The sequence below is a fragment of the Euphorbia lathyris genome, chromosome 3 (assembly GCF_963576675.1).
Source record: "Euphorbia lathyris chromosome 3, ddEupLath1.1, whole genome shotgun sequence".
Classification (NCBI taxonomy): Eukaryota; Viridiplantae; Streptophyta; class Magnoliopsida; order Malpighiales; family Euphorbiaceae; genus Euphorbia; species Euphorbia lathyris.
Window position 1 is genome coordinate 107,306,230 of NC_088912.1, and position 72,089 is coordinate 107,378,318.

The following is a 72,089-nucleotide window of genomic DNA, read 5'->3' on the forward strand; positions in this document are numbered from 1 at the left end:
ATAAGAGAATTTTTAATTATTATAAATACTCTTATCAAAAAATATTTCCTTTATTAAAAATATTTAGTAAGGAAGCATTTATTAAGGGGTCGATAAGGGGGAATTTCCTTTATTAAAAGCTTCTAATAAGGAAAATTTGACTTTTAATAAAGCTTTTCACTCTTATTAAAAACCATTTTTTTAGTAGTGCACTTTCATCTTCTTGCTCTTTCATCACCATTAACGTCTACTTTTAACAGATTAACCATCAAAGATTTATTAGTTTTAATAGAAGAGAAGAAAAAAATAGAAGAACACAAAGAGGTATTGTCATGTCCGTACCCAAATTTTTTGATATTAGATTATATCATATTTTGAAGTCATTATTTGATTTTTTTAGACCCGAAATAACATCTTTGGGTTTAATAAGTTTATATTTTTACTTACAATTTTAACAAGAATCAAAATTGGTTATATGCGATGAATTTTTATGATCGAAATAAATAAAGGTTCATATTGAAACCGATTATTTATTCGGCTTACTGATGAATTTTCAGTTCTTTATCTGATACGGAATAATTGAATCTCTTAATTTTCTATTCACTCATGAAATGAAGTGATAAATGAGGCCTAATTTTACTCGAGCTAGAGATTTGGGGCTAAATTAAAATTTTAAAACAAATTAAAAGGGGAATTGTAGGATTGAGGGACCTAATTGCACAGTTTAGTAATTTAGAGGGATAAATTACAAATTGTTTTTAAAACAAATCCTATATAGAATAGACGTTATATTTTCAGGAAGTGGAACAGAGGGCAAGGATTCATCATTCTTCTGGAAAACCCATTCTTCTGCGTGTCGCAAAACCCATTCTGAACTGGAAATTGGCAAAATTTCTCAGAGAGGTAACGCACAAGAGAGGGAAGGAAGGGGAGAAATCCAGTTCATCTCCTCTTTTTCGATTGAAAATCAGGGAAACAGTAAAAGGCTCTCTATGAATTGGTCTCTCTCACTGGTTGAACTGCTTCCTCTTTTCTTTCTCGAATGGAAATCAGTAAAAAAGTTCTCTATGAATTGGTCTTTCTTGCTGATTGAACAGAACCTCTCTTTTCTTTCCTGATTGGAAATCAGGACATGGAGCTTATTTGCTATGGTGAATCCACATGCAGGTATTGAAACCTTCTATGCTAAAGTTTTTAGATTGATTTATGTGATTAAGCAAATTTTTGGAAGATCTAGGGGGGTTTGAATAATCTAAGCTTATGATAGGAAATTAAATTTGTTTGCTACATGATTCAGTATGTTTTTAGAAGTTTAGGGATTTGAACAGTCTTTCATCATAATTAATTCGAGAATAAGGATTCATTGATCTGTCTGATTCATGTGATTTGATTTAGCGAGTGTTTGGAAGTTCTTGGAGACTTGAGTAATCTTAGCTCGTAGTTGGGAATTCTAGCATATTTATATATATGTGTGATTCAACAATGTCTTCATGATTTCCGGAAACTGTGTTCATGATTTTGGGGATTTTGATCTTTATCTAAAAGGAGTTTTAATGTTATAATTAAATATATATATATATATATATATATATATGAACAATTAAAAATTAAAATGAATGGATTGAATTTCCTTCTCTTTTTATCTCTGTGATTCTCGCTATGGCAACCCCAAAAATTCATTTTTATCACTCTTTACGAGGACATCTGTATGAGTCTTCTTCGAGGAATGGTTGAGTATATTTGTTCGTCTCACCCTTTATTTATATGGGTTTTCGAATCTCATGTGTTTACAGACCTTGCGGCCTCTTCATGCTTAATTCATGAGTTAGTAAATGTTGATTTTCATTTGATTGCTGGAATTTGTTTAAGTAAATATAGATCAATTGGATTTTGATATGTGAAGGATCCGACATTTGGCTTTGGATATAGTGGATCTGCTCTTTTCCTGTCATTTATTTTCTTAATCTTGTGATTTCCCTTGACAAATCTTCGATTCTTTGATGCAATGTTTTTTTATGCATTTTGTTAACATTTTGAAAGTATGAACTATTCATGGAGTCTGTGTTTGTTGTTGGCTTGCTTGTAAATGGCATGATTAGTGATTTATTTTTCTCTTGAGTACATTTAATTTCAAGTCCTTTTATTTCTCCATTTCATGGATAGTTAATTTTGCTGTTTAGGAGTTTCAATGGACTGGAACCATTTCTTAAATTTTAGGATCAGAAGCTAACACATCTTATTAATGTTCAATATGCTAAATATGAGACCAGAAAAAATTTAAAAAATCATGTAGTTCAAGTAATTCATCTAATTACAAGGTTGCTCAGTTTTGGTTTGCTAATGAGAGTGTCTTAGTGTCTTAGAAAGGTGAGATAGTTTACCTTCAAAAATGGCTATAAGAAGAGGTTGTGTGTGAAACATAACCGAACACAAAATATTGGATTTGTTAGAGTAAAACTATAAAAAGAACTAAATGATTGTATTAATGAACTGATTTGGTCAAGTAGGCCAATTCCTACTTAGATAATTAACCTCAAGGTAATTTTATTACGTTAAGTTATGCACATGAAATATGAATCTGAGGTTAAATTTGTGATGTGCAATCATGGATCATAGTGGATCATAGTGATTGCGATAGTATCGAAGTAGAACTACGTGGCTTTGATTTCCGTCAAGTTTAAACCAAATAATTAAATAAAACTTAGGTAGTCCAAATACATTTTTATTTATTAGAAAATAGGTTCGTCTTTTGACAGATAGACTTTCATTATCTTATTTTTCCTTCATGTCCGATGCCGTTTAGGATCGGGTGTGACAATTATTCTAATATTCGCTACAACCTTATTTGATTTGAAAAAGAAAAATGACAAACAAAAAATGATCAAACAAATCCAAAATCGTAATAGTGTACAAACGCAATCAATCACCTAAGAATTAGAAAATCATAAATATAAATTCACTAGAATAAAGTTAATGTATGAGAAAAAAAAATAAGATTGATCCTCAATAGTAAAAGTGTCATTCTCTTCCCCCGCTTCCACTATCAGCTGAAAATATACCTTTTTTCATCGTCTTATTTTGCATGTAATCAATTAAATATAATCACCCCACTAGCCACCTTACCGTTTTAAAGAAGAAGATTGATTAGAAACATAGAATAAGACAATTGCATCTCTTAATAGAAACTCCCTAAATTCATAAAAATCATCATCAAAGGTGTAAAGCACTTTTTGGTCCATGATCTATTCAAAATTTGTGCATTTGGCTCCTAACCTATTATTTGGTCATATTTGGCCCCTAACCTATCAAATTAGATAAAATTCAACCCATATTGAATGAAAAATTAACTGTGTTGGAAAATTAACGGCAGTAACCAATACAAAAATGACACATGACACATAAATAAAATTAATTTTCACTTTATCGGAACACTAGAAAAGTTTTTAGGATTTTTTTTACTGTGTAAAATAGTTACTATTGTCATCTCTAGTTGAAAATTAATTTTATTTATGTGTCATGTGTCATTTTTGTATTGGCGACTGCTGTTAATTTTATAATAAAGTTAATTTTTCATTCAATATGGGTTCACTACAAGAAAATTGTGATTTACCTACGGAATTTACCTGCGGAAATATTTCCGCTGCAAATTACCAGCGGAATAGCAGCGGATTGGTTTCAGCTGCAAATTACAAGCGGAACAGCAGCGGAAATTAATTTCCGCAGGTGAATTCCAATTTCAGCGCTGTTAAAAAAATTCGCCCATAAATTACCAGGGGTTAGTTTATAACACCGGCGGAATTCCCTTGGTATAGTAAAAAGAAAAAATTAATAAAAGCGGGAAATGAAAATTTTGGCTTCCCCCTCTTTTTTCAATTTTGTATTTTCTTTCCCCCTCAACCTCAAATTGGTACTCCGCTTCTCAATAAAATTCAGTACATCGCCTCTTTCCCCCTCCTCCCTGAAACCAAATTCTCCACCCCTCTCTCCTCTTTTCCTCTCCTCCACCAAGACCATCGACCGGTCAGTACTACGGGATAAGCTTCAGACTATGGGGCATGCGAGGAACATACCCATAATAGTCCGCTGCTCTCAAACGGATTTCTCCACCCCTATCCCCTTTCCCTCTCTTCGTTTTTATCGGAAACCTCAAACCAATTTCTCTGTAATCGCCGCCTCACCCCTCAGAAACGGATTGCTCAATTGCATGTAACCAGCAGCTGCATTCAGAACTGCCTCTTCCATCAAGCGGCCAGATTTTGCAAATTTTACTTGATTTTAGGTGAGATAACTGGTTTAATTTGAATGGGTTTGCTTTAATTGTGAAATTCCATAACTTTTGCTTGTTGGTTCAACTCATTTTGGTTGGTTCAGTTTTATGCTTGACTAATAACACGAATTATGTTGAGGAATTTTGTTTAGTTGGTTAAATTTTATGCTTGATCATTCTAATAATGTTGATTTACTGCAGAGAAAATAGTTGCAGCATTGCGTGATGATAAAAGAAATTGTTCTTTCCATCTCAAATCCTCCTTGTAAGGAAAAAAATTACTTGAGGTATCTACTGAATCCTTTAAAATTGAAGAATGAAATTTAATGTTGTGAGTTGGTTCTTACATTTTTTTAAATATTTAATGTTGAAATAAAGAGATGATTTAATTGAAATTTTTAAAGAGTCGAGTCTAAACCCAGTAGAGTATAGATTAGATTTCCCTAGTCAAAACGACATACACTTGGTATATATTTCCCTAGCTCATTGATGATATGTTAATCAAACAACTTGCAATTTTGTTTTGGTTCAAGTGTAATACACTTGGTGCTCACTACTACTCTCAATTACTTACTGCTTCTGGTTTAATTGCAAAGAACTTACTGTCCACGTCCACTTCTGCAATTATCTTGTTGTTGTGATCCTCAGCAAGTTGGCATTATTTATGTGCTTCAAGCTTTAACACATCTATTTTATACACACTTTTGAAGCTTACCTCTTCTTAGACTAGGTTTTATAGAATTTGTTCATTTATTTTACTGATATAATTTTATGCGGAAACTTTCTATCTGTTATGCTCTCCATCAGATTTGCTATCCATCAAATCATTTTATGCGGAAACTTTCTATCTGAAGCATTCTCCTGATCGTTTTACACAAAGTAGTTAGCAAATTCTATTTGAGCATTTTTCAAAATCAATTTTGCACATACAAATGGTGTTTTGCATTGATAAAAACAGGACGAACTCCTATTCGTTTCCTGCGTATTTGAACTTTCTGTTCACCATTTGGGTTTCAAGGATGAACCAATGTATCTTTTAATATCTGGCCCATGCTTTTTCTCCTATTAACAAGAGTTTGGAACTCCAGACATGCTTAACAAGAGTTTGGAACTCCCTCTTTTGAGCTTTTTATGCTTCCTCTCTTGCACTTTGCTAATAATTTAAAATTGTATTTTCGTTACTTTAATGCTCAATGTTGGTATTGCTATGTTAAGTTGACATGGACTTATGCATATGGATATTACTTGCGTGACCTTGAATTGTCTATTCTCTGTTTCACTAACCATTCTGATAGAATAATCTTTGTGGCTATTCAGGTGAGGCTGAATCGGGCTTGGAAAGGCTTCACCAATGCAGAGGAAAGGATTTAGTACAGTTCCTCAATGTCGAAGACCCCTGGAAGGAATTTGATGTTTTTCCTAAAAAGATAGCTGGGTTTACCAGGTATCTTATGCAGTTATGTATTGATGTTTAAATTATGTTTGTGATTATAGGTACAAGCTATATGTTTAGGGGCTAAACTCCTTTTTTGCAAGATTCTTATCTCTCCCTACTTTTTGAGAAAATTTTTTGGCCTGGTCGACTTTGCAGTTAAACAACTATAGTAGTTTTTAAGAAAAACTTCTAAGAGGATCTGGTATGCAACATCTTTTTTAGAAACTCGAATTATAGATGTATAATAGAGGAAAAGTACGTGAAAGCAACGAATTCAAGGAGTTGATTTACAAATCCTTAATACATGTATAGTGACGTCCACCTGTTTGTTTTAGAAATTATCACTATATATACTGTTACAAAAAAATTACTTTGAGAATTTAGTTAGAGCACTAGAGGATGGGTTGGCAGATGTGAACTCTCATGGTGCTTGTAGCAAGGGAATAAGCTAAAAAAAGTATTGTCCTCCCAATAGGTAATCGTAATAATGTCATTTCGTTTTTTAATCTTCTGATTTAATCTTCTACAACTTCAGAATACTGATATTACCAAGTTTAATTTTGTTTAGTTTCGTTCTAAGCTTTTTCGTGTTATAGTCTGTGATGTGCCAAAATTGCTTTATATATACTATTGTTCTATATTTATGTTACTGGCTTTCTATTTGTTGCACAAAATATTACAAATGTTTTTCTTATTATCATATTTCAGGACAGGAACACAAATGAAAAAGAGGATTTGCAATTACATGTTTAAAGATTTTTCCTGATCCTTGTAAACCTGCTTTGATTTTATGCTTGCTAATATTTTCATGCTTCGAGTGTATCTTTGTTAATATTTTACAGTTGAATTTCTTTGTTTTATTTATTTATTCTACCCGATCTTAGATCTGATTGGTTAATTTTTTTTTTTTTTGTTATAGGCACTTACTATTTTCTTTAAGGTGTTGTTCTATGTTTTTGTGTATATATATATAAAAGAGTTCCATTCAATCCAAATAAAATGACTAAAAAATAAATTTATTTTTTTATTTTCGGAATTAATCACCGACAGAAATATTGGTCCGCAATTTCCGTCAGTATAATCACCAGCCAACTTGGGTCGGAAATATTTGGTCGGTGTCTGAAATTCACCAGCGGAATTCTCCAACCAAATTGGGTCGGAATAAATCTCCGACGGATCTGAAATCGTGGTCGGTATGCGGGAGCAGCGAGCCTTTTTCCAGCGGATCGCTATCCACTGGTAATCCGTCGGAGATTCTAATTTCCGACGCAATTAAGCATATCACCGACGGATTTTTCCGTCGGTGATCCCCGTTTTTCTTATAGTGGTTGAATTTTATCTAATTTGATAGGTCAAGGGCCAAATGTGACCAAATAATAGATCAGGGGCGAAATGCACAAATTTTGGATAGATCCGGGGTCAAAAAGTGCTTTAAGCCCATCATCAAACGATGAAGAAACGACAGAATTAGAGAATGAAACTAAGAGATTTAGAGGATGGATATTTCAATTGGCATATGAAACATGAGATGCTATTTTTAATTCAAGGTTTTGAATTGATAAAACTGTTTGATAGAATTTGTATAGACGGTGTAATTAATAAATTTATTTTAATGATAAAACTGAAATAGTATAGTATTTATGATATTTCAATTTCTTTTTTTGGGTAGAAGATATTTCAATTTCTTAATTGCTATTAATATAAATAATTTAAAGTTGTATATTCTTTCATATGATTTCAACTAAGCGAAAAAGTCTCCAAAACACATCTTAAGTCTTCAACTATTATCTCGAACTTATAACTATAATTGTAAAAAAATAATATATGTTTATAATTTTGTTCAATATGCTTACAATGAATGGTCTACGCCCAAATATATACCTCCACCCTTTACAAATTCTCTACATGTTTAATTTTTAATTAATATTTAACTATGCATTGACTCACTCATTTTCGTCATCACTCATATTGAAATCACTTCAATTTTCATTTAACCATGCATTAACTCACTCATTTTCATCATCACTCATATTGGAATTTTAATCAATTTAATTATATTATTTTATTAAATATAAAATTTTAATTAATTAAAATCCTTTTTAATCTTGATTGTTAAATGTTTGACAACTAATGAAATAAGCCTCTAAAACACTTCTCTCATTTTCTCTCTACTTCTGCTATTATATATATATATATAGTGTAGATTCAAATGGAGTAGAATTGACGGATTTGGTGGATACTCAGTTCCAGATAAATAAGACGGTTTCTAAGGCATATCCCTAGAATATCTTTGGAAGAGAGGCTTCATGGATCGTACCATATTCAATAGAGTATGATTTCTCCTTTTCGATACATCATTGTTTTATAATTCTAAGCAACCCTTAATTGTTTTATAAAAATTATATTAATTTGATGTTAGCTCATTTTTGTTTATTCAAACTAGCCATAAGCAATTTTTCAGTTGGTCTAAAAAATTAGAGTAAGAACAACATAAGTGAAAAATAAGGAAAAATTATAAAAACTGGATCAAATGGGAGGCCTATTTATATATTTAACCCATTTACTCAACCTACTACATATCTAGACTGTTTCTGTGTGACTTTTCCATAATACCACTAACTTTTCCACTTCCCCTTAACGCGAATGGTCACGCCCCCTTTCTCTTTGGTTACGCGAAACGGTTAGCTCCTCCATTAATGATTCCCAGAATTTTGATCTTCCTATCTTCCTTTAAATTACACGAAATCTGTACCATTTCTCCAAATCACAATATATTTCTCTTGTTTCTCTCTTCATCTTCCTAATGCTAGAAAACGAAGCCATGATTCTTCATCTTCCTGTTCCTGCTTGTTACTTGGTTCCTTTCTTCTTTTTACCATAAAAAATGGTTATTCTATGTTGTTTTCATCGTTTTTCCCAGTTTATCATATTGTTATTGTCGGTTTTAAGGGTGAAAGACGCGAAAAATGTAAGTATCTACTATTTTCTTTGTGTTTTCCATGAAATCACTTCGCGCAGTCGATGATTTCGCAAAGATCTGCGATGAGAAAGAGCCTGAAACGTGATGATCTGCTTAGCGAATCGATTATTTCGCAAAGTCTGCGAGTAGAAAAGTTTATGATTTCACTCGCAGACTTCGCGAAAGCATCGATTCGCTAAGTAGATCGTCACGTTTCAGACCTCGCAGACTTCGTGAAAGCATCGATTCGCTAAGTAAAATCATCCTCTTCCCTGCATATTTACATCCGCATGCTTCGCTAATCCTCATTTTGCAAAGTCAAATCGTCCTTTTTCCTGTCTAACACAATTAATTTTTTCTCAAGGTGGTTGAATACATAACATCCCTTTCTGGAAGGCGGCGTATTTGGGTGTAGAGGAGATGACTTTCCTTCCTGTATAGGGATTAACTTTCCTCAAGATTGTCACATTCCCTTTGAAATGATTGGTTAGGAGAGATTGTGCCAATGTTGGTATGCACAATGGGACACGTCCATCCCAAAAGGTCTGGACTTCCATCACTATAAGAAAAAGTGGATTTAATGACAGGAAATACCATCATTGAAAATCGAATTCCACTCATTAAAGGTTTTTAATGAGCGGAATATTCCCCTTGAGGAAGCCCTTCTTACTAAAACTATTAATGAGTGGAATAATTCTGCTCATTAATAACTTACAATGAGTGGATATTTACTGTGATTAAAAACAATTTATAATGATTAATAAATACACTCATTAGTAATATCTGTAATGGCAAAAAATATGCTCATAGTCTCTTGAGCTCGTTGATGATGTTTGTAAACCTTGCATTCATGTCAGAGATTCCCTCATCATCGTTCATCTCGAACAGCTCGTATAGTCTCATCTGCTGGTTCACCTTGGACTCCTTTACTTTGTTGGTTCCTTCGTAGGTGACCTCCAGCTTCTTCCAGATCTCTTGCGCTGACTCACAACCTGATATCTTATTATATTCTGCAGCATCAAGCGCACAGTGAAGCATGTTTATAGCCGAAGCGTGATTTTGTAGCTTCTTGAGATCATCCTCTGTCCATTTGGCCTCATCTTTGACAACTGTTTGGCCAGCCACAACCTCAACAGGAACAAATGGGCCTTGGACTATTGAAAGCCATGCACTCATATTTGTTGCCTGAATAAAGTTTTTCATCCTATTCTTCCAGAAGGTGTAGTTAGACCCGAAGAATAAGGGAGGCCGAGTAATGGACAGCCCCTCAGGTAAGATCTGAGTTGTCTGGTTTTCTGGGAGAAACCGAGTGCTGTTTTCAGCCATAGTGGGGATCAGCTCAAGGTAGTTAAACCTTTCTCAGTGAGCTTTTATGCTCTGATACCACTTGTTGGTCCCTTATAGCGTAACAAGTTAGTTCCAATGGGGGGGGATATGAACTATTTAAAATTTTAATACGTTAAGGCTGACTTCTTTTTCTTTGAAAAAGGATTACACAGCGCGCTGAGTAAATTAAGACACTAGTTTAGTCATCTGTTGACTAAGTCAGCTTCTTTCTTTGAGTCAGGAGATAGCACTCGAGTCTATTCCTGAACTCAGATACTCAATGCAACACAACTCAGCGTGACCTCTTTACTTGGTCAGTTTTGTTTAAGCAAGCAATATATATATATTAAGGAGTTTAAGGTTAGAAAGATGTTACTCAGCAGATTTATTCAGGTTCGGCCTCTAAGCCTACGTCCTGTCCCCGGAACACGTTCCGAGCTTTCAAATTCTCTACTGAGCTCTTTAACGGTAGAGCATCAAACCTTTTACAACTTAGAAGCTGAGTATAACAAGAGTACCTTCCTCTATACCTCTACTCACTCCTAATCTCTCGCTGAGTACTATAACCGAGCACTCAACCTCTCCTTTCTAATCTCTAGAAATGATAAAGATTTGTCCTAAACAACAATTGCTAAGACACCTTAGATGATTGAATAATCACTCTAGACTTTTACACGAAAGATATATAATTTGGTGTAAGTATTTGCTTTGCTTTTTCTCACAGAACTTAGAGTAGAATTTTGGTCAGCGTAATGGCTTGATCAAGTTCTGTTTTGAAATGAAGCAACTGAATGGCTCTATTTATAGAGACGTATGAGGCATCAGTCATTTCGAATTTCGAAATAACCGTTGGAGGGAAACGGCTTCCTATCGTTGTCACTCAGTCTTGCTTAGAGCTATCGGCCAATCAGATTTGAGTATCTTCTGTCCTCGGTCAGCTTTTAGTCAGTTCGGTAGAATGTCTCTCCATTTATGGTAAGGTCAACTAGACAGCGTCCTATGTCTTCTGAACTTTACCCAAAGTGGAAACACTTTGTCTGGAAGTTGTTCTTGCTCAGCTGCTGTCTTGTACTCTTTGTCGATTCAACTCAGCAGCTTCGTTCCGAAGTTGTTCAATGAAGGTCTTCTAGATCCTTCTCTCGCTGAGCTGCGTTTTGTTCATAACGACAGCGTTTTGCACTGAGTGGTCTTGATCTGTTTGACTTGGGCTTTGACTTTCGTATTGGGCTTTAAGCCATTTAGTCTTTATGTCTTATAAACAATTTAACTCAACATTGAACAAACACATTAGTGTAATAAATCAAAACATTTAAACTTAGTGTGTTTAGAATATATTTAATTTTACTTAGGGATTTTGCCTAATCAATCATAGGCCCAAGAGTGTTCGGGATAGAGTTAATAGTTATAGGCCAGAGTTATTATCTTTATAAGGAAATTTATGGTCTCAAGTTATATTCGTTACACACAACATACATATATTAGTCCATAGAAGTCAATATGGGGATCCAAATGCTTAGCCTTTCTCACTCATATATAGACAATCCAAATATTAGTCCTTTTCTTTATTGTCTAACTAATAGTTAAGGTTAGAAACTCAAATCACTTAATTCAATCCTTAGATAATATAGAATTCTAGTACGGGTAGGGAACTAAAACCTACTCTATGTGAAATCGATACTATTCACAACAACATTTACTACTTGATACGATAGAGTCCACTTGCTCTTAATTGATACATATCATGTCACATATGCTTCAACAATTGGATCGATCATGTATGTCATGCTATGTACTAGGCCAAATGTAGCACATGCACTAAGCATGACTAGTCGGTACCAAAAGGACCCTCAGAAGGTCCACTTGACCACAGTCAAAGCAATCTGAAAATACCTAAAAAGGAGTAAGGATGTGTTCTTAGTGTACATAGGTGAGGATGAGCTATCAGTACTAGGGTACACTAATGCTAGCTTTGGATATGACAAGGACAAGAAGAGGTCTCAATTAGGTTATGTGTTCTTATTAAATGGGGGTGTTGTCAGCTGGAGGAGTAGCAAATAGAGCACCATTGCAGATTCTATAGCAGAAGTGGCGTACATTGCTCCGTACATTGCTGCTTCAGAAGCATCAAAAGAAGCCATCCGGTTAAAGAAGTTCATTATTGGGTTAGGAGTGGTTCTATCTATTCTAGACCCAATTGAACTCCTTTGTGACAACAACAGGGATGTAACACAAACCATGGATTCTTTAGAGCTTTACTAGCCAGAAAAATCCAGTTATAGCTTACAAATGAGAGCTAAGCAATAGCTTACAAATGAGAGAGCCATCATCATAGATTGTGAAATTGATTAGACATTTAACCATTTCTATTTTTCTTGTTAAAAATATACACCTATTTAGGTCATTATTTTTTAAATGATATATTATATGGCTATGTTGATAAAATTCTAATAATAATGTTAATTTCCCTAGGAGAAGAGAAATTTCTAAACTACTGCTTAAGTCTAATTCAATTATGCTATTGATAAGATTATCTAATTTCCTATTATGCGTATGAACAATTGATGGAAACATGTTTATTTTAATTAAATTTCTTAATACTATGTATTAATTCCTATTTATAGCTCTGATACCAATCATCTGTTGGAGATTTTTCTGATGTATAAAAATAATCCTGAAAATAGAAAAAGATTTAGGTATAAAAGAAAGTTTAGAAAAAGACGAGGAAGATCACTAGATGATAAGAATACTAAGCTTACAGAATGTAAATGTTGGAACCGTAATGAGAAAGGATATTATGCTAATAAATGTCCTAAATTAAAACAAAAGGTGTAAAATACATAGGAACGACAGAATTTATAATGAGTCTAGAACAAATAAGAGCAAGTGATAATAAATGGTATACAGAAGATGAATTTTATATTACTGAGACAAAAGATGATAACTCGGAAATAGAACAAATAGAATATGAAGATAGTAACAGTGAAAGTGATAATTAAATAAGTAAATGGTAGCAATATATGCAGAAGCACCATTAGAATATAAAAATAATAAGATTATAAAATGACGAATATTCATAGATAGTGGAGCTGATATATGTTTAGCGAAGCAAGATGTATTAGTTTCATGGAAAGATCTAAAGGTCATAAGGTAAGAGTCACATGATTTAATGCACAAGTTCAAGAATTATATATCACAACTTAATAAGACAATATTTAGATTACCTATAATTTATCAAGAAAATAATATGAAACAACACATATTATTAGAAAATAATTTCTTAAATTTCTTTAAAACACAGATTATAAAACCAGAAAAATAAGTCTTTTAACTCCTTGTAATAAATGGATTATCCTTAAAAGAGTATTACCTTTATATCCACTAACAATACATAACATAAAAACAAACAGAGAGAATAATCTAGAAATTTTAAAACAAGAATATTTGGAACATCTAAAGATAAACTTTGGAGAAAACCCCATAACCCTTTGGGTAAAAGAAAATGTATCTGCTAAAATAGAACTCATAAATCCTAATGATGGTTGTTAGAACTAGACCAATAAGATATAATCCTGGTGATAAAAAAAGTATTTGAAATGCAAATAAAGAGTTATTAGAATTAAAATTAATCCAAGAAAGTAAAAGCCCTCATAGTAGCCCAGCTTTCTTAGTAAGAAAACGTAGTAGACAAAAGAGAGGAAAAGCTAGAATGTAATAGACTATAGAAAACTAAATAAGAAAACGATTTTATATAGATATTTTTTTACCATATAAGAGAAATTTACTTAATAGACTATCAGGAAAGAAGTGGTTCAGTAAATTTGACTGTAAAAGTGGATTATGGCAAATTAAGCTTACTAAAGAATCTAGACCTTTAACAACATTTAGTGCACCACAAGGACATTATGAATGGATTTTATTACCTTTTGGTCTGAAAAATGCACCTCAGATATATCAAAGAAGAATGGATACGATATTCGAAAAACTAAATGAATTTTATGTAGTTTATGTAAATGATATATTAATCTACAGTAATAATATAGCTGAACATTTACAACACCTAGATGAATTCATATAAACGGTGAGACAACACGGAATCCTTTTATCAGAAAAGAAATCAGAAATCTTTAAAAATAAAATAGAATATTTAGGATATATAATAGATAGTGAAGGACTGCAATTACAAGATCATATAGTAACTAGAATAGAAAATTTTAAAGAAAAATTAGACACCAAGAAAGAAGTTCAACAATTTCTAGGAATAAAAAAGAAGACATTGGCAAAGTTATAATTTTAAATCTTCAATTGTTATAATTTTATTGTTAAACCTACTTCTGGAAAACGAAATATCTTAACTGATATTTAGGCAGGAATGTAGATAATTTTCCAGATAATATCAGAAATCAGAACCCTCAAATGCTGGCAATGATAAAAAAATCATGAGAACTTTCTGGACAATCTTCAGGAAGAACTCAAGAAGTTCCAGCCTCAGAATAATCAGAACCTAAGAACCACTACTCCAAGATCATCTGATGATCTTTTAGGAGATCTTCATAAGAAGCCAATTGATTTCCCAACTTCATCGAGTGGAATCTCAGGAGCTATCACCCTGAACCATTCTAAGCTGATTAATTAGAGATCATCAGAAATCACAGCCTCTCAAGTTTTACAATGGATTTCTGAACGAAGTCATTACTGATGAGAGCCTTCATAGTATTTCAAAACTACCATCCATAATACCCAGATCCATTGACGAGCTTGGATTGAGATTTGGAAGAGGAATTTTCTGTGTTCAAATCTTTGACACTCCTATGGATTTAGAAGGGAACCCCATAATAATTGCTCAGATATTCAAAACTGGTAAAAAGACTAAGATTGATGTAGATAATTCAGACAATGAATGGGACATTTCCATGTAAATTAGAAAACTTTAAATCTTGGCTAGGAGAAAAAAGAGTGCACGGAATCCATACGATCAAGTCTAGATTAGAAGACTATATCAGAGAGTTTATGAACTTTGACTTTACATGCTGAAAAATGTGATGATTTTATTGATTTTGCTCACGCTATCAGTCATCGGTAAAACCTAAACGTTTGTTCTCGCACTGATGTGATAGAAGAGTTTCTATAATAGCCAGATGAAATCATGGGGAGGTCGAAGAAATAATAACTATCAACTATTTAACGGAAATAACGAAACAAGTCAGCAGATTTTGATTGAAATGCATACGAAAATAATGGATAAGAAATATAAACATGGTTCAGAAATTTTGGTCTATTATTAATCAATATATGGACCAAGAAAATCATATCTAATTAGAATTGAGCCTATAATAATTGACTTCATAAGGCCCACAGAAGAAACCCATCAAAGAAAATAGAATGATCCATTTACTTAGAAAATGAAATAAAAATATATAAGAAAAATAAGAACGATGTGGCAATGAATAAAAATAAGGTGGCAACAACATCAACATGTGGCAAGATATGAAGACATGAAGAAAAATGTGTCAAGATGAGAAGTGAGGTGAATATATTAGAAATTGGTGGCAAGATGTAAAGCATGAGGTGGAAAAGTCAGATAAAAAAATTAGAGAAGTATAGCCTAAATTTTTGAACTTTTAACTTTTGTAAAGTGAAAAAAAGCACAAGAAAAGTACAATCCTTTATTTGCTAAAAAACAAAGCACAAGAACCTATCTGCAAAAAAAAAGTGAAACCACAAGACACTTATATGAAATTAACCCTAACCAAATTAGTAAGTTATGATTAACATCTAATTCTGTTAAAAATATATTATTAACAGTTTGAATACATGTCATTATTGTATTATGTTATTTATATACTTCAAGCGATTATACACAATATAAAAATAAAAAAGTGATACTCGTTTGATGATCAGTAAATCATGTTATTGAATTAGGAAAGAAAAAAAAAAGGCTTTTATTGACATATTACAATTATGATACATGATACATGATACAAGAACGTAGTGAAAAAGGCTAAAATCTAAGGAAGAAAGGAAATGCAGGGAAAAGCTCCAACAAAGTGTTATGTAGTGAGGTCTTGATCCTGCATTGAACTCATTTACGGGATGATTGATCAGCAATTTAAGATGACAAGGTTCTGCTAACTCAGATATCTATTCTAGGACGTTTATTATTACCTCGAGAGAACAATCCATCCGTAGAATTTTGATCGTGGATCTGCCGTTGGACAAAATTGTTAGACTGTGCATTCCTAACATTTTGGTTGTGGAGCTGCCTCGGAACAAGAGGAGATGGCTGATTGTCGGACACTGCGACATAGTTATCACTCCTCAAGAAGGCAGCAGGGGCTGATGTAGAGAATATGCTGCTTGTTTTTCGCTTTTCCAGCTCACTAATACGACGAAAAATGCCCACTGCATCATATATGGATTCCAGCTTGTAATCTGTTATGCATTGAAATATGGCTTTCAGAGCATTTAATTCTCTCTCCGCGGCCTTCACCTGCAAACGAAATCCAAATTCAGTTTTTTTTATTTTATACGTTTGACATTGTAAGTGAGAGAAGAGAACGACAATAGGATTAGCGAGTGGGAAGAATAAGACATGCCTGTGCATCTACCCGTAGATGCTCCATGCATTTTTGCAGGATGATGTCCAGCGAAAAATTGTGAATCAGCCCAAAAGCACAGCTAAATCTAGCAGCCTCTATATGCTGGTTGCTTTGAATAAGTATCCGGATAAGCTCTGCATATATTTAGACTATCTTATGAAATAGACTATTATAGTAAAATACACATAAATGGAGATGAGAAATTTGCTAGGAAACATACCGGGAATCTTATCCGTCAAACCAAGGAGACGACACATCTCAGGAGAATTTTTATGAGGAGCAAGCTTCACAAGGAGTCTTAAGATCTCCTCCCCTCTGTAATAGGAAAACAATCCGTATATAAACAAAAACAAAAGAAAAGCCCAAATTTCCATCTCCTTTGCGGTTTCCGATGTTACATTTGGTTTCCATAAAGCTGCCAGCTTTATAGCTTCTTCTTTCACCATACAGCTTATTTTCGGCGAGAAATAAATTAGCTGCCTCAGTAATACAACTATACTCTTAGCAACACTTGTATCAAGTCCTGAACCTCCATATTCGCAATGCTGGGAATATGACCCCTGCAGCAAATCCAAAACAAATTTTGCAGGGTCTAGAGACAACTTAAGGGCAGCTAAAGCTTCACCAGGCATCAATTCTTCGTTGTCCATGCAATCATCTAGGATCAGTGGATAAACCATATTAAAAATTGTTGCACCAGACTGAACTTTTGCTGTTGAAGAATTCACTGTTTTGTGGGCTTGCACAGGATTTTGCTCATCTGTTTGTGATGAGGAGGAAATTTCACTCACTAAACAGAAGTAATTCAAAACCATTGATAAGAAATAGATCAAATTGAAACCAAAATTTCAAGTGTAGTACCTTCTACTGCAATTAAGCATCAAATAATGTATTATATGTTCTACTAGGTTTCAGATAACATATAAGACAACTTTTGGAAACTCCAATAATTTCCCTCAGATTTTATCATAATACCTCATTCAAGTGTCTAAAAGTGACAAAGAAAAGATGCAACCAAAAAAAGAGACCCAAGACAGGTACTGAAAATTATAGATGATGTACAACAACAGTAACAAGCCATAGATAAGTCATGCAGTCCTGTGGGCAAGTAGCAGAAAAACTGCTCTGCACATGTAAACACAACTAACTAAAAGCATAGCATAGGGAAGTACCAGGATCATTTGTTTATTCATATAGAAACTCGTTATATAACTAAAATGATTTGATAAGCGACACATAATGGTAGACAAGGCATATTCTATATCATTTAGGAATCGGAAGTGAGAAATAACTTACCACATATGCTCTCTGCAAGTCCGAAAGCCTGTTGTAATTCGAGTGCCTGCTTATTCTGATAAATAACATCAAGAGAACTTTGAAGTTCACCACTACGGAAAGAAGAGCCCAATTTAAAGGCAGCTAAAAGTTGCAGATATGCCAACACCTCCTGAGAGTTCTCGGGCAGTGGTTTCATCCTTGACTTCCAATCGAGAGCTAATTTCATAGCCTCTTCTCTTACTTCTGGCTTAACCTCTGGCGATATTTTCAACAACTGCCCTATCAAAGTAGTACAGCTCCTCCTAATGACGCTCAAACTAAACTCATTATCCCCATTCTTCAAATCCGCAGGGTAAAACCCCTGTATAGCATCTAGCACTAGCTTTCCTGGGTCCGGTGACTTTTGAATAGCAGTAAAGATTTCTGTCAGGATTGAATCATGCTCTCTCAAATTTTCATTCAAGATCAACTGCAAAGATCTTCCATCACTTCTGTCATTTAGTTGTTTTTCTTTATGTTCTAGTTGCTTAGAATATTCATCAATTGATTTTTGCATTAAATCAATTTTCCGTTCCCTTAGGTCTAAGTCCATCATAGATGCTTCAAACTCTCTGTCTTTCATTTGAAGTTTCTCTAACTTTTTTTCAAATGTCGTTTTGAGTGAATCTAAATACTCTTCCCTTTCTTCAAGATCTTTCTGAAGTCCACAAGTTCTTTGCAATGATTCCAATTCTGCCTTTTTCGAAGTAAGCTCATCGCCGCATTCTTTCAAGGATCTTTCCACCAAATCAAGGCTCTTCCTTTTTGACTCAAGCTCCTCAGAGCATTCTGTAACCGATATTTTGAGTATGTTTTGTTGTTTCTTCATAGATTCTAGCTCCTCAGTGCTCTCTATGATGGACGTTTGGACTGATTTGAGTAGGTTCTCCTTAAATGCAAGTTCTTCATTTCGCTCTCTAATGGATTCTTGAACAGCAATCAGTTTCAATTCATGACCGTCCCAAGTTTTCATTGTTTCTTTAAGTGAATTGAAACTCTCTTCTTTTGATTTGATTACTTTGATAAGCTGTTCTAGTTTCTTCTTTTTCAATCCAAGTTCCGACGAATTCTCTCTGATAGAGTTGTCTATGGACTCCAGCTCTTTTTGTTTCATTGAGAGCTCTGTCGAGCACGTGTCGATAGAGTTCTTTATAGCATCATGCTGCTTCTCTTTAGCTTCAAGTTCCCCAGCATAATCTTCAATCAACACTTTGATTGACTCAAGGTGTTTCTCTTTTGAATTACAATCATTTGAAGTCTCCTCAATCAGTTTCTTGACCTTAGTTAGTTCATTAGAATATTTGTCAGTCCATTTCTGCAGCCTTCTCAACTGCTTTCGCTTCAACTCAAGTTGACTATCACAATCACTAATCGAGTTCTTTATCATAGACAACTCCTTTTGTTTTAGCTCGAGTTCTTCATCACAATTTGTAGCCGATATTCTCGCACTTTCTACTTCCTTCACTTTAACTTCAAGCGCTGTAGAACATAGAGCGAGTGACTGCTCTACTGATGCCAATTCCACATTTTTCACATAGAGGTCCTTGCAACATTCCTCAAACTTCACTCTTACTAAATCCAATTTGGCTTCATCTAATTTGAGCTTTCCCCTATACTCTTCTATGGACTTCTCAATTGTATCCAACTGGTCCCTTTTCGCATTATATTCCGAACTACATTCTTCATGCTTCACTTGCACCAATGCCAGTTCATCTTTTTTCATACTAAGCATTCCACTACAATCTTCAACCTCTTTTCGAATCGAATTCAATTGTTCTTGAACAAGAACCAAATGATAATCCTCAGATTGAAGATTATTAAGTTTTTGTAACTTAACTTCAACTTCTTGATTCCGTTTTTCAAGCACTCGGGCTGCTTCTGCTATCTTTTTGGCTTCTAAGTCAAGTTCTTGAGCTTGACTTAGTAAAGAATCTTTTGCCAATTCATATTGATCTTCAAAATCTTTCAAGTGGAGATTTAACGAGAGCATGGAAGATGCTTGTGAATGGGCTTCATCAAAGGACTTGCGAATGCTTTGTTGCTTTAACTCAGTAAGTTTTATAAGATTTACTACTGCCTCCATCGGAGCAAAAACCTATACAGTTCAAAAAGAAACTGCCTAAAAATAAAGTCTAAAAACGCAACATCACTTTTAATTCATCTATCAAAAGAAAATAGAGTTGAAAATCCCCATCCCCCCATTTGTCTCACATAATGCTCCAAATCAATGATAATGAATGGGTTAAATGCACCATTGGTGGAACTTTCATGTTGTCTCAAAATCATCACTCAACTTTAATTTGTCTCAATAAAATCATTCAACTTCTAATTTTGTTGCAATAAAGTCACTCTGGTGTAATGCGACCGGGCCGCCCTTTTAAAGTCACTCTGGTGATAGGGATGGCAACGGATAAAATAAAAGCGGGTAGTGCCGATTCCAAACCTTTACCCGTTTTATTTTTTTCATTATCTGTACCCGTCCTATTTAAACCGCGGGTACCTTACCCATTAAAAATTAATAGATAAAATAAAAAATATTACAAATTTAATAAGAATAAACTTAACAAATCATCCATAAATAATTCATTTATAAATTTAAAAACTAAATCACTCTAATTATCAAGAAATTAAAATACACTAAAAATAAATAGACAAATAACGGGTATCCTAGGGGATATTCTAATATCGGTCACAGGTAGTTTTATTGATCTCATCCCCGATATTCTAATACCGGTCGCAGGTAGTTTTATTGATCTCATACCCGTCCCATATCATTTTACATAGGTACGTCCCATATCCTTATTCGTATCGGATAAGGTCGGGTACTTCCATGTCAACCCACACTCAAATCAAATGGCAGGCGTGGCCAACGGGTGGCAGCCCCATATGTGGTAAAATGACAAACAAATGAATATATTGATATTATTTAATAAGAAATCGTTGACTCATCTTGGCAGCAGGCATGTTTCGTTTCGGCCTTAGTGAAAGTTAATAATTTTATTGAGTCAAATTGAGCGACAAGTTTGAGACAACCATCAAAGTTAAGCCACAAATGATGCATTTAACCTGGATTCAAAACCTAATAGCCTTTACACAAAACCCCAACCTGAAAATGCAAATAACCAGATAGAAAATTTAAGATCTGCTTGGATGGAAGTTACAAGAGATTAAATAACTAACATTGCTTGGAAGGAGTTTTAAGGGTATAATGGAAGTTAATTGAGATTATTGAAGGTTACTTTCAGTACCGAATAGGAGATAACCTCACCTAACCTCGCTCCCTCTCCTTCCATTTTTTTATTCTCCCCTAACTTCAATCAAGCAGAAACTAAAGCAAAATTCACAAAAAAAAAAAAAAAAAAAAAAAATTCAGAAAAACCACTGACCAGTAGTATTCCAACAGTATAGTGGAAACTTTATGCAAAATACAGCAAGAGAAGAGTATAATGAAGCTACAAAAGCCAGTTTTAACTGTACATCTGGCCTTCCAAATCTTCGTTGTTCCTCTGTTCTTCTCAATCTTCAAAGAAGAGAAAGGAAGAGAGTGAAAAGATAAGATAATAGGGCAAAGAAGTAAAGGAAATACAGAGTTCGGATAACAGCAAACCTCTTGGTAATGTAGACCTCGTATTTAACTCGGACTTGTATCAATGGAGTGGTGGTCTGGAGAGGTGATTGCCGTGGCGGTCCCTATACCGATTTCTGCGCCAATTTCAAAACCACTTTATTGCACCGAGAAAATCAATAGTTAAACAACTCTTCAACTCCTCGTATTAAGGCATAATAACTCATTTGCCCTCACAACTTGTCCAAAATAACTCTTCAACTCCTTGTATTAAGGCTTAATTTATTTGCCTCTCTGAACTTGTTCGAAAAGTTTGATTGATCTCTTAAACTTTCAAAGTATTTCGATAGCCCTCTCAACTTACATAAAATATTCAGTTAGCCTCCTGAACCTGCACAAAATGTATTCATAAGTTAAATACGGAAGATGAATTGCACGAGTCTTAAAAAAAAAGTAAAACGACCAAAATTGGGGTATGCAGTTCTAATATTAGAGAAGATAAGTTTTATAGTTGAGTAAATAATAATTTCTTTTTTAATCTATTTTTGAATTATGTAATAACATTCTAAGATGCGTGAAATACATCTTTCGCATTTAACTTACTTTTTTGCAACCGATTTATCAATTGATTACATTTTATGCAAGTTAAGCAAACTATTAGGACATTCTAAAAGTTCAGAAGGCTAATTAAGCTTTTTGAACAAATTTACAGGACAAATGATATATTAAGCCTTGTATTAATGATAATATATTAGAATTAATGATTCTCCAACAATATTGTTCATATTTAATTTTTATTTATTATTTTATTATTAAAATTATTAATTATTGTTATATTTACTTATAGAGATAGAAAATACTCTTCTATAATAAATTATTAATAAAAAGATAAATAAAAAGTCACTAAAAGTGGAAATAGATTATCTACAAATTTTAATTTAAGAACATATTCCCTCTGCTTTTTTTTTTTTATTATATGTAGTTTTAGACTTTTTAATTTATTCCTTCTTATAGGTTATTTTATATTACTAATACACTTTTGGTAATGTTTTTTCTAATTTGTCCATGTTAATGGTAAAAGAGAGATATAACTATTAATGCAAATAATCTTAAATATGCCATAAAATTAAGAAAACGTAAGTTTTGTATAGAAATTAGAAATTTAAGAGCATCTCCAAGTTAAAATTTGAGGAGAAAGAATAAAAAAATCAGCTACAACAGCCTCTTAGTGGCTCCTCAAATCACTAAGAGCCTCTTCATCCTCTCTTAGAGAGCCTCTCTCCACCTCTTAGTGCCTCCTAACTTCATTTTTTAATAATAATTTATTATTGATGAGTCTCTCTCCTCACACTATTGGTAATGTAACAATAAATAAAATCTCAATAATAAAATAATAAATAAGGAGTGAATATAAGGAGTATTATTGGAGATGATATATCTTAGCCACTCTTAAATCACTAAGAGTTAATTTTTTATATTATTTTTAGAGAGTTCACTAAGAGTCTCTTGGAGATGCTCTAAAAGAGAAGTATTAAGAGTAAATTAGTTATTTTTATAGTCTCATTAAACTTGCATTGGTTTTGATGAAAACCTTAAACAACATATAAAAAACGAATGGAGGGAGTACTTACGAAGGAATACTATTATTTGATATAAGAAATTGAAGACTTTCAACTATTCCAACGCAAACGTTAATGATATATTAGCAAAATTATGGATAAAATGTTTATTATTAGTCTGAGATTCAATAACATAGAGGGTGTTTGATTGCTGCTTTTCGACATCTTGTTTGTTTAGTGTTTGGTTAGACACTTCTGTTTGCCTTTTGTAGCTGAAAATTAGCTTTTTTATAAAAGCAGGGAATCCTTACTTTTAGAAAAACAATATTTTCAAGCAGCAAACTGTAACAGGAAACAGCAAACAGCAATAACAAACAGCAGGTAAAACAAACGTACCATGCTTGAGTTATTCTCCAGTGATTTACGAGTGTCTAGTAAATTTTGGATGCTTTAAAAAAAAACTTAAAACTTTGTACATGGTTTTTACCGAAGTTACGTTTTCAGCGAAAAGTGGTCGGATGCTCATGGCCTTCCCGTTTCATCTCGCATTGGATCCGTTACTGTCTACATGGTTCAATTTCTTTCTCATTTTATTTTCAATTATCTTAGTTTATTATTTTTGTGTTTATTTTGTAATTATGATTATGTAAAATTCAATGAGAGTGTTATAGGCTGTCACGTATCATTTCGGTTAGAGATATAAGGTGACTCATGCTGACGTGTCAACCATGTCATTATTTTGTTGCCTTTCAACCACTGGAATCATCGTAGTGATGAGAAATTTTATAGTACTCCAGGAGTAATACTCCCAACCAATGAAAATCATTTTGAGTCCCACTATATGGACATGATTGGTAGAAAGAAAAACTATATATGCATGTATCGTGAATTCATTGGTTAGGAGTATTACTCCAGGAGTACCATAAAATCTTCCCGCAGTGATCTAATTGAAACAAAACTCAAAATTGAGTGATTTTATTGAGACAAATTGAAATTGAGTGACAATTTTGAAACAACCATGATTCAGTGACCAATAATACATTTAACTTCTAACGTAAGAATCAAACTAAAAAGCGGTCGTCGACGCTCTTATTTCCATACTTCCTTCAATATCGATGTATTCATCAAGGAATATCATTATTTGATATAAGAAATTTGAAGACTTTCAACTACTCCAAACGTAAATGACATACTAGTAAAATTATGGATAAAGTATCTACATGTAATTATTTATGTGTGTTCAATATTTCTTTGTAGATAGTTTTTAGAGATAAAGTATTAAAATAGATCTATGGTTGGTAGGTAAGTATTAATTTAGGCTCCACGTACAAAATAGCACCAATATAAGTTTAACGTTTAAAAAATGTATCAATTTAGACAGCCAATCTTTTAGTAGAGTTATGAGATCAATGGAGGTGAAAGCTGGAATAGGTAATGGAAGGAAATGGAAAGTAATGGAAATGAAAGTTAAAAGTTAATGCTGTTTGGGAGTTAATGGAATGTAAATGAGAGTGAAAATATTGACTCTTATTAAAAAGTTTCCATTACTCTCACTAGGAGTTAGAGTAGGTGATGGAAGTTTATGGAATGTATTAGCAGCCTCCTTAAGACACATTTCGTCGCTATTGATGATCGTTTTCTAGAGTACAACAGATTACGTAGACGAACTCTTACCGGGTGTAAATTCGTTATCACCAGAATAGGGAAATAAGAACATAAATCTTAAAGAGTATTTTGATTTTTCTAGCCTATAGCACTTCCATTCTGTATAAATAGAACTCGAAAAGACATGTCTAATTACGAACGAACACGACTGTTCACGGATAGATACAATTGTTCACGAATGAACACGACTGTTCACGAATAGACGCAATTGTTCACGAATGAACACGACTATTCACGAACGACCATGAATGTTCATGAAACGAGCTGTTTGTTGATGTTTAAATTAATTTCATAATATTTTATTCATTTTGTCCAACAATTTTCTTTTTTTTTTTGTTCTTTTAATGGGTCTCTCTATTTTTCAATATATAAGATTTTTTTAATGAAAACAATTATTCTACTCAAGATGGTTATCGTGTTTACCTCTTGAAGTGTTGAACCTTTGAATCTTTCGAACCCTGAATCAACTTTCCAAAATGTCCATGAGTAGAACGTCTCTGTTGGTGATCCACACTAACTAGAAGGACGAACGATATCCATGAAACCCCGAAGGATTTCGGCTAGGGTAGAAGAATTTGTTGTATGATGTTTATCTCACAAAAGAAAGCTTTCTTGCGAACCAAATAGGATATATATTGTTTCCAAGTCTTCCTAAGAAAACTTTTTTATAGGATATTTAATATATTAATTATACATCCACATATAAGTAATAAAATAAATTTTCAGTTTTAAGAATTTATTGCTTTATTTGTAATTAATTATTTAATTTAATTTAATTTTTAATTTAAAAAATTTATTACTTTATCTGTAGCTGAATATCTAATTTAATTGAATTTTCTAGTTTCTAATTTAATTAATGTCGACTTCAGTGGTTACGGGCTTCAAGTTCCTCAACTCTTTATTCTACATGAGATATTTTTAAATGAGAATTAAATATATTAATTTTGATTCAAAGTTTAATAATTAATTAACGTGATTTAGTGGTTACAAAAAATATTTAATATGTTTAATTAGTGGAGTTATTAAAATTAATAAAAAAATTTAATGAACTAAAATTAATAGCTATTACATAAGTTAGGTGTTACTAAAGTTAATAGTCAATAAATAGGTTAGTACTTACTAAATATTCTGTTTTCTGTTTCTTTATTGGCCTATATATATAGACTTGTTTTTTATAGTTTAAATCACCAAGTAAATAAAAAAGAGAAATCAAATATCGTTTCAGTCAGAGATCTGAGTTGACGTATGCTGATGTGTCACTCGTGTCATCATTCTGATTCCTTTTAATCGTTGAAATCGCCGAAGTGGTCTAATTGAGATAAAACTCAAAGTTAAATGATTGTATTGAGACAATTTGAAGTTGAGTGACCATTTTGAGACAACCATGTAAGTTCAGTGACCAATGGTGCATTTAAACTCATTTTTCAAACATAAATTATGTGGTTTAAAAATTGACAAACAAGTGTAAAAAAAAGGTCAAATGTCAATCAAAATTAAAAGGGTAAAGAATTATTTTTGTCTTTATATTTATTTATTTTATAAATTAACTCTCTTATTATCTAATTATCACTAACAATCCCAAATTCACCATCTCCTTCGTCTTCGTCTCATTGTCTCACAGTAGCTCTTGTGAATGGATTCTCTAGGCCTTCCCTCATTCAGTGCTGTAACATTTTCACATTCCAATTTCCACAAGGAACACATACCATAATTGTTGGGAAAATATTGCTCAATGATTAGCTCGCTGTATGTGATCATATATCCTGCTCGTGTCTGACGACCAAATAGTCGAGTGGTTCCTCTGTCAAGTGGAGCCTTCAATTATTGCTGCTACAGGGATGTGAATTACTCCGGCTCGTTTTTCAACTGTTTCGCTTTATGTTAATGTCGGTGGGAATTCTAATTCGTTAAAGTATCGGTAATGGACCATAAATCGTTGTTGGGGCCTAGTCCGTTTATACTAAGGAAGCGTGTCAAGACGGACGATGGTAATAATGGAGCTAAGGACGACGGAGGGATTTTGGTTAGTTCGTTAATAGGACATGATTCACGTCCAAGTCCGGGGTTTGTTGAAGAGAGATACGAGAGAATGAGGAGATTGTGAGTTTGATTTTTTGTATCTTGTATGGATTTGTTTGTGATAATTAGATAATAATTTAGTTAGTTTATAAAATAAATAAATATAAAGATAAAAATAACTTTTTACCTTTTGACTTTGAATATGATTTGACTTTTTTTAATATCGTTAGTCAGTTTGAATTGTCTTTGCTAACAGAATTAACCTCAAAATACTTATTTGTCAACTTTTAAACCGCATAGTTTATGTTTAAAAATAGTCCAAATCACATGGTTTATTTTTGTACTTTTTCCTTATTTTAAATTAAGAATAAATATCATTCTTATTACAATAATGAAATTTATCCTAGATATGAAAATAATGTATTTATGATATAGAAGAAAATGATAAATCATTTTTTGATTAATACTTAAAGGAATCAAGAATAGATAGTTAGAATTTCTATTAGTTATATAGCAGATGTCGTTTAGCCTTTATAAAAGAGAGATGCACACCAAATTTCATCTACGATCGAAATTTGGAAACTTTTAATTATGAATCACTTGATGCGTGTGAAATCTTATTTACAAAGTGAAAATGACCTAATTACCCGTTGGTAGAAAAAGGTAAGCATGCTAATGAATTATAAAGGCTTATTGCATAATGGTTAGGGGTGCAAACGAGCTTTGGTAGTTCACAAACTATTCGAGCTCGGCTCGGTGAAATCTCGATCAAAGTTCGGCTTGATAGGGCTCGACTCGAGTTCGCAATCGGCTCGAGCACTAACGAGTTGAGTCCGAGCTTTCTCAGGTTCGGCTCGAAAGCTCGTGAACATGCTCGATTATTTTTAATTACTATGTATATTTTATTATATATATATATATATATATATATATATATATATATATATATATATATATATATATATATATATATATATATATATATATCATTGGTTATTATTAGTTTTCTTCACAATTCAGCTCAAATAAGATTTAACCCATAAAAAAATGACACAAAAAAGTTTAGACATTTGAGTCTTTAGCTAGACAATTAGGTTTTGTAAGGAATAAAATATATTACAAACTTTAATATATATGTCATTGTTTGAAAAATTTCTCCGAACTTCTGTTTTCCGATCACAAGCATCATATGCTGTTTTTGAATTTCGACAATAACATGATTGTTTTTCTTTAAAAATATTTTAAACTCATATGGAGTATGTTATAAGACTTTTCTATTTTTTTATGCTACTTATTCTATGCATTTATGATGAATTTGGTTAAATGTTATAAGAAGCTCGATAAAAACTCGGCTCGGTCAAAGCTTGGTCAGATTCAATCAAAACTCGGTTCAGTCAAAGCTCGATTCGTGAGGGCTCGGCTCGAGATATTAACAAGCCAACACCGAGCCTACCTAGGGTTCGGCTCGGTTCGGCTCGGTTACACCCCTAATAATGGTAATGTATGGGCCCATGTTAATTCTTGAGAGAGAAGATTACTTTATTATGTTTATTAGTTATCATATTAAGGGAGTGTTTGGTAGCTGCTTTTCATGCTCGTATTTTCCTTTTTTACTTTAAAAATGAGAGTTTTAGGTGTTTGGTTAGTAACCTCCTGTTTATCTTTTACTCCTGAAAAGTAGCATTTTACAAAAGCAAAAAATCACTGCTTTTTGGAAAAAACAGCTTTTTCCAACAGGAAACTGTAACAACAAATAACAACAGCAAACAGTAGGTAAAACAAACGCGCCCTAAATATGCTCATTTAAGTATAAGACAAATACTTTTCGAGAGGTTCAATGAAAGTATACAAATGAAGTGGGTGTTTGATAGATCCTTTTCGGGTTCTTGTTTGCCTTTTCATTTAAAAAATGAGAGTTTTAGGTGTTTGGTTACCCATCTCATGTTTGCTTTTTACCCATAAAAAGTAGCTTTTTACAAAAGCAGAGAATCCCTGTTTTTTTGAAAAAACTGCTTTTTCCATTAGCAAACTGTAACAACAAACAACAAATAGTAGGTAAAACAAACAGACCCGAAACAAAGAAACAAAAGCATGGATTCATTTGTAGAAGCATGTGATGTTGATTTCTTGCTTGAATTTCCACTTCCATCTTCATGTATTGTACAGTTAGCCCTGGCCCTATGATGATCCTTCTTGGCTGACCCTCAACATCTTTTCCTACATAGTTCACTGTCTCTTATTTCCATCTTCGTTGTTAAAACTGCTTTACTTATTCCTCCCTTAATCTGAGAGTGTAATGCATCATCTCTCGTATTTGGTCGCCAACGATCCTTACTCCATAACTTTCACCCCTACACTCTCATGTTTCAGGAAATATAATTCAATAGGGGAGATTAATACCAAACATGTCAAAAATTGTGGGGATTTTCCTATTTAGATCAACATGGACATATCTTAATGGAGAATCTGCCACTCCCCCCGATTTGGATTGGACCTTAACTTCGTCATGGCTGCTAAAAATATGTTGGTATCATGTGGCCTCATATCTCCTTGCATTCTTCTCAGGAATTTCTCTATGGATTCATTGTGTCCATCAGCAGGTGAAACATCTAAGTCCTCCTGGCTTGTAACATCTTCAACTACTCTTTCGATTGGTAGTTTTCATTTATTTTTTCTTAGATCTCCATATATCATGTTCGTCTCTAGAGGTAGTGTGTCCATGATTGAATCTCACCTCCATGTTCACCTTATCAATTGATATGTTGTGAAATTCTCAGATCGAAATAGCCTCAAATCCTTTCTCTCAAGCTCAAATGAATTTGCAAAATAAGAGAGTTTTAGGCTTACCAACGTAAACACTCTGACGCTTAAGTTAGTACTAAACTCAAGTTCCGAATGAGTAAATTAAGAAAATAGGCTAGAGTTTTTGACATACATGTATGATTCTCATAGACCTTGTATTTATGGATCATGAGACCTCTTGTAATTGTTTTTTGTTAACATCTTTTTACGTGTCAAACGTTTATTGGAACACTTATGTCTTCCAATGAAAAACCATCACATGTAAAGGTACTCTATCACTTGGATCCTTTTTAGCAGACATGGAGGTTCTTCAAACCTTTTACGTGTCTTTCTTCATGCATTAGTCTGAATTAGGAATGAACTTTTGCTTCTTAAAGCGATACTTGGCCAGCTCTTCTGGGCGCTGCGTTATGGACCTCAAGCCTAAATCCAAGAATAACTACCTTTTAATTGGTTGTTATAATGTTTTGACTTACATACAAAAGTCACTAGTCGTCATTAATTCTCTTAACAATTCAAGTCCAAAAAATAAGATTTAGGATATGTTTGGTTTAGCTCTTAACTGATAGTTGTTTACAATATAGCATGACTTCAACTTGGCAACTAGTAATGAAGCTTTTGTACTTTTAAGATGTCATTGTTTTTTAGTTATTTGCTATTATAAATTGTTTTTTAATGAACTAATTGTTGAATTTAAATATTAATCTCCAATACTTTTTTTTGGAAAGAATACTGTTATTAATTGGAAGGATGCAAATCCTTAAAATTTACATCAGCTAGCCAAATTAGGACAGATGTTGATAGATAGTCGCTAGTATTGGAATAGGCATGCTTTGCCATGAGGTGGACTGCACCGTTCGCTAGGTGAGGAATAAATGAAATACTAAATGATGGATATTGTTGAAGAATACAATTACAATCTTGAATCAGAGACCCAAATTCTGATAAATCGACCTGTTGTTCATGAATCATGTCCGTGACAGATTTCACATTCGTTTCGAACTCGACTCGCCTATACCACATGCCTACCATCTAGAATAAGCTTGTCCGCAGCGCTAGAGCCTCTATAATTTGGTTCCTTCATACCCACGATCACGCTACTACTATAGTAGATAACTCGTCCGCATTATCCCTTACAAATGCTCCCATACCACATCTCCCTTCGAGTTGGAACAATGCCCCGTCCATGTTGCATTTGACAGATCCTTGATTCGGAATCACCAATTTGCACTCGTCCGACCCATGTTTCTCTCCCTGCCATTACCCGCTTCATTGCTAGCTTGGAAAGTTGTCTAGTCTCAGATTGCTTCTCTCGCGTTTTTTACTGTTTGTGACACAGCCATTAGTCCGTTCGAACATACTAAGTGATTATGCTTGAACCAAATCGTGTGAAGTACAGCAAGGAGACGTCGCTTCTCATCCAACCGTCCCCATTCCAATTGTTCTAGCAGCCAATCTGCAATAGTTGCACTTCCCAAATTCGGAAGAGCCTGTCCATCCTCGTTCCAAAGTTCAACAGCAACACAGAGCACAAATATGTGTTCTTCAGTCTCGATATCAGACTTGCAAAATGGGCAAACATTAGTTGTATTCACGTGTCTCTACACCAACCGGCTTCGGGTTGGTAAGCACCCCTGACACAGTCTACATAGGAATTGTTTCATTTTAGGCGGAGCTTCCAATTTCCACCAAAAAAAAATATAAAATCTTTTTTAGAACTAACTGATATGCAACTGGTGCAGAATAATGAATAAAGTATTTGTGTTTTATAATAATATCTGAAATTGATCCAATTTGACAATGTTAGGGATAAAATTTCTTAGTTACCAACGTTAAAACTAAAATTGTATCATTTTAGACGTTAGGGGTGGGTGAAATTGCTCTCGGCCGTTAACATTAAGGGCATTTTTACACTTCGTCCTTGAGCATAAGGATCATAATAAGATGTAAAAAAAACATGTTGAGTGAAAATAAAAAGAATAATTTTATCAAAATTAAATAAATACAAACAGCTCAGGAAAAGTTTTAAAAAACTATTATTTAAAAAAACTACTATTTTATATGTAAAATGGATTTTGAGAACCTAATCTTTCAATTTTTTTTGATATATTATGTTAAATCATTTTTTTTTATTTTTGATTGTATCAAGTCCTTTAAGGTTAAATATCTTTTCTTTGGCTCTTCTGGCCATGTCTTTTTTTTTCATTTAAATTGTTTATTTTGGAATTCTTTCGGACATCTTATTTTCCCCTCTTAATTAGAATGGCATAGAACCACGGGGTTGTGGTAGAGTGGTAAAGACTCTTCATCCCTTAATCAAAGGTCCAGGGTTTGATCCTCGTCTTTGGGAATTGAAAGAATTTCCGTGGCCAAAAAAATTAGAATGGCATAGAGTGTTACTCTTTTCATAAAGTTAATTTTTTTAAGAGAAAGAAAGTTAGTTTTATAATGATACAATTGAAATAATTTGTTAAAAAATAAATGGTAAGCAAAATAATTTAGATAAATAATTTATTAATTCTCATATATATTTACATGATAAATTGTTTAATCCTTGTATTTTTTTATGGGTTTAATCCTTGTATTTTTAATAATATATTATAAGTGTTAAGTTCTATTTTATTCAATCATTCAATTAATTTAAATTACTAATTTTCCCTTTACTTATTAGGGATAAATTACATTTTCATATATTATACGGTCTTTAAATTCTAGCCTCTCGATTCATTTAATTACTAAATTTCCTTTTATTTTTAATTATAAATTATATTTTTGGTACCTGAACCTTAACGTGTTTACACTTTATATTAGCATTGTGTAAAATGTTGGCATTAATAAGATTGGTGTAGAATTTTTGATGGATTTAATATTAATATTGTATAAAACATTCACATTAATAATAGTAATAGTAATTAATAAAATATTTTTAAAATACAAAAACTATAATTTTATTTTTAAAATATATGTAAAATATCATAATTATATTTTATTAAAATTTTCACTTAATAAATAAAAGACAAACTAGTAGTTTAAAAGAATGAACAAACTATATAAAAAATTTAAGAATCTTATAATCTATTATTTAAAATGTGAACAGTATTTTATAAAACCAATATGAGGACTAAACAATATGTTACGTAAAAATAGAGAGACTAATAAATTATTTATCCAAATTTATAGATTTCACTTTAGAAGATTCTCTGAAATTGGTAAGTAGAGAAACAACTAAACCATCCTACTACTCTCTATTTAACACCATCCAATCTATTTAATTTTTCTACTAATAAAGGGATTGATGGAACCAAAAATGAAAGGTGAAGAGTTTGATGTATCCAACTAAATTATCAGTAACTTAATACAGCAAAAGTTGAAAGACCAGAAGTCTCAGAATGTTTTTTCCAGTATAAATGTAACTAAACGCTATATTTCTCGTTATTTGGAATAAAAAACTAAAACAAACACTCCGTAAAAAAATTCTACAAATTTAATTGTTTGCCATTATCAATCTTTGGAATTTTAGCTCTAGAATCCATTTCTTTGTTAATGCAACATTCATACGTTCCACATGTACCGAATCAACTTCAACATATCTAGAGTCCACATTATCCTTGTGGAGCAATTTTAGTATTCCCAGTTTAATACATCCGACCAATTAAGAAAAAAAGATCACATGTGTATATTTATTTATTAACACCAATTATCTTCCATAAATATATATTTATCCTTCTTTTAATTGACCGGGTATACTCCACCGGCATCCTTGTGTTGTTCTTAAAGTTTCCCCTTGATACAGATCGGTTTCGGGACGTGTTAGTTTTAATCGTAAACTAACAAAGATGTTCTTCTCTAGCTAAACTAGAAGGAGTGAATCCCGGGTTTTACGGACTAAACCCGTAGGAAATCAAAGATCCCCCATTGTTGAAGGTGAAAACCTTAACAAACACTTCTTGAAGAAGATGATATAATTTTGATTGATAAAAAGTTGAGGATTACAATTACAAAGAGATGAATTTATATCATCTAAAACCTAATTGCCAAATTACAATAAAGGGTAAAGACTATAACTAAATGAAATAATAAGATAAAGGTAAAATGGGTTAAAATAATAAGGGATGGCATGGGTGTAAATTAGGGTCGGCTGGGCTTCTAGGCAACCAAGGCAATTGCCTAGGGCCCCTAACAATTAGGGCCCCATATATAGGTTAGTTTGGTTAATTGGTAAAAAAGAGAGCCGGGGTAAATTTGCTATATATATACGATTTTAAGTTAAAAAAAATTGTCAGTTTCATTTAATGTGGAGATTGGAAAGTACAAAATATTGTCATATTTTATTATTTTAGAAGGATAAAAAAGGCTCCACTCAATTGACTAAATGCTAGTAAGTAGATTATAATCTCTTCTTTTTTTGTGTTTGATCACAGACTTGGAAAGGAAAACATGTTCAATTGTTATCAGTTTTTTAATGTTCAAAAAATTGAAAAGACAATGTGTTCATATGCATTAGTCCTTACAAATTGAGTTCTTTACAATTAAATTTCTCTACTACACATTCTTCTTTATATTCACTTACAATTATGCCCAACTACAATTATTCTAATCTGGTTCTCTATAAGCTCTTTTTTATACTCACTTACAATTTTGCTCAACTATTCTAATCTGTATTGATATTTGTTCACGGATTCATCTTATCAGGTATAAAATTATTGTTACCCATTTAATACTTCCTTTGATTTTTCTTGGGAAATTTACAAGGAAATTCATATTTTAATTTTTTTTTACAATTTTATCAGTAACTATTTTCAATTATATCATGCGCCAGAATACTATGGCAGTTAAAGAAAATTTAGCTTCCACCGATTAACTACTTAAAATAATTACTTGACATTTGTAGAATAAAGTTTAATACTTTTGAGATATTAGGAATTAAACTACTAATATTAATAAAATAATAATATTACTATTATTTATGTAGAGAACCAATTTTTCTTTAGGTGACTTTGCTATATATTTTTTATAGTTTCCATATTTTGTTTGTTATTTTTGTATATTTTCTTTATTTAAATTGAAAATTGCAATTTATAATGAAGAGAAAATATGAACAATTTAAATGGATTAGCTTCGGGCTAGAGAAATTTTTAGATGAATATTAAATTTATAATTTCATGTATAGGGCGGCCCGGTCGCACTACGCGTGCCCGTTGAGCGAGGGACCGGGAAGGGGTCCGGGGAGGCCGCCCCTAAGACTCGAACCCATGACCTCTTGGTCATACGACAACAACGTTTACCGTTGCGCCAAGTATAATTTCATGTATATAAATATATATTTTTTCATGTATTTATAAAAGTTGTAAGGTATTCCTCCGCCAAAAGAGAGGATGATATTATACTTAAATACATCTATTTATTTTTATAGTTTTGCTAGTATATAAAGGCCCATATTTTATATTTCGTCTAGGGCCTCAAGTAGTCCCGAGCCGGCACTGGTGTAAATATAGGAGTGGTAGAGTTGTAATTAGGGGGTGGCAAAGGTGTAAATAAGGAGATGCATGGTTGTAAATAAGAAAGAGAATAAATGGTCCCCAACACAAGAACTTGGTGAAGAAGCATCCTCCAGGCGGGACACGCCCCGCGTGGGTCTTGCTACGCCCTGCGTGGTGAAGCTCCTAAACTTGGTGCCTCTCGCTGATGAGGTTCATGCGTGACATCTCTAGTATTACGCCCCGCGCAGTTGACCTCCTGGTTGGAACTCGTTCTGGATGCCTGATATGCGCCCCGCGTATGAGGAGGCACGCCCCACGTGCATGAGCTCCTGAACTGCCCTCTGGAAATATGACCTTCCACGCTCCGCGTATGAGAAGGCACGTCCCGCGTGCTTTGCTGGTTGTCTTTGTCCTCATCTTTTATGGTTGGCTCTCCCCGGGTCTCGTGCTTCGCTCTTCCTCCGACTTCTTTCGTACGGACCCGAACCCAGAGGGAGATGCCCCGTATCACCCCTTATAATGCTTGCTCGGGAATTCTTCTTGCATTACACATAGAAATACATCTTCTCAAAACTAAAATATTAAATAAAATAGGGATAAGGTCTAAATTTGCACAAAGAAAGTGCATGTTTATTCCTAATGTGCAAAATGGCACAAGATAAATTTTACCCATACCTAAAAGAATTTGATAGTTAGTCAACTGCCACATGATATCTTTCAAATAAGTTTGTCGATAAATAGAAGCATTTTCATACATTTTGCAAAAAAAATTATATATATATATAGTTCCGATTTCTTGGTTCGAGATTCATCAGGGTGTTTGTTAGAAGGGATATAGGAGGTGGGATAGGGATAAAAAACACGAGATAAGTTATCCCGTGTTTGTTTGAAAAATAGAAGCGTGAGACAGATGCCCTCAAATCCTATACCCAAGAGGGGTGGTATAAGGATGTGGGATAAGCTCCTACGATTTTAATAGGATGGAAAAGTTCATCTTATCCCTCAAATTAATGTTATGTAGTTTAAATAAGGTTAAAATAGTAAGATGTATTGTTTTATCCTTATCCTTATCCCACATACCAAACGTTGGATAATAACTCTCGACTATCGTATTTTTATTCCTATCTCAACCATTTATCCTTATCCATATCTAACCTTTATCATTATTTCTATCCCAATAGAATACCAAACGCCCCGTAGATGGATCCTCTCCCAATTAAAGCTTTTTGCGTAAGCTAGGACTCGAACTTGAGATCTAGCTTAATCGACTTGAAGCCCTTAACTACTCAAGCCGGCCTTAATTGTTCATTTTGCAAGATTATTTATAACTAGACATTTAATTGGTGGGCAGTTTTTTTTTTTTTTTTTTTGTAATTAACTACACTTAAATATTGACATTTTGTTCGTTATTTGTAACTCTCTAACTAACATAATCAATATTTTAAACATAATTAATGTTCGAAATGTCCTATTTCAAAAAACATTGAAGTAACTCTATCAGTTCCTGTATTTAAACAAAAAAAAACAAGTTTTTATACTTTTCAGATGAAGTCGTTGATGGGTTGATTGAGACAAAAAGGTTGTACTGTATCAACATAGATCTATCCTATGGGACGCTTATCTCTAACATTTACAAAAGAAGCAAGAGATTGCTGATTGTCTGAGCTATAATTATCGACATCGATGATGATCGGAGCGTTTCCATTCTGCACATACAATGAAGGGGAGGGAGTACTGTTTGTTCTATGCTTTTCGAGCTCAACGATGCAACGATTCATATTGCTAGTATCATATCTTGATGTCAGCTTATACTCTGAAATGTATTGTAATAGATAAAGTTGATTTTGTAATTAGCTTAATAGTTTTTTATAACCATATTTATCATTGAAACCACATTTTTTATTTTCTAAAGTCTTAATTTAAAGTTTCTTTTCTCCAAAATTTGACATTCTCCCTACCAACCTAATAACAGTTAAATGATATCAAAACGAAAATTTTGAAAAATTAAAGTTGTTTAGAAATGTCACAAATTCTTGAATTTGTTTATTTTAAAATTGTTAATAGTAATTTTGATGCGTTGATTGAAGTTTAGTTGCAATTATTTTAGAACGTAAAGTTTAGTGGCTTTTGGTTACATTTTGTAGTTTAGTGGTTATACTGTGAAAATGAGTAAAGTTGAGTTGGTCAGTGAACTTCCATGTTTGTATCAAAATGGGCACTCAACTTCAAATTGTCTTAATAAAATAATTCAATTTTGAATTTAGTCTCGATAAAGTCACTCCGACCACTTTAAGAGTAAGAAACCGGAAAGGTGATATGATTGTCACGCCAGCTGTTGTCAACTTTCACCGTTGACCCAAACGATACTCGGCGTCAACTTGGATGACATGTGGTTGCCACCTAACAGACCGAAACCACACATATCGTTTCGGTCAGGTAGATGGAACATATATGTCATTTCGGTCAAGTAGGTGGCACCAAGTATCGTTTCAGTCAGCAATAGAAGTTGAATAGTAATGACGTGTCTGTCATATTATATTTTTGGTATTATTTTACTTTAAAGTCGATAAAATGACTTTATTAAAACAGAATTCATGAATAAAAATATCAAAACACCTTTGGCAAAAATAATTCATAATGTAAATATTTAAAATGATTATATTTAATTACTAAAATTATATTTAAAATGGAAATAAACTAACCTAAACATCATAGAAATGTCTAAATAATACGAGATATCTATATAACAAAAACATTCCTTTTAATAATTACAATCAATATTCAACACTAATTTATTGGCCTAAAATATTTCAAAGAAATAATAAAAGAATATGCATAAATAATAATATTAACACTACAAAAAAACAGTCTTTCCCAACAATTTAATAGCAGCACTTTATTTAAATGTAGCTACAAAATATTATATTTTAATTGTTTTGGGTAAATGTTATCAAAGTCCAACCCATTTAGAAACTAACCCCTAACCTAACAGTCCAATTCGCTGTCATCCCTCCCTCACCCCTCTTCTTCCTCTTTCTGCGTACTTGTCTTCCTCCCTCTTCGAATCCTTTTCCGATTCTGACTGGTAAGCTCCATTTCCAGTTCTAATTTTCAGTATCTTCGAATTTCGTTAGATCTAAATTTGGTAATTTTGGAATTATTCTCCACTTCCTTATCAGTTCTGCGTTTTTTGTTCTTTGCTTGGATCATTGGCATCGGTCTCGAGCCCTAGAAATTTGTTATGTAAGAAATCTAGGGTTCCATTAGCAATGAGTTGTGATTCGATTTTTCCATTTTGTATTATCATCCATGACCTTTTTCTTTTGCGATCTCTCCTCTTTTTCTTAGAGTTGGGCTTCATCGGTCATTTTGGTGGATAACATTGGTGAGCTCTCTTTATTTTATTCTTCTGTTCTTAGTTGGTGGCTTGTTGAAGGGAAAATCCGGAAGATAAATCTTGGATAGCAGTTATGAGGTATAACATTCAGGCTAGCTATTGCATAAATAATATTTAGTCTGTTAAACATGAAATATGAATTTAAGTTGCAGAATAAGTGATTTACCATTGCTAGCCTAATTTTTCCTTGCTTACTTGAATATTCAGGCTAGCTATTGCAAGGGCAGTGTATTAGGGTTGTCCTATATTGATTTTGGATGAAGCAACTTCAGCTCTAGATAACCTGTTTGAGTTTTTAGTGAGGGAAGCTGTGCAGCGCCTGATAGAAAATTGTTGGAAACATGCCTTAGTTAAATAATGTTTTATTTAATTATTTGAATTCAGGAGAAGTTATTCAGTTATTGCTTATTTTTAGGAAAAGTTATGGAAGTCAGTTGTAACTGATGTCTGTTTCCTAAAGTTCTATAGAAGTTTGTGTTGGTTCCAAACTATTAAAAGTTAATTACTACAAATTGGTATTAAAAGTTCTATAGATGCAGTATCTTTTAATCAGGTTGCTGCACCAGTTTTTGATGGCCAGAATTAGCAAGTTTGGGATACTTTGAAGGGTCTCTATCATGGAAATGATAGAACAAGAAGAATGAATTGTTAAATCTCAAAAGAATTTCGAGATTTTGAGAATGGAAGAAAAGGAGACTCTACAAGAGTTTTCTAATAAACTAATGATGGTGATAAATAAAATCTGATTGTTGGGAGAAGATCTACCCGATAGCGGATCATAGAGAATGTGCTTGTAAGTTTGCCCGAAAGATTTGAGGCAAAAATTTCATCTCTGGAAGATTCCAGAGATATTAGTCAAATTTCCTTGTCTGAATTAATGAATGCCCTACATGCACAAGAGCAAATAAGAAGTTTAAGAAAAGAAGGAACCCAACAAGTAGTTGAAGGTGCTTATATGGGAAAGGGTTCATCTTCAAAAGGAAAAGCTCAGTCCAAATGTGCTATCTATAGCAAGCTCGGTCACCATGAAGACGATTGCTGGCACAAAGGGAAGCCTCAGTGCCACAAGTGCAAAATGTTTGGGCATATTCAAAAAAATTGTAGAACCAAGTCTGAAGAAAGTGTCAAGTTGACACATGTTGCCGAAGAAGAAGAAGAAGAAACATTGTTTTGAAATTGGTGAGATGTGCACCAATATGAAGCATTTGGAGAGAAGTGCTCAAATTCTAGAATTGTGATGGGAAGTACATCATCAAAACAAACTTTGAATCAAAAGGGAGTGTTGAGATTTGATTGCCTTAGTTAATTTATTAGCAGATAATGTTTTATTTAATTATTTGAATTCAGGAGAAGTTATTCAGTTATTGCTTATGTTTAGGAAAAGTTATGGAAGTCAGTTGTATATTGCTGTATAAATTTCCTGAAGTTCAATAGAAGTTTGTGTTGGTTCCAAACTATTAATAGTTAATTACTACAAAAACTTACTGTAAGTATCATTTTTCATTCTGTTTGTACAAGGATTAATTGCTCACCTGTTGGAAAGAGTTTTGATGGGTAAAAGAGTGTTTTGGATGGTGTAAAGCTTCAGGAGCTCACACCCTCTAATCTTTTAAAGGGTCACAGCAATTCACTTTTTTGTATGAGTTATATATAATAACTCCAAATATGATCTCATATGAATTTTGTACATTGATGAACAACAATTCATGCATAAGATGAATTGAGTCTAATAATTTGGACTTTGCTGGAAAATTATGTTTGGACCATGTGACCAAAATTTTGAACAGGATCAGGTACTTCTACTTATTACTTTGGAAAATATATACCTATGTATATATGTTATATATGTTAAGGTTCATGTCTAATTGATTGCTTTTTGTTTTATGAGTGATTGTTAGTTAAGATTCATATATGTTCAGTTTGTTTTTATTTCATACATGGGATATTGAGGGCTTCTCCATTTTTTAGAGTTGCTTGCTTCATTATGTGTCTAATGAATATTGATGTAGGTAAAGTTAGGATGTATAGAAAATGGGCATGTATTGGATTAACAACTTGAAAAAAGTTCAACATGTATTAGTCAAGGATTTGTCTTGTATGACTTGACTCCAAAGAATGGAGTTCAATTTGAGGTCAAGTATTCATATAATTGGTCGTTTGTAACTTTCAATCTTTTCTTTTCCAACATTATTTTTATGATGCAATGTGACTAAATAATAATCTAGATAATTATTCTATATTGTAGAGATGTTAGCACAGTGGGCTAACCGAGAAAGAGCAACAAATAATCAAACCAGATCCATATCTTGTTGTTTTCATTAAGGTAACAGGCAAAATGCAAGGGGATAACTCTAAACATTACTAATTAAAGTTTAGTTCTTGGTTAACTGTTTACATGTTTCCATTATAGCAGCCTAATTTACTCATTGAATTTCACTAGAAAATAGAGTAGACGTGTCTATACATCTTAATCCTGAGAGGCATTCATGTGGTGGGTCTACTTACTTTGCTCTGTTTTTTTACAGGGTTTGCTCTCGCCATTCATTTCCAAAATATCTCAATGTTACTGGTGAGTAACTTCTATCTCATTTCAACGTTTTCCTACTTGGGTTTATGGTCTTCTGCTTCCTTATTCCCTTTTTGTTTAATTCATTTCCAAAGTAAGATAGTAGACAGAGTTTCAGCACCTATATATATATATATGAATTATGTGGTTTCAGACTAAAGGTTGTGAAGATTGCAAAGCTGTGATTGGGGCACTTAAAAGCAAAAGCATCTCTGCAATAGGGGCTGCAGGTTTCATCAATGAAATTATAACAAAGGTTAGTTTCGTCAGCATTTTACAAATTCACGTATTAGTTTGTTGTCTGGATCATGTATTCTTATATAAGCAACTCAAGCAATGTGTCAATTTACTATGATGACCAGAAAAGATCAAATTGAAGCCATATAGTGGAATGCTCAACATTAAACAACTTAATTTAAATGACTCTGTTACATTAAACAATTTTATTTAAATTTTGGAAACGGGATTGGAAAGCGAGATGTATGCGCTTTCTAATCTGAGACTCTGTGACATTAAACAACTTAATTTAAATGACTTATGCCATTCTAATGGACAGAAAACAGTTACCTTAGCTATGGATCAAAGTTCCGCTTCAATTTTTGAAGAATTATGAGTTGTGCATTTGATTCTCTCTTGCAGGAAGTTCTAAAGGATAGAAGCAAAGTTAATGAGTTGGTTGAATTGTTCAACCCTGTAGTCAGAGTACTTGATGGGATTGCAGGAGAGCGAGTATCAATGAGGGTTAGACAATATGAAGCTGGCATTATTGATGTTAATTAAACTATTCTACCTTATGTTCTAATTCATTATGCGCCTTTATGTTCAGGTCAATTTGGAGTCCTTGAGGGAAGCACACATCCTCGAGTCTGGTTTGCATAGTTGATCAAGTGCTATGAGTAAACATTTTAAGCTCTATCAGATCTTTATGGAAAATATTTTGCATAGTTGGTTGTGTACAATTTTATATGAATATAACTTGGAGATTTTGTGTTCTGTCAGGCCACTCTATGCTATGAAAAATTCTCTAAACAATGCTCCTCCTGCCAGAGATTTTATTGGAGCTCTTAAGGAAAGTTTATATTCGAACCGGAGCTCCAGCTTTGATTGCAGAAGTGAAGAAGGCTTCTTCAAGTAGGGAATTCTCAGAGATTTTAATTTATAGCGTAGTGAAACGTTTTGTATTGACAGATTTACTTTCTAGTGAACTAGTTTTGATAATTGTTGTAGCAGTTATATCAATTTGACAATTTTGGATTATATTGTATGAGAAATGAATATTGACTCCATTACATAATATATGAAAGTATGTTCTTAATCTTTGGATAAAAAATTTAGTTGATTTGATTCATTAAAAATATTTTGTAATTATATATTTTATTATAAAAAGTTGAAAAATTTATATAAAATAAAAATAATTAAAAAAAATGGTCCAAAGGAGGTTTAAATGTCTCTAGCTGCAAAACCGTCGGTAAAACGTTGCAAACCGTCAGTCAAAATATTCAGAACCATGGAAAACCGTCGGAAAATCGTCCAAAACCGCCAGAAAACCAGTTCAACCCATTCGTTCCTATAGAAACTTACCCCGACGCCTCATAAAAACCGTCGCTAGAGTAGCAACGCCTGGACGGTTTTGAAAACCGTCGCTAAAGTCTATAGCGACAGTAAAACCGTGGCTACAGAAGCTAAAGTACGTCAAGGCTCTTTTTTTGTAGTGTAAGGGATAAACATCAAAATTGATCCAAACATTTTACGAGTATTATTAAACTTTTGTTAGGATTGTCACGTGTTAAGTCAACAAGTAAGAGTAATGTTCAAATTTTTGACCCTAACATTTTACAAATATTATGAAATCTTGTTGGGATTGAAACGTGTTAAGTCAACAAATAAACAGTAATAGTCAAATAGATCATGTAAAGAATTTGTTCAGTCACCATTAAATCCAACTTTATTAAATTTAAATATTAGAATAATTTTAATTTCCACCATATGATTTTAATATCCCTATCGTATAATTAAAGTCTAAATAAATAAATTAATGAATAAATAAATAAATTGGTGAATGAATACAAATATCAAAATACCTTTGAAAAAGAAGAATTCACAGTGAATTTTTTTGAAATGAATATTTCTCATTACTAAAAATATATTTAATTAAAATAGATAAAGGAAATAAATATTATTTCCATATTCTTAAAAATATTCCATGCCCATAACATCAAAACATTCCTTAGTAAAAACTTAATTAAAGTCCAATCTTTTGCACTATTGAGAATCAATTTCACTTTCATATCAGAGAGAGAGGGGTGACTTAGAGAGAGAAATAAATTTAGAGAGAGATGTTAGACAATAATAAATTAGTTATCCTAAATACATAAATAGGTGAATGGATAAACATATCAAAATGCTTTTGCGAAAACAGAATTCATAATGAAAATATTTAAAATGAATATTTATAATGACTAAAATAATATTTAAAATAGATAAAAAAAATAAATATTATTTTTATATTTAAAAAATATTTAATCGAAGTACAAAATTGAGATAATCACTTTGAAAATATATAAATAATACCATATATCTCGAACAAAAAAACATTCCTTAAAAAATAATGATTATAATTAATGAATAAATAAATAATGAAATATTTTAAAATGAATATTTATGATGACTAAAATGATATTTAAAATAGATAAAGAAAATAAATAATATTTCCATATTCTTAAAAATATTATGTGTCTGGAAAAAATTCCTTAATAAAAATAACGTCTAAACTATACTAAGTCTCTTAAAATTATCAGTTTTAATCATTTTGTCTCTTAAACTTAAGGGACAATCCATTAAGTAAATTTAATTTTGGACTCAATTGATCATATTATCCAACTTCAAACTAAAGTGATCCTTAATTCCCAAGAGAAGTCTTAATTCTAACTTGTATCTCCTTTCTCTCACTTAATTATCTTTTGATTTTTTTCATTAAAAAAAGCATTTTCTTTTCATAATAATTGTTCCCGAATGAAAATAAAAATGCTTAAAAATAAGAGGGAAAAAAATACTATCCATAAGTTAGGTTATAATTTAGTATTTCATTACCTAATCTGTCAAATTACTCTTGAGTTAAAACATTGATTTGGAATTGGAAATCAGTCCTTAATTTCATTATAATTAACTCTTATTTTCCATGTACTGGTTTGGGTATGCTTTGATGAAGGCTCTTTTCCTTCCTTATTCAAAATAAATAAGTAAATAATAATTTTCTAATATAGAAAAATGAAAGAGCCTCTATAAATTAACCTTACTTATTCTGTTTTGCTTCACATTCTTGTGAGTTAAGCTTGAGGTGAAAAAACTCTCTTCCTCTTTAGCTTTTTCTCTCCTTTAAAAAAAGTGAATTAGTATACCTAGCCACAAATTCCTACCTCTAGCCTCGAGAATTGACCGAACTACCCTTTGTACAAAAATTAAAAAAAGACAAAACCTCTCAAGAACCCTATACACTCTTCGATCAAATCCGGACTAATTTTTGAACCAAATCATGGATGGTGACAGAGTCCGTAAAGGGAAAGCGAAAATGGTAAAATTTACAATTTTATTTGCTTGATTTTCGCTTCGCTTTGAGATCTGTGGGATCTTTTCAAAAATCGCCGGAATCGCAGTCGGACGTATGAACATCACGCCCGACCTGTGGTTCCGGCGTAAGAACATCACGCCCGACCAGTGGTGCGGACGTGATAGCCACATGCCCGCACCATAGGTCGGGCGTGATATTCAAACGCCCGAACCATAGGTCGGACGTGATGCTCATACGCCCGACCAGTGGTTCGGGCGTGATGTTCATACGCCCGATGGTGTTTTAATTTTTTTAAATTATATTTAAATTATTGACATTTAAATTAATTTAGTGTAATTTATAATTTATATGTTACAATTTTAGATTAACTTAGTGTAATTTTTTAAAGATGGAGCGGCCTACCAGGGGTGGAAAATCGATCCCGTCATCTGCTCGTCGTCTAGATATGGACGACGATGATGATACACCACGACATACGAGATTGCGTGGTATTGATATATCTGGTCGTAGGCGGAGAGGGGCTACGACGGAGCAGGTGAGGAGGGGGCCGATTGTGGATCAGCCCGATATTCATGGATCAGAGTGGGCGACGGATTTTGGCGACAGAGAGCTTGATAGCGATTCTGTGGAGGACTACCTGGATGTGGTAGCCCAGGTACTGCGACAGTCTGCAACTGCACGTGATCGCGAGGGTGAGGATATCGATGAGCAACTGACCCCGGTCAGACAGCCGACCCAACGCATAGGAGCTCGCTTTGCGAGTACAGGTATTTTTTAGTATAATTTTATAACTTTAGTAAAATTTTATAAATTTAGTATAGTTTAGTATAATTTTATAACTTTAGTATAGTTTAGTATAATTTTATAACTTTAGTATAATTTTACAACTTTAGTATTTTTTAGTATAATTTTATAACTTTAGTATAATTTTATAACTTTAGTATAGTTTAGTATAACTTTAGTATAGTTTTAGTATAATTTAATAGTTTTAGTATAATTTTAGTATAATTTAATAGTTTTAGTATAATTTTAGTATAACTTTAGTATAATTTTATAACTTTAGCATAGTTTTAGTATAATTTTATAACTTTAGTATAACTTTAGTATAATTTTACAACTTTAGTATAATTTTATAACTTTCAGGGACCAGCAAACGTCCCAAAGCTAGTGAGGACGAGAGCTGGCTAGTTAGTGGACCGGTAGATGGTGACCCCATTGATGGTTCCGTGATTCCTAGTTTTCTAGGACATATTGCCTCACGGATGCTTGGAGGAGAGCTTCGGTCGTTTCTGACATGCTACAACAGTCCACAACATGTCAGAATTTGTGGGTGTGGTTTTCTGGTGCGTCCCCCGAGGTAAGAATAATTTAGTTTGTCAATATTTATTGTAATTTGTATTTTTAACTATAGACCTCAAAAAAATTTAGTAATTGTATATGTGTCATTTTACAGCTGAAGGAGATGATCGAGAAGACTGGGTTGTTTCACCTTCCATATATCATGTTTAGGAACCTCGACACTCCGTTGTTGACTGCGTTCATGGAGCGGTGGCAGCTCGATACGAACTCCTTCCACATGCCATTCGGAGAGATGACTATCCAGCTGCATGATGTATGGAAGATTCTTCGGATCCCGATCGACGGTGCGATGGTGTCCGAGTCTCCCACTACTGACTGGCTTCATGCCATGTGCATGATAATGTTTGGGGTGGATTGGGAGCAGCTTCTGTCGCCGACCCGACATCTCTGGAGTGGTGGAGGTGTATTTGTTGATGATGTACACAAGCTTGTCATCCAGGGTAGGGATGACGCTACTCGGGCCACAACGTGGATGTGGCTTATGCTCGGATCCACTTTGTTTGTTGACAAGAGTGGAGATAGGATTAGGCCGGCCCATCTTGCTGAGGTTTACGGCGATGTCAGAGGGGCAGCTGGATTTTCTTGGGGGTCTGCTACACTTGCCACGTTGTACCAGCAGCTGAGGATAGCAAGTAGAGGAGACTGTTATGGTATATGCGGATGTTTGACCCTACTACAGGCGTGGATATACGAGTATTTTCTGGTGTTCCGACGTATAGACTAGCTCACGTGATCCCAGCTGACCATGCCCATGCACTAAGATTGGATACTATCCCACCGCTTGTGATCCTGCTTACATGGACTGGTATATGCGATATTCGCATCCTCATCTCCTTCATGCACCACAGGTTGGACCGGTTCAGTATGCTCGCGCCAACAACGAATTTATAATTTTATTATTATTTAATATTCTTATTTAGTATTAGTTTATATGTGTTTATTTTTTAATATTTATTTATTCATTTTTTTTTGCAGTGGGTTAGCTGGTTGTGGCGTGTCACCTAACTAGCCGCTACCCACCGATCTGACGGGGATGCTCCACTCATTAAGAGGGAGATGGATGAGTTTATGGACGCATGGCGTCGGGCGAACTAAATTATTTTTGTAGAACTTTATACATTTTAACACTTTTGATATTATATGTACTCTTTTATGTTTATTAATTTTTATTTTAATGTTTATGTTGTTAAATTTTATTTGTTAAAGGGTAATCCGAGTTAAAATGCCGTAATTTTTATTTTTAAACGGATAATTCGAGTTAACCACAATTAGCAACATTTTTTTTAGATTTATTCATGCGAGCGTGAGGCTATCATGCCTCACCGTAGGTGCAGACGGTGAGGCGTGAGGCTATCACGCCTCACCGTAGGTGCGGACGTGATAACCTCACGCCTCACCCTATGGTGAGGCGTGATGACCTCACGCCTCACCACATGGCGATGCGTGATTACCTCACGCCCGCGTGCCGGGAGAGGTTTTTTTCCTCATTTTCCACCTCAAAGCCTCAAAGGGTATTTTCATCCTTTCACGGGGCTAGAGGTGGGAAATTGAGGCTGGGTTTAACAACACCCTAAAAAAACAAACGATGTGCCAAGTTCTTGCTGCAATTGTGGTTGGATTGGTTGTGAATCACTTCCTTACAAACAAAGGTCCGACGAAAAAATTTAGTAAAACAATTCAAAAATCTGAGAAACTTGAAGAAAAACTCATGTCAATTGGATTCGAACAATGATGTCAAGGTAATAAAATCCAAATTTGATATTGAACACATCTGTGTAGCATATATAAATTTTTAATAGCATGGTGTATTTGGAAGTGTTGTAATATATGTTGTGGTCCCATATTTAATAATAGAGTAAATTCTAAAAAAAAACCCTATGGTTTGATGTTGTTCTAAAAAAAACGGTGTGGTTTGTTTTTACAAAAAAAAGGACTGTGGTTTGCGCCGTTACCTGAAAAACGGAAAATGGCTTAACACCGTTAAAGTGCTGACGTGGCACAGGGGTAAAACGGGAAAATCGATTTTTTTTTAAATTTTTTTCCCCCTTCTCTCTCCTCCTTCTCCTTCCTTCTCCCTCTTCTTCTTCCTCCTTCTTCATCTCTTCTCTCCTTTTTCTTCTTCTTCTTCTTCTCCTCCTCCTCCTCCTCCTTCTTCTTCTTTCTTCTTCTTCTTCTTCTTCTTCTTCCTCCCTCTTCTTCTTCCTTCTTTTTTTTTCTTTTTTTTTTAAGTTTCGGAAATTTCCAGATTTCTTTGAAATCTAGCAATTTTCTAGATTTCCGACGGAAATCTGGGTCCAGATTTCTATAAGTTATATTTTTATTATACATTTTATTACAATCAAAACAAAAAAGAATAAAAAGATGCATAAATAAAATAAAAAGAACAAGATCTGAACCACCAACAATGGCGGCAACATTAGCATCTTCTCGGATTCCACCTTCTTCTCCGATGATTTCATTCACCATTAACAATCCGAATCATAATTCCAATCCTTCATCTTCTTCTTCTCCGTTTCAAAACCTGAAACCAAGCATTCTCGTTATTCTCCTAATCCTCTCCATCACTTTCTTTCTCTCAATTTCTCCCTCTCTTCTCCTCCGTCATCTGAATGGGCGCTGTCTCCGCAATGTTTCTACCTCCTCAACGATCTCAACATCCGCCGCTGCTCTCACTTCTTCCTCCAACCGTGTTTCGCCTGAGGTTAATCCTGTCTTCTCTCTCATCGACTCTCTCTCGTTGTTTGCTTATAGCTCCATTAAATGGCGTTCGACGACCTCTAATGGCGATTGCGCTGTTTGTTTGTCGAAGTTTGAACAGGGGGATCAACTTCATTTACTACCTCTTTGTTTCCATGCTTTTCAGACGTCTTCCAGAATTCTGAAATTCTCCTTAAATTCTGGAAAATTTCCAGAATTCTGAGAAATTAAAAAAAAAGAAGAAAAAAAAGATACAAAAAAGAAGAAGAAGAAGAGAGAGAGAGGAAGAAGAAGAAAAAAGAAGAAGAAGAAGAAGAAGAAGAAGAAGGAGGAGGAGGAGAAGAAGAAGAAGAAGAAGAAGAAGAGGAGGATGAGAGGAAGAAGAAGAAGAAGAAAAAGAAAAAGAAAAATTAAAAAAAAAATTCCAACTCTACCCCTTGCCACGTCAGCACTTTTAACGGTGTTAAGCCATTTTCCGTTTTTCGGGTAACGGCGCAAACCCACAGTCCTTTTTTTTTTGTAAAAACAAACCACAAGGGTTTTTTTTGGAATAACATCAAATCACAAGGGTTTTTTTTGGAATTTACCCTTAATAATATGGCGTAATACCATAATTAAAAAATATATTTCAACATCAATTTTCCATGTGTGACTGGGTTACTAATTTCATAAGGCATATCCCATTTTAGTGAGAATATTTTTGGTTTTGATATTCATTGTAATTAAGCTTGTCGATTTGGTAGGTAATTAAGTTAATTGAGGGGTTATATGCACCCATGGTTACTAAACATTAGGTGTTGTTTTCACTTAAGTGAAGTTTTGTATTAATAAAGTCAATGTTATATGTCATTTTCCTATTTAGGCGACACACGATACATGACAATCATTTTTTTCCTGTCTGATAGTTTTTCGCGATAGTTTGTTAAATTTCTATCATCGGAAAAGTTAAGTGTAAAAAACCTCAGATGAAGTGTGACTTTACAATGACATGTATTTGTTATATCATAAAAGCTTGATTTATCCAAACTTTCCATCATTTTGAGATGACACTTATTAAATTGTTATTATTATGAGTAAAAAATCAAAATTTTATAAGTTTCTTGGGTGGAGCCAAAAGTATCAAAAAATATAGTGTGCACGTCTATTAAAATTAAGTTTCCCCAAACAGAGACATGAGAGTCAAAGCAAAGCTTGTACTGTTAGCATCCTTCAAATAAAATTTTAATTAGTAAGATAATATTTTCTAGTGTTAAGTTTTTTAAAAAATTTGTACTGCTAGCATCCTTTTTTTAGTTAGTTTGCTCATGCTATTTTATCTCCCTTTTTTGTCATGCTAGTACAACTGGTGTTTGAGTACTTGATTACTCATTATGAAGCTTGTTCGTTTTATGTTTTAGTGAGCAAAGGGATGGAGGAACATGGAAATATTGGGCATGTCAAGTCATGGTATTGAAGGTGCTTAGAAGTCCAAGGTATGATCAGAGTTAAAAATCTGATAAAGGAAGGATATTCATGGAGTCTAATCTGAAAAATGGAGGCTGTTGAGAATGACGATTATAATATAAGAATGGAAATCAACATCAAAGTTGCATTAGCATATGAGGTGTTAGATGAATGTTTTATGACCAACATTGATAAGCATATCTGAATCAATATCTTAGAAAATATGGTCACTAGTCAAAGGTAAAGTAGAATTTTGATCAGTTTTAGAAGAAAGATCAATAAATAATTATTCGTTTTTTAAATCATTTCATTCTGTACGGATCAAATTTCGCAAGGACGAACTTTAACAACTTCTATACTTTGATACTCGAAAAGAATGATTCAATAATGTTATATGAAACCAATAATACATAATGCATGAGAGACCTTTGTATCTTAATTTATGTATTATGTATAATTCTGAAAAAAAACAAATGACATAAATTAAGATACAAATGCCTCTTATGCATTATGTATTAATTATTGGTTGTATATACATATAACAAACCAAATACTTTAGAGTTTTATAAAATAGTTGAATCATTCTTTTCGAATATCAAAGTATAGAAGTTGTTAAAGTTTGTCCTTGCTAAATTGATCTGTACAGAATTAAATGATTTAAAAATCGAAAAATTGTTTATTGATCTTTTCTTTCGCCTAAAACTGATCAAAATTCTACTTTACCCTTGACTATTGACCACACTTTCTAAGATATTGATTCTGATATGCTTATCAATGTTGGTCATAAAACTTTCATCTAAACACCTCATATTAGACCTGGCAATTATCGTGTTCGAGTCGTGTTCGTGTCGTGTCATTTCGGGTTCGTGTCAAAAAGAGTAAACCCAAACCCAACCCAAAAACTTTCGTGTCAAAGTCGTGTTAACCTGTTCGGGTTAGTGTCGATTTCGTGTCGTGTTTTCGGGTTACATGTAATTTTTTTATGCATATATATTAATAATAACTCTTAAAAATATAAGAAGATATGATACTGTTTTTAAACATTTTATATCATTTTTAGATTAGTATGTAAACAATAATTATCGAAAAGTTCGATAATATCATATTAGAGGGTCATGTAATGTGTTTATAACAATTTAGGAAATTCAAATTAATATTTGCAATTAATAATTATAATTTTATTATCTTTATTAATAAAGTGACATAAAAAACATGAGAGAATATAACAATAATTTTCAATATCCGTGTCATTTTGTGTCATTTTCGGGTTCACATATCAACACTAACCCAACCCAAAAATTAGCGTGTCAGTTTCGTGTCAACCCAAAAATGACCCATTACCTATTAAGCTCAACACTAACACTAAAAATCTGTGTCGTGTTCGTGTCGTGTAATCGGGTCGTGTGTCATTTTGCCACCTCTACCTCATATGCTAATGCAACTTGATGTTGATTTCCATTCTTCTATGATCATCGTCAATCTCAACAGCCTCCATTTTTCAGATTAGACTCCATGAATATGGTTTCTTTATCGGATTTTTTAACTCTCATCGTACCCTGGACTTCTAAGCACCTTCAATACCATGACTTGGTATGCCCAACCTTTGCATGTTCCTCCAACCCTTTGTTCCCTAAAACATAAAATGCACAAGCTTCATAATGAGTAATCAAACGAAACCATTTCTGATAACCAGTCCAACGAGTATATCATGCATCGACCCTGCAGCTTCAACTTCACGAGTGTCCACCTTTTCAGTAACCTGTAGTGTATAGCCCACCATGTCCTCATACCTCTTAGGTGGCCTAACTCCAACCCTCCTTGGTCGATCTTGAGCTAAGCTACGATGTGTAGCTTCAGATGGTTGAGAAACTGATGGTGTAGATTCTGGTAGCTCTATTTTTGCTTCTAACTCTTGTTCTTTCAAGCCACTCTTACTCTGTATGACCTGAAACTCCACCTGTTTATCAATGCTATCAGTTTCTGTTGCAGTTGTAGGCTTCACAATGGGTCTAAGCACAGATTTTTCGTCAAAGACTACATTTCTGCTCAAAATGACCCTTTTCTCTGATGGAGACCAGATCCTGAAGCCTTTAACTCCATCTCCATAGCCTACGAATAATCCCTTCTTGGCTTTTGGCTCTAGCTCACCCTTATTAACATGATAGTAAACTGTGCACCCAAAAGCTTTCAAATTTGAGTAATCAGCAACCTTTCCTGACCACATTTCTGTAGGCGTCTTAAGCTGTATGCCGATGTGTGGTCCGCGGTTAATCAGATAACATGTTGTGTTCACCGCTTCAGCGCGGAATCTTCTATCTAACCCAGCGTTAGATAGCATGCACCTCACCCTCTCCAGTAATGTCTGGTTCATTCATTCAGCTACACCATTCTGTTGCGATGTATTCCTGAGTGTGTGATGCCGAGCAATCCCTTCATCCTTACAGAACTAATCAAACTCAAACAAGCAGAATTCCAGACCATTATCATTTCGCAGCATCTTTATCTTCTTTTCTGTTTGGTTTTCCACCAATGCTTTCCACTGCTTGAAATTCTTGAAAGCTTCACTTTTATGCTTCATCATGATGACCCAAGTTATCCTTGAATAATCATCAATCAGAGACATAAAATATCTGTGACCTCCCAAAGACTCAACTCGAGATGGACCCCAACAATCAGAGTGGATGTAATCAAGTGTGTCTTTTGTTATGTGAATAGCTTTGGGAAACTTGCTGCGATGTAGTTTCCCAAAGACACAGTGTTCACAAAGCTTTCGACTCTTGACCTTATGACCATCAAGAAGATCATCCTTTGATAGAATCTGCATCCCTCTTTCGCCCATATGACCAAGTCTCATATGCCATATCTTTGTCATATCCTCCTGGTCAATCTCTGATGATGCAGCATTAGCTGAAGCTGTAACAGTGGAACCTTGTAGGAAATACAAAGTACCATGCTTCACACCTTTCAGAATCACATCAGAACCTTTACAGACATGTAGAACTCCATCTTTTCCTGACCAGCTGAGACCCCTACTGTCTAACAGACTCAGAGATATTAGATTCTTCGTCATCAATGGAACATGCTTGACTTCATTCAACATGCAGAACTTGCCATCATGTGTCCTCAACTTGATCGAGCCTATTCCAACTGCTTTGCAGACATGACTATTAGCCATTGAAATGCTACCTCCATCTACCTGCTTATAAGTTGAAAACCACTCTCTCCTTGGACAAATATGATAAGATGCTCCTGAATCAAGAACCAACACATCAGAGTGATGAGTGTGTCCATCAGCAACTAGAGCAATATCGTTTTCAGAACTACTGTCGCCATCTGCTACAGCAGCAAAACCTGGTTGATTTTCTGATTTCTTCTTCTTCTTTGGACAATCAGTTTTCCAATGTCCTTTCTCCTTACAATAATTACAGATGTCGTCTGGCTTGGGACCCTTTGAGAACGGCTTCTTAGACTTCTTCTTTCCACCGTTTCCCTTTCCCTTACTGCCGCTGGCAAACAATCCAGAGGCCTGATTATCTGCACCTGTATTGCTCGCCTTATGGCGCAACTCCCTGCTATGAAGAGATGACCTAACTTCTTCCAGAGTCACAGAATCTTTACCAACAATAAATGAATAAACAAAATTCTCATATGAAAACGGTAAATACACCAACAGAATCAAAGCAACATCTTCATCTTCAATTTTCACATCAATATTACGTAATTCTAGTAATAATGTGTTCAATTGATCTAAATGATCCCTGAGTTGCGTACCTTCCTGCATTCGCAGGCCAAACAGACGTTGTTTCAGAAGAAGTTCGTTCGTTAGAGATTTCGTCATGTATAAACTCTCTAACTTCATCCACATACCGGCAGCAGTCTTTTCGTCTGAGACCTCAGTGATGACGTCATCTGCGAGGCACAACATAATTGTTGAATATGCCTTTTCTTCCAGAATCGTCATCTTAGCAGTGACTTCTCTCGTTGCCTTCTTCAACGGTGTCCACAGACCTTGTTGTTTTAACAAAGCCCGCATCTTGATCTGCCATAGACTGAAACTATTTCTCCCAGTAAACTTTTCGATTTTCACGTTCATCGCAGACATCTTTCTCTCCAGAAAACAAAACCCCGATCGGAAACCGAAATCTCTGATACCAGTTTGTTGTGCAGAATTAACGAAAGATAAAATAATAAGCAATCGAAAAACACAAATTTACTTGGTTCACCAACATTGTGTTGGCTAGTCCACGGGCAGAAGGAGAATAGTATTATTAGGAGGCAAAAATCAGATTACAATGATTAGGTTTACATAATGGGGTATTTATAATACCCAATCTAACCTAATCCCACTAGGAACCCATGATCCTAATCCCACTAGGAACCCCATGATCCCAATCCCACTAGGAACCCATGATCCCAATCCAATTAGGAACCCATGATCCTAATCCAACTAGGAATCTGAAACCCAACACTACTCCGAATAGGAAACCTATGATTCAAGGCATTACGACAATTGTATTCCTTTCTGTTTTGTCCAGGCTATACCAGCTAGCTTTGCCAATAAATATATCAACAAAGACCGCGCAAATATAACTCGGAATTCGGCCGAGGAAAAAACTTGGTCGGTTGAATATGTGGAGATAAGAACAAGTGGAATTAAGTTAGCTAGGCTATGTCGTGGTTGGAAGAAATTTGTAGATGATAATCATTTGAAAGTTGGTGATGTTTGCGTCTTTGAATTGATTAATCACAATGGAACCACATTTAAAGTTGTAATTTCAAGAGAAGTAAGATGCTAAAACCACTGGCTATTGTTAGCTTCATAAAAGCTCCCTTCTTCGAGCTATTACCTAGTCTTGCTAGCCCCTCTATTTGACTCTGCCTCTCTTCCTCTACATCGTCAAACATAATTCCAACAAACTAATTTCGTTCAAAACTAAGACTATAAAGAGTGTGTAGTCTACTTGCTGGAGTTTGAAGATGATGATTATGAAGCCATTTGTGATGGGCTTGCCCTTTTGCTTGAAGAATCTTTATTTTGTATTAGTTGTTCTTAACTTATGGTTATCTCTGTATTTATATTGAGTAAATTTTGAATCTGCCAAGCCTCCATAAGGTGATTATTATGTTAACACACTACGCCCAAACCCTCTTCAGACGACGATTAAAAACCGTCGTCCCGCGAGATATAAATCTGTCACGGGGCTCGCTGCCGTCTATTGCACCTTCAGACGACGGTCAGGTTCTGTCATGTTTCGTCATCACACTTGACATTAGCCTATTTTCTTACTGTCATTTTACCAATGTTACGATGCAGCTTATTTATTACTGTCGTCACCTTTAATGTCATCAAATGACATTTTTACAATTAAAACCGTCAGGTTAGCGTGTGGGAAATTGGCATATTCAATTTGAGATGACAGTTCGTATAATAATTTCTACCGTTATAGCCTGTTTAGATGGCACACGTCTTAATCAATCATGTCAAAGGATTTTTTTTCATGTGACAGAAACATTAATTTTAATGTCTTTTTATTGATGTTTCGATGACATTTTTAAAAATTAAAATGTCACTTTATGCATTCTTCTACATTTGAATTTCTGGTTTTTATACCTGAATATAGAAACATTCTAAAATATGAAGATTAAATTTTGTATATCAATGGTTTTAATTTTATTAGAGACCAATACTCATAATATGTTTACATTTGTGCCTAACGTCAATCCATATATCTTGAATAACCAATACATTTCTGAATTAAAACACCAAAATAATAACCAATACATTTGTGTCTAACGTCAATCCATATCTTCGATAAGTCAATCCATATCTTGGAGTAATAATTAGGCCTATAATCCCAAAGGTTTTGCTATCTGCAAAAGCCAGGCAGGTCATTAATATTACACACAACCCTAAACTCAGTAGTAATTATGTGACCCTTCCCCTAACACGGCCTTTCACTTACCACAATCATATCACTATAAATATATGCATCATAATTCAGAATCATACCTTCAACAACCAGAAAACTTACCAACAATGGATCCCCTTGTTGAAACTCTAAGAGACATAATTGCTGACTTGAATAAGTTGTACATGGAGAACCTGATAGCGCGACGCCTAGTGGTCGTATTTCTTACGACAAAATATATATTATGATGATTGCGCTATGATTATGGATGTGGTCTTTCTAAGTGCTTTGTATCTACTAGGTGTCACTACTTAGGGGCAAGTGTACCCCGTCGTATCAAGTAATAATCCGGTTAAGACCGGGTATCGAATCCACGGGATTTATAACTGCAAGTATTAAACGACTCGGTTTTATACGTTATTTAAGTGGTGAATACTTTGTGGTTGATGTGGTAACCAACTACAAACTATTCCTAACTACGGGTTAGGCAAATTTATGTAACGAAACTCTTAAGAAGTGATACGGTTAACGACTCCTAATACATATAAGTTTAATGTTTTGCTCTTGCAAGGACGACTATGTGTAGTTCGACCGACCCGTGAAGTACTTAGACGACGTGGTTCCTAGTCAAGGCGTGTCTAATGCTTAGGACCAGAAATTAGGGCCCGTAAGTTCCGTGGCTTGTCAATTCCTACAGTTTCCGGAGCGTCACTTCCGGTAAGGCAACACCTATATGAATCCCTAAAGATAGCCCGAATGGCGTCGGAAATCGCGTTCCCCTACACAATAATCAATTACGAATATCAAAACAAGCAACAAACATCAACACATATATAGAAAAAGAGGTCATGAATCATAAATTATAAATGTGAAAAGTATAAATATGGATTACAAACAAGCCTAGTACATAGGATGAGATCAAGCTAATTAGCAAGTGTAAGGGAAGAATCCACCCTCAGAACTAGCTAACCGGACTCAAAAGCCGTCTCTAAGGACTTGAATGGTGGAACTCTCGAGCTTGGTGTGCGGAGAGATGGAGCGGTACTTCGATGGAATGCTAGGAGCAACGAACAAGCTCTCGAGATGGAAGAGTTTTATTACACAAAGCCTAAAAACACAAATCTAGACTAAAACAAGTATCGTTTGCTCTCTAATATATGTTATATCCTGCTATGGATCAAGAGCTGCCTATTTATACACATCAAGCTAGGGCAAAATTGTAATTTTGTAAGGTATAAGCATGGAGCAACATTATTTGTGCAGAAATCCCATAATATGCCCCGCGTATGGTGTGGTACGCCTCGCGTAAATGCCCATTCCGTCAGAAATCTTCTGCATGTGGACCAATTTCATGTCTTGTTGTCTCAAACACGTCCCGCGTAGGCTGGGATGCGCGTGGCGTGTTTGAGGCTCTGATCTTTTATTGCTTCATTTGGTCTCTATACGCCGTGCGTAGCTTGAAGTACGCCCAGCGTAAATGAGTCTCTGGACTTTTTTATTAAAGAACTCCTTTACACGCCTCGCGTGTAAGGTGGTATGCCCTGCGTATAGACCGTTGACTCAAGGAGACCATGCAGTCTGACTTTTTCAGGATTAGGCCAATCATTTCCGACATGTGTCATACGCCTTGCGTGAGATGGCATACGCTTCGCGTATGCTGAGTCAATTCTACGTGGTGTCCGCGGATAAGGCAATTATGTATGACACCATGTTTCACGCCCCGCGTATGGGATGATACGCCCCGCGTATAGGTATGGATTTTGCTTCTTCCATGTACCTGAAATACAATTCTTGAGGGCCGAGTTAGCTTGACGTTTTTATTTCTTAAACTAATAAAAAACAAGGAGATTAACCGAAAGTACGGGGTTTATTATTATTTCGTTATTTTATTCAAAATACTCTATTTTTGTAATTAAACTTATTTATTTCTTCTAAAACTAACCCGTAAATCATGCTAAAAGATAGGGGTAAAATACCCCTATCAAAACCCATAGTGGCTTCTGGCCATCAAGGGTACGTATGTCAATCCATAGTTGTTCTGTAAGCCTTCCTGGTTTCTTCTATGTATTTCTAATGATTCTTCTTGGATGATAACGTACAGGTCCTCTCGATGGTAACTTCTTGAAATGGTCGTTTGAATTTCTGGTTTTTATACTTGAATACAGAAACATTCTAAAATATGAAGATTAAATTCTGTATATCAATGGTTTTAATTTTATTGAAGACCAATACTCATAATATGTTTACATTTGTGCCTAACGTCAATCCATATATCTTGAATAACCAATACATTTCTGAATTAAAACACCAAAATAATAACCAATACATTTGTGCCTAACGTCAATGCATATCTTCCATAAGTCAATCCATATCTTGGAGTAATAATTAGGCCTATAATCCCAAAGGTTTTGCTATCTGCAAAAGCCAAGCAGGTCATTAATATTACACACAACCCTAAACTCAGTAGTAATTACGTGACCCTTCCCCTAACACGACCTTTCACTTACCACAATCATATCACTATAAATATATGCATCATAATTCAGAATCATACCTTCAACAACCAGAAAACTTACCAACAATGGATCCCCTTGTTGAAACTCCAAGAGAAATAATTGCTGACTTGAATAAGTTGTACATGGAGAACCCAGAGTGGCTTCTGGCCATTAATGGTACGTATGTCACTCCATAGTTGTTCTGTAACCCTTCATGGTTTCTTCTATGTATTTCTAATGATTCTTTTTAGATGATAACGTACAGGTCCTCTCGATGGTAACTTCTTGAAATGGTCGATCAGAATGAAAGGCCCCCAATACACCTCATATGAAAGGGGATGTATTTCTAATGATTTCCCAAACAGACCTGTAAGAGTAATATTAACTCAGATCAGTAAGATATAATCACCTATATGAAATATACACTAATACATCTCTCCTCTTATTCTCAGTTTTGGTTTCGAAATAGGATATATCATCCTAACGTGGCTCCTCAAGGGTCGATTCATCTTCCCTTTATCCTTAATAACCATCGCTTTTCCACTGCCATAGTATAATGCAACCATTTATCTATTTCATTTGATAAATATACAACATCATATTTTTGTTCTAATTATTCTATGCATTTTGTAGTGTATGTGGCACATATATGATCTACTTCTACAGCCCCACAATGAGGGGCCATTTCCTGGGCAAGAAGCAGTTGCTGAGCAATACCGCAGCAACAGGGAAGAGTATGAGGGGTTCGCCCGGATATGGACTGAGGAGTATGCAAAGTGTATATGAGGGTGTCCAAATCTCCTAAACTATCTTGGCTAAGAGAAAGGAGAATCAGAAGGCAATATGAGCTCCAAATGTGGTTCTCATTCCAATTCCAAATTTCCTTTCTTTAGTCAAAATAGTTAAGGAGCTTTGGACCTTTAATTCCCCCCTTTTGTAATATATAACGTAGAGCTTTATGCTCCTAAACTGACCATTTTATAATGCTCCTTCCACTTGGTAATGAGTGTTATGATGCTGTCACCACAAAGGACTCTGTTTGTGCTGAATTTGAAGGGTGTTCAAATCTCCTAAGCTGTCTTGGCTAAGTGAAAGGAGAATTGAAAGGCAATGTGATATCCAAATGTGGTTCTCATTCCAATTCCAAATTTCCTTCCACTAGTCAAAACAGCTAAGGAACTTTCGACTGTCAATTACAACCGAAAGGCAACACTCATCCCCCCTTTTGTAATATAACGTAGAGCTTTGCTATTCAGTTTGTATGTATGTGCAAGTAGACTAAACTGACCCTTTTACAATGCTCCTTCCACTTGGGTTGTACTCGTGGTACTCTAAACTTGGTAATGAGGTTTATGATGTTGTCAAAACAAGGGACTCTGTTTGTGCTGAATGCATCATAAACTTATCACCATGTTTAATGTTGTTGTTACGATATCAAACCGAGTGGAAAGGAACATAGTAAGAGTATGGCCAATGCACATACATAACCCAATTCATAACATTTTCAGCTTTAAGAGTATGTCTAACATGCTATAACAAGTAGACAAATTATTCAATTAGACATGTATATTCAAGTGAACATTCTATAACAAGTAGACAACTTATTCGTGCATGTCTATTCCTTACTTATTCAAGACAACTTATTCCTTACTTATCATCATAGGTCATATTCAATTTCAAAAAGAGTATGGATATATTTTATCATTTGCAAGCCATATCAGTACATGCAATTAGCCTAAATTTACCTTTTAATACATGCTTCATACATGCCCAATGACCCTTTTACAATGTTCCTCGTACACATACTCATATAGAACCTCAAACATAAGCATCAACAGAACATCATACATAAACATGTTTCATACACATATACATACTCAATCACTTCTAGCACTATAACTCATAGGTGTAAGAGTAGTGTCAATCTCAATGAACATTCAAAGCTTTATAGTATGCCTAATCAGCCAAATGCTTAATGACCCTTTTACAATGTTCCTCTAATAATTGATGCATGGTTAATAAGCTACATGCCCAAATGAGCAATCGTACACATACTCATACAGAACCTCAAACATAAGCATCAACAGAACATCATACATAAAAAAATTTCATACACATACACATACTCAATCACTTCTAGCACTATAACTCATAGGTGTAAGAGTAGTGTCAATCTCAATGAACATTCAAAGCTTTAGAGTATGCCTAATCAGCCACATGCTTAATGACCCTTTTACAATGTTCCTCTAATAATTGATGCATGATTAATAAGCTACATGCCCAAATGAACAATCGTACATATACTCATACAGAACCTCAAACATAAGCATCAAGAGAACATCATACATAAACATGTTTCATACACATACACATACTCAATCACTTCTAGCAGTATAACTCATAAGTGTAAGAGTAGTGCCAATCTCAATGAACATTCAAAGCTTTAGAGTATGCCAAATCAGCCACATGCTTAATGACCCTTTTACAATGTTCCTCTAATAATTGATGCATGATTAATAAGCTACATGCCCAAATGAACAATCGTACACATACTCATACAGAACCTCAAACATAAGCATCAACAGAACATCATACATAAACATGTTTCATACACATACACATACTCAATCACTTCTAGCAGTATAACTCATAGGTGTAAGAGTAGTGCCAATCTCAATAAACATTCAAAGCTTTAGAGTATGCCTAATCAGCCACATGCTTAATGACCCTTTTACAATGTTCCTCTAATACTTGATGCATGATTAATAAGCTACATGCCCAAATGATAAATTGTACACGTACTCATACAGAACCTCAAACATAAGCATCAACAGAACATCATACATAAACATGTTTCATACACATACACAAACTCAATCACTTCCAGTTTAACTCATAGGTGTAAGAGTAGTGTCAATCTCAATGAACATTCAAAGCTTTAGAGTATGCCTAATCAGCCACATGCTTAATGATCATTCATACATAAACTCTATGAGTCCTAGCTTTGTAAACAGTTATATCTAACCAATCAGTTCATACCAATCATTTCATCATCACCCAAAACATCATACATATATGTAATCGTTCAGGTCAAACCCACATAACAATATATATACTAAATTAGGCTAGTTTCCTAAATCAATGAGTTCTAGGTTCCAAAACAGTACATCAAACATACACAATCACTTCTAAAAGCATGACCAATCAGGTCAAACCAACATAACATTAATATATATTCAGTAAGTTAAAGAAATCTTCCTATATGCTAAAGGCATGAACCAGTTGACAATCTCTTCAGCCAGCCTTCCCATGTACTGAAGCATTCTTACTATCCCTGCAAATAGTCTTCAAATAAAAAGGAATCAGATGAGTTCATACCATCTACTGTATCAGACACTGTCTTGCCCTAGATTAAAAAAAGATAAAGACCCAAGCTTTATAGCAGTGAATCTAAATACAATAAAATCAGTGTAGCTAAGCGAGAGATCTAAACCTTTCAATGATAGGTCTGAAAATCACAAGATCCTTATACCAGCTGCTGAAATTGACATACACAAAAGTAAATTGGATGAGGAAAAGATAGAGTAAGGAACAATGATACATCTAGGTGAGGGAAAATAGGCAAACGTTTGGCAGCGGAAATATAAAAATTTTAACCTTTTTCCATTAACCCAAGATCCGTTAATCGTTATTTCATATAAAGAGGGATAGAAGGAAATACCTTTCGATGTTCTATCTACTATTGCAATCGAAGTGCCCACAACTCTTACTTCGAGTTCCCAAGCACAAGATAAAAACACAATCCAAAATCAAGTTAGATATCAACCGTATAAAACAATCAAGAATAGATTGTCTCTAATAATTCAACACAAGATCAAAGAATAAGAGAAAGAGATGAAAATAAATTGAACGGAAGGAAGCGGTGGATAATCTCGTCCTCTAGTGTGGGTCGAAATTATCTCTCCCCGGTTGAGTATGTGTGTTTCGAAAATCACATATAGGGGGTATTTATATTCTCCTGTATCTAAACCCTAGTTAGATAGAATTAGGTTACTGAATAAGAATTTAATTCGGAATATAATTCTTATTTATTATTTACAATTATATCTTAAATATAAAGATAATAATAATAACCTTATAGGATAATAATAGGAGCAATTTAATCTCATTAAAACTCCTAACTTATTTATCCTTTAATTAATTTAATTCACAATTATAATCTAATTAGAATTGTTAAAATCAAATTAAATATTTATGTATTTATCATACATAAAAATCGCCCCACCCCTATCTACTCGGCCTTAGTGGACTCAGTTGGGCTTCCATCAATTAATTAACATGTGTTTCTCTTTTGGGCTCCAAATCTTATGTGTGACCCATTAGGTTCTTATTGCTTCTAGCCGTATGCAACTATTAAATTAATTTTCACAGAATTATATTTAATCTTTGCATAACGGAATGAGTACGCGAAATGTGATTAGCAAATCCGAAACATTCCCCTAGAGCTATAAGAAGACATGTTGATTTTGTCGTTGACCTTTCCGTATTAGTTATAGTATAATTCGATCCTTTATCAACTACATCCTTGAACTGAATCTTATGACTATGGATAATGTCAAGTCACATATAGCGAGACGTTCGTTTTACTTGTACAGGCCGAGTCAACTCCAATTAGATAGGTTAAGTGAAATCTGTATTTCAAGTCTTAAGCTATCACCTTGCAAGGATTTAGAGTCAAGTCTTCCACAACCGATCCTTGGACGTATCTCCCATTTATCGGGAGTGACAAATGCTCAATCCAATGTATAATTATCCTGCAATTACTTCCTGTGATACCCAACGTCTGTCGTTCACACCCCAGAGTCATCTCTGTTATGGATCCTGTTACAACAGGATCAAAGCATCACATTCCATAATCCAGAATCACCAATTAACATTCCTTTGAGTCTAAGGATTACTTATACCTATTAATACCAATGAGATGAACATGTGACAAGGATTAATCTACCCATCCTGTTATCTCAAGTCGGGTCCCCAATCCTAATGAACTCTCTTTCATTGGATCCATGCAACTGTCCAGATTATCTGTATATCTGAAGCTTGTGAGATCAGCTTTCTGTCTTGACAAAAGACATTGTTACATGCAAGTCTCAACAGTGATATGTCAATCCTAAACATATTACTTGACTTGGGGTGGTTTTAAGTTTATTAGTTTATTATAAAGTTTCGTCTCACTTCATGCTTGTATGAACACCTTATAATCACTTTAAACAAACTTAGGGATTTCCTTTTGTTAGACTTATTTAGTTCTTTAAAAGGGGTTGCCTTTATATAGTTACGAAACCATATCTTATTAAAACAAATGATATAAAGAACACTTCATTCATATTTAGTTTATATCCTAGAACAATTGTCTATAGGACACTTAACCCCAACACTAGGAATGAAGAAAATATGGCTTACCAGTACCGTGTTTCGAGCTTACCCAGTGATTGCATGTTAAAATCAACCATGGAGATAGAGAGGGATGAGAGGGATAAGAGGGATGAAGCTTGCATAACCTAAACTGGGGTTTGGGATTGAGAGAGGGTTTATATATCAGCTGAAATTTCAGTCAAATGATATAAAGCGCCTAAAATTTGGTATGGCCACGTAAGTGAAATTTCATTTGCCGCTTTTTTATTTTCGGCATAAAATGACATTCATTTATTAGAAGTGTCATCTGTTGAGCGCATCAAATTTAACGAAAACGTGCGTTTTCTTTGGATGACATGATTCTGTAATCGTAATGTGATTTGAGAATCGAGCGCATTTTTTATTTCGCCTTAAGATGACATACAGTTAAAATACTGTCACGAAAAATATTCAGACGACACAAAAATAAATGTCTATCATGTATCTTGTGTCATGTGAAAGAGAAAATGGCATAGTGACACTTGTTTCAAGGTTCCTGTATTTTGTTAAACGATCACTATATTGTTATGTGTGCTAAAAACCTTAAGAATTTGTTCAAAAGACTTTTATTAGGCTTTTCAAAGAAAAGGTTTACATTTAGCTATGGAACATAGGTTTATATGCTGAAATGCAACCCGACACTAGCTGCTTCGTATGTCTTCCAAGTATAGAACATGTAGTTGTGGTCTAAATTTGCGATATTTACATCTTTGTTGTTGTTTCATTAGAACATTATAGTTATGTTGACAGATTATATCACAAATTTATTATATAAATTGGTCATCATTTTGGCTTCTCGCTCTCTTGGGATCTCTAGAGGAAATTTAGTGAGGGTTGTACTCCAACCCATTAATTTATCAAATGGAGCTGTTGGTGAAAGATCCTCTAACACAATCATATGGTTCCAGGTAGCCGCCTCAAAAGGCAAACATGCTATAAATATTGTAGATCAATAGAATATAACAACACTAAGGAACCAAGGCTAGGCAGTTGAAACACAGTGTATTTATTTCCAATCTCAACCTAACCACCAAGAAATGTCTTCTAGCATACATCATAAAGCTGTTGTTCCCCAAAATCCAATAGAGACTTTGCAAGAGTCTGAATCAAAGGGCATGCCTTCTGAGAAATTGCAACTGAGATCATCAAGAGAAATCAAGTCCCGCCGCAGTCAACAAATACTAATACCAGCTCTGTTGCAAAATTGTCTGCTAATGATTCTAGAACTGCTTCTGATCATTATGATGATGACGACGATGATGAGGACGAGGACACAGATGATGATTATGCGCTTTCTATTGAAGCCATAGAAATATCTCATTTATCGGGATGATATTACTCGAGGAGAAGAGAGTGTAGAAATTCCTATAATTAATGAATATGGGATCTAAAGTTACCAAATCCTTTGTACATAAAAAAGAATATGGTTCACAAAAATGTGCATATGGATTTTTCACTTGCTCGAATATCGGATGATAATTATTGTGCAAATTGTTGTGGAGATTGTCTTGAGACAGGTGTTGTGTCCTGATTCGGTAAAGAGGTTGCTCGATTCCAGATTGTATGTCTAACCCGTTTCCATGACTACGAGGTCTCGCATTAAATCCAGTCTAATCGAGCATTGGGGATGTTAAGATAATTATGGGCACCAATGATGAGATTATTTTTAAAGCAATTGAAGCTTGCACATGTGATTCCAGCAATCTCATTGCCATAGGCTGCAATTGGTTGAAAGGATTAATTAAAATCTACCACAACCACATATATAGTTAGTAACAATTTAATTAAATAACCTTAGATCTTAATTAAGATACCTAAATAATTAACATACTCAAATATGAACATGAAATTTTATATAACAATGGTTTTAATTCTATTGGATACCAATACTCATAATCTGTTTACATTTAACATATGTTCCTGAATTAAAACTAAAAAAAATAACCAATACATATATATCCAAATTTTGAAACAAAATCGATCAATTCATGTATCCATATCTTGGAGTTATTATTAGTCCTATAATCTCAAAGTCTTCATATCTGCAAAACCCAATGCAGGTCATTAATACATAGCATCATTACACATAACACTAACTGCACTAATTAAAGACCTTTCCCCTTTCACGACCTTTCACTTAGCCACCACTATCATATCACTATAAATAACAAGCATATCACAATCTTTCAGTGTCCATTCAACCCAAAAAACTTAGATTATACAATGGATTACCTTGCGCTTGTTCAACAATAGATAATTGCTGAGATGGAGAAATTGTACATTGAGAGCCCAGGGTGGCTTCTGACCATCGATGGTATGTCAATTCATATGTTGTTCTTCAAGTCTTCCTGGTTTCTTCTGTTTACTTGTAATGATTCTTCTTATCTTGGATGATAACTTCTTCAAATGGTCGATCAGAATAAAAAACCCACAGTACACCCCATATGAAAGGGGTTTATTTAAAATTAGAATCAACTACCCTCCGGATTTCCCAAACAGACCTCCAACAGTAATATTAACTTATCTCCTTAAGATATATGAACCTACATGACATTGTATACACATACACTAATCAATGTCTCTTCTTATTCTCAGTTTCGCTTCCAGGATAAGATTTATCATTCTAACGTGGCTCCTCAAGGGATGATTCATCTTCCCTATCTCCTTACTCGCCCTCCCTTTCCCACTGCCACGGTTTAGATATGCCACCATTTATCTATTTCATTTTATAAATACTTAATCATGTTTGTGATCTAATTATTCTATGCATTTTGTAGCTGCTATGGCATATATATGATCTACTACTACAACCCCACATTGAGACGCCATTTCCTGGGCAAGAAGCAGTTGCAGAGCAATACCTCAGCAATAGGGAAGTGTATGATGTGTTTGTCTAAAGATGGACTGAGGAGTATGCAATGTTGATATGAGGGTGTCTAAATCTCCTAAACTATCTTGACTAAGTGAAAGGCGAATCAAAAGGAAATATGAGCTCCAAATGTGGTTCTCATTCGAATTCCAAATTTCCTTTCTCTAGTCAAGATAGTTAAGGAGCTTTGGACCTTCAATTACAACCAAAAGGCAACACTCATCCCCCCTTTTGTAATATAACGTAGAGCTTGCTATTCAGTTCATATGTATATGTATATGTATATTCAAGTCATATCAAAAGACATCTTATCGTTTGCAAGGCATATCAGAACATGCAAGTAGCCTAAATTGACCCTTTTACAATGTTCATCCCACTTGGATTGTACTCGTTGAACAATAAACTTGGTAACGAGGTTTATAATGTTGTCACCACAAGGGACTCTCTTTGTGCTGAATGCATCATAAACCTATCACCACATTGAATGCTTTTTTTTGTACGTTAACAAGCCAAGTGAAAAGGGACATTATAAGACTATTCAAATATCACAATGAACATTCATATTGTTAGACTATGCCTAATGAGCTATGTAGATACCCATTTTTGTCCGGATCGACTTTTAAGTTTTAATAAAACATTTGAGCATTCCATGAATTATTCAAAATATACAATGTTATTTTGAAAATAACTTATTTGGGAAAAATTGTACTATTAAAGCTAATTTGTCATTATTTCGAGATAAATCGGTAAGAACATCGAATTATGTCCGAGATGCGGCTTAAAAGAATTAATATATAATTTTAGCCCATTATAAGTTTTATTCGAGATATATTACTCGTATTTTGAATAAAATTGGATTTGCTTGAATTTGAATTATGTTTTATTTAATTAATGTCCAAGTGTCGATATATCAATATGTTAAATGGCCGTGAATTGGAAATCTTATGCTATAGTGGGATATTCACTATTCCTTTTGTTTACTTATTAACAATTGATTAGGTCATCACGTGCTATTTGGATAAATTCGGATTATTTGTGCTATATATAGACAACGATATAAAAATAAATTTGGGTTTTATTAATAAAATAAATTTGAGCTTTACACGAATGATACAATTACATCTTTGATACATATATTTAATTTTCAATTATATTTTGCAGAAATATAAATGTAACAAATATAGCGGACCCGGAGGCCCGCATTTCAATGTCGGGGGTTTCTGTACCCCACTTTAGATTCCGAGGCGACTCAAGGTCCTTGAAAGGTAGGGTCAAAGCCCACATTCGATCCGAGGACACTTGTTCGTTTTTTTAGGATCGCTCCCCGAGACGACCTAAAAGTATCTGAAGTGATAAATCTTCATCAGAGGCAACCAAATTTCATCCGAGGCAACAAAAATCATCTGAGGCAACCTAAACTCATCAGAAGCAACCGAAATTCATCCGAGGCAACCCAAATTCATCTGAGGCAACAAAATTTATCTGGGGCTATTAAGTTTAACCACAGTAAATTAAAGTTCAACCGAAGCCCCAAAGGTCAACCGAGATAATAGATTGGACTAGAATATTCATTTGGATCAAGCCTAATTCGGAATTCAGAACAAAGCCCAACTTGTTCAGAAAAAATGCAAACTCAACCAAAAATATCAAAGAGCAGCAAACTAGTGCAACATACACGGATCAATTGTGGTATTTTCATAAAAAATACGTGGAGAACAAGTTCCATCTCAAATCACAGCCAAAAAAAATCAAGCAAAGCAAATAATATCAAGCGCAGTGAATCAAAGCAAATAATATCAAGCCCAGTGAATCAAGGAATCTGGCCCTAAATAAGCCACTAGCAAACAAACAAAAACCGTGTAATATTTGTAATATTTTTTTTACCTTTACAGACTATGCAGTGGAGATGAAATATTTTTCTATAAATAGATTGTAGGGACCACGATAGTGAGGGGGCGGAAAAAGGGAAGAAAAGGAGAGAAATTATAATGCATAAGTTCTCGTTTTTACTCAGGAACTGTAAGAAAAGATTCAGAGATAATAAAAGGTTAACCACCAATTACTCTCTTTAAATTTATTCTCTGTACTTGTATATATTAATGCTTGTATAGTTATCTTTTATCATCTGTGTAAGTTCTGGTTCGGGTTCTAGACCCCTAAAAATGCCAATACTCATTTTCATATGAAATACCCTCCAATATCTATAAAGATACTGGTTGCATTCCAAGTAAGAAGATCAACCGATTTTCTTTAGAAACAGACAACAAATTTGAGGGTCTTAAATGACCCTCCCCAAAAAAATCAACACCAGTAAAATAAAATAAAATAGAGTAGAATAGAAATCACCCTAGAATCTCTTGCATTTTAGGATTTCCAGGAAATCATAGGAATCAAAAAGAGCATTTTAGTATTTCCAGGAAAGTCGAAAAAAAGTGTTAAAAGAGAGGAAATGACAAACCTTATACTCACCTTGCATGCCGGAATAGGGATCAGACAAACCTCCTCAAGCGTTCCGGGATTCAAGAAGGAGATGAACCGATAGAGAGAGAAAGAAATCCGAACTGAACTGGGGAAGAGTGTAGTCGGCTAAATGAATAAGTATATATGGGATATAATATGTTTTGTTTGTATTTGATTTGATCAAGTGGCCATGTTGGTTATAAAAGGCCTTGATAAATTTTTACTTTTAATGGCCCATGTGAATATTAATTAAGAAAAGTTTGAGTTCTTACCTATATTAATTCTATATCAATTCGTATGTGTGTATATAAATGTTCCTGATTATTAACCCAAAATGATCATATAACCTTTTTTTACGTTTTTAAATTACCAACTTAGCTTATATTGTTAAATAATTAATTATGACACATAAGCGATCCGTTAATTATTCGGGTACAACGACCCCTAGTTATTCACGCTCGTAAATCTCTCTTTCGTTTACTTGTTGCTATTAAGCTAAATAATGCATATATCGACAATTTGAGGATAATAATTCAATTGTCCCGGTTATATAGAATGCACACGATCAGACCTCGCTTTGGCGTATATGTAATATATGTCTATTAAATGATAAAAATACAACATCGTCGTAATGATCGTATATTATATAATCTATTACGAGTAAATAAATACATTTAATCAAAACGGTGCAAATTAATACGAAACACTATTTAGGTTCATAATAAAAATAAAACAATTTATTTAAAATTCATATTTTATTCTACATATATGTAATTTATGTAAAATAAAATTGACTTTTAATTCGACAAAATACAAGTGCGTGTACGTTACATACTTATTTCCAAATAAAGATAATCAATTCGAGATGTTATCTCGAACCTATGAAATCAATCAAATTAGCTCAAAATGATGCGAAAACGTCACTCGAACTAAAAAAATACATTTAAAATACTCCTAACTAAAATTCATGTTTTATTTATCGTATATGTGATATACGTAAAATAAAACGAGATTTTAGCTTGATAAATATAATTACACGTATGTTATACATGTAATTTCAAATTAAGACAAATCTAAATCCCAATAACTCAATAATACACGAGTATTTGGTTTATATCAGAAATTCAAAGTACAACAAATAGGGAACACATAATTCCATAATAGTACCGATACGTCGGGCGGGGTAGGGTGAGATCGCATCTCTTCCCGGAAAACGAACCTAAATCTCTTCGACGACCGTCTTTGCCAAAATTAAACCATACAGAGTCAATTCTAACAGACAGGGCGACCAATCACACCAACTGGCCACGTGCCTCGGTTAAAAACCTGGGTGCGACAAGCTACATGCCCAATGAACATTCATACACATACTCAATTAGTTTAGCTTCCTAAACAGAACATAAAACAAGCCAACATGTGCTTGATACACATACATATATACATACTCAATCAGTTCTAGTAGTATAGCTCATAGGTATAAGAGTATTCCAATGAGTTCTAGCTTCCTAAACAGTTCTATAGCAATGCACATACCAATCATTTCATAGCAATATATCTCACATTCATACCAATCACTTCATGCATAGTTAAGGTATTCAAGCAAGTAGTTAATAGCAATGCACATACATAACCCTTTACAATGTTCGTCCCACTTGGATTGTACTCATTGAAAAGTGAGCACGGTGATGAAGTTTGCTATGCTCTAACCACAAGTTCATAACTTATGATGGTAGCATCGAAAACTCATCACCATTCTGAATGGTTTTAATCGGATAACAAACCAAGTGGAAGGTACATTGTAAACCTATCTCAACAGCATCACCCACAACAACATCATACATGTAATTAATGAGCTATATGCCCAATAAACATTCACACACATACTCAATCAGTTCTATCTTCCTAAACATAACATAAAACATAAACATGCTTCATACACATACATATACTCAATCAGTTCTAGCAGTATAGCTCGTAGGTATAAGAGTATTCCCATATCATAATGAACATTCATAGCTTTAAACCCTTTACAATATACTTGCCACTTGAATTGTACTCGTTGAAAAGTGAGCACGGTGATGAAGTTTGCAATTCTTTAACCACAAATTCATAACTTATGCTGATAGCATCGAAAACTCATCACCATTCTAAATGGTTTCAATGAGATAACAAGCCAAGTGGAAGGTATACTGTAAACTTATCTCAGCATCATAACTAATGTTCAAATAAAAAGGAATCATGTGAGTTTATAACATTTCCAGCTTTAGACTATGCCTAATCAGCTAGATGCCCAATGAACATTCATACACAAACAATGAACATTCATACACAAACTCAATCAGTTCTAGCTTCCTAAACAGAACATAAAAAAAGCCAACATACTTCATACACATACACAATCAGTTGTAGCAGTATAACTATAGGAGTATTGCCAATCACAATGAACATTCAAAGCTTAAGAGTATGCCTAATCAGCCACATGCTCAATGAACATTCATACACAAACTCAATAAGTTCTAGCTTCCTAAACAGAACATAAAACAAGCCAACATGCTTCATACATATACACAATCAGTTCTAGCAATATAACTATAGGAGTATTCCTATATCACAATAAACATTCATATTGTTTTTTTTTTATTTTTTTTTTGAGAAATTCATTCATATTGTTAGACTATGCCTAATGAGCTACGTGCCCAATGAATATTGACACACATACGTTCTTGCTTCCTAAACAGTTCTATCTAACTCAATGAGTTCATTGTAAACCTATCTCAGCAGCATCACCCACAACATCATACATACACTTAATGAGTTCTACTTTCCTAAACAGAACATCAAACATAAACATGCTTCATACACATACTCAATCCGTTCTAGCTTCCTAAATAGAACATCAATCA

The 72,089-nt window shown here is 34.0% G+C and overlaps 1 protein-coding gene and 1 long non-coding RNA gene across 3 annotated transcripts; one reads left to right on the top strand and one right to left on the bottom strand.

The window, feature by feature from the left end:
• Window positions 1-3,950: 3,950 nt before the first annotated feature.
• On the top strand, window positions 3,951-6,537 carry LOC136224893 (uncharacterized). 2 transcript variants are annotated; one of them, XR_010686659.1, is made up of 4 exons: window positions 3,951-4,258; window positions 4,448-4,533; window positions 5,564-5,690; window positions 6,390-6,537. It is a non-coding gene; the product is annotated as an uncharacterized lncRNA (long non-coding RNA). The 2 variants fall into 2 exon arrangements; XR_010686658.1 differs by having other exon boundaries at window positions 5,564-6,537.
• Window positions 6,538-15,636: 9,099 nt separating this feature from the next.
• Window positions 15,637-21,570, bottom strand: LOC136222847 (synaptonemal complex protein ZIP1-like). The gene is made up of 7 exons (XM_066010547.1): window positions 21,487-21,570; window positions 21,266-21,399; window positions 17,859-19,974; window positions 16,783-17,322; window positions 16,560-16,696; window positions 16,129-16,453; window positions 15,637-15,662 (listed from the first exon to the last, which is right to left on the bottom strand). The coding sequence occupies exons 3-7, from the start codon at window positions 19,960-19,962 to the stop codon at window positions 15,637-15,639; spliced, it is 3,132 nt and encodes a 1,043-aa protein (XP_065866619.1). The 5' UTR covers window positions 19,963-19,974; window positions 21,266-21,399; window positions 21,487-21,570.
• Window positions 21,571-72,089: the final 50,519 nt, after the last annotated feature.

Excerpts from the sequence above, each read along its gene's own strand:
- LOC136222847 (XM_066010547.1), bottom strand. The coding sequence starts at position 19,962 with ATGGAGGCAGTAGTAAATCTTATAAAACTTACTGAGTTAAAGCAACAA. Across the intron at positions 16,697-16,782 it reads TTTGACGGATAAGATTCCCG|AGCTTATCCGGATACTTATT; the intron begins GTATGTTTCCTA and ends AAATATATGCAG. Across the intron at positions 15,663-16,128 it reads GGATGGATTGTTCTCTCGAG|ATAGGTTCTTGTGCTTTGTT; the intron begins GTAATAATAAAC and ends TTTTTTTTGCAG.